General features: G+C 42.5%; 2 protein-coding genes and 2 long non-coding RNA genes across 5 annotated transcripts; all 4 read left to right on the top strand.

Annotated features, from left to right (window-relative positions):
• The first annotated feature begins 12,816 nt into the window (after positions 1-12,816).
• Positions 12,817-15,778, top strand: LOC116516028 (phospholipase A2 inhibitor and Ly6/PLAUR domain-containing protein-like). 2 transcript variants are annotated; one of them, XM_032228380.1, is made up of 3 exons: positions 12,817-12,911; positions 14,268-14,414; positions 15,574-15,778. In XM_032228380.1, exons 1-3 carry the CDS (start codon positions 12,830-12,832, stop codon positions 15,738-15,740), a joined length of 396 nt encoding a protein of 131 aa, XP_032084271.1. In that variant the 5' UTR covers positions 12,817-12,829; the 3' UTR covers positions 15,741-15,778. The 2 variants fall into 2 exon arrangements, 1 of the variants encoding a protein (XP_032084271.1); XR_004256299.1 differs by lacking the exon at positions 12,817-12,911 and adding an exon at positions 12,990-13,174.
• Positions 15,779-23,927: 8,149 nt separating this feature from the next.
• Positions 23,928-26,539, top strand: LOC116515217. Its single transcript, XR_004256220.1, has 3 exons — positions 23,928-24,082; positions 25,144-25,290; positions 26,460-26,539. It is a non-coding gene; the product is annotated as an uncharacterized LOC116515217 (long non-coding RNA).
• Positions 26,540-32,982: 6,443 nt separating this feature from the next.
• LOC116516184 lies at positions 32,983-43,320 on the top strand. The gene is made up of 3 exons (XR_004256316.1): positions 32,983-33,057; positions 33,470-33,616; positions 42,938-43,320. It is a non-coding gene; the product is annotated as an uncharacterized LOC116516184 (long non-coding RNA).
• A 20,215-nt stretch (positions 43,321-63,535) lies between these two features.
• LOC116515964 (phospholipase A2 inhibitor and Ly6/PLAUR domain-containing protein-like) lies at positions 63,536-67,358 on the top strand. The gene is made up of 5 exons (XM_032228294.1): positions 63,536-63,669; positions 65,021-65,152; positions 66,356-66,508; positions 66,721-66,873; positions 67,144-67,358. Exons 1-5 carry the CDS (start codon positions 63,615-63,617, stop codon positions 67,302-67,304), a joined length of 654 nt encoding a protein of 217 aa, XP_032084185.1. The 5' UTR covers positions 63,536-63,614; the 3' UTR covers positions 67,305-67,358.
• The last annotated feature ends 3,925 nt before the right edge of the window (positions 67,359-71,283 follow it).

Here is a 71,283-nt window from a genome sequence, read left to right as displayed (position 1 = left end):
GGCAGCTTTGCCAGATTTGGTGTGTTTCACCCTCATTGAATTTTATATCGTATAAAGAATGGAAGGAGGAAGGAAGAGAAAAAAGGAGGAAGGGAGTGAGTGAGGAAAGAAGAGGATGGAAGGAGGGAAGAAGGAAGGAAGAGAGGGAAAGAGCAGAAGACAGATAAGGTGAAGGTAGATAAGCAAGAGGAATGAAGGAAGAAGTGAGGAGTCTCGAGGAGGGGGAAAACATTTAGTGACCAAAGTTACAATGGCATTGAAAAAAGTGACTGATGACCATTTTTCACACTTAGCGACCATTTTCACACTTAGCGACCGTTGTGGCATCCTCATGGTTACGCGATCAAAATGTTGATGTTTGGCAACAGATTCGTATTTCTGATGATAGTTTGAAATGGTGACAGTATAAATTATTGCTGGTGTAATACTTAACAATGGTTTTTAAGGATTTCTTTTATTTATAGAATACCTTTTTTATTATTTTGGGGAGATTTTACTTTTAAATTGTTTATAAAATGTATTTACTACAAGAAATGTTCCTTTTTGCAAATGTGATCTTTGCAAATCTTTGTGATGCAATATGTTCAGACCAGGTTTATGTGTCTCAAAGTGGCTGCTATTCTATGGGCAGGCCAGGTTGGTGCAAGGCAGCTTTGCCAGATTTGGTGTGTTTCACCCTCATTGAATTTTATATCGTATAAAGAATGGAAGGAGGAAGGAAGAGAAAAAAGGAGGAAGGGAGTGAGTGAGGAAAGAAGAGGATGGAAGGAGGGAAGAAGGAAGGAAGAGAGGGAAAGAGCAGAAGACAGATAAGGTGAAGGTAGATAAGCAAGAGGAATGAAGGAAGAAGTGAGGAGTCTCGAGGAGGGGGAAAACATTTAGTGACCAAAGTTACAATGGCATTGAAAAAAGTGACTGATGACCATTTTTCACACTTAGCGACCATTTTCACACTTAGCGACCGTTGTGGCATCCTCATGGTTACGCGATCAAAATGTTGATGTTTGGCAACAGATTCGTATTTCTGATGATAGTTTGAAATGGTGACAGTATAAATTATTGCTGGTGTAATACTTAACAATGGTTTTTAAGGATTTCTTTTATTTATAGAATACCTTTTTTATTATTTTGGGGGGATTTTTACTTTTAAATTGTTTATAAAATGTATTTACTACAAGAAATGTTCCTTTTTGCAAATGTGATCTTTGCAAATCTTTGTGATGCAATATGTTCAGACCAGGTTTATGTGTCTCAAAGTGGCTGCTATTTTATGGGCAGGCCAGGTTGGTGCAAGGCAGCTTTGCCAGATTTGGTGTGTTTCACCCTCATTGAATTTTATATCGTATAAAGAATGGAAGGAGGAAGGAAGAGAAAAAAGGAGGAAGGGAGTGAGTGAGGAAAGAAGAGGATGGAAGGAGGGAAGAAGGAAGGAAGAGAGGGAAAGAGCAGAAGACAGATAAGGTGAAGGTAGATAAGCAAGAGGAATGAAGGAAGAAGTGAGGAGTCTCGAGGAGGGGGAAAACATTTAGTGACCAAAGTTACAATGGCATTGAAAAAAGTGACTGATGACCATTTTTCACACTTAGCGACCATTTTCACACTTAGCGACCGTTGTGGCATCCTCATGGTTACGCGATCAAAATGTTGATGTTTGGCAACAGATTCGTATTTCTGATGATAGTTTGAAATGGTGACAGTATAAATTATTGCTGGTGTAATACTTAACAATGGTTTTAAGGATTTCTTTTATTTATAGAATACCTTTTTTATTATTTTGGGGAGATTTTTACTTTTAAATTGTTTATAAAATGTATTTACTACAAGAAATGTTCCTTTTTGCAAATGTGATCTTTGCAAATCTTTGTGATGCAATATGTTCAGACCAGGTTTATGTGTCTCAAAGTGGCTGCTATTCTATGGGCAGGCCAGGTTGGTGCAAGGCAGCTTTGCCAGATTTGGTGTGTTTCACCCTCATTGAATTTTATATCGTATAAAGAATGGAAGGAGGAAGGAAGAGAAAAAAGGAGGAAGGGAGTGAGTGAGGAAAGAAGAGGATGGAAGGAGGGAATAAGGAAGGAAGAGAGGGAAAGAGCAGAAGACAGATAAGGTGAAGGTAGATAAGCAAGAGGAATGAAGGAAGAAGTGAGGAGTCTCGAGGAGGGGGAAAACATTTAGTGACCAAGTTACAATGGCATTGAAAAAAGTGACTGATGACCATTTTCACACTTAGCGACCATTTTCACACTTAGCGACCGTTGTGGCATCCTCATGGTTACGCGATCAAAATGTTGATGTTTGGCAACAGATTCGTATTTCTGATGATAGTTTGAAATGGTGACAGTATAAATTATTGCTGGTGTAATACTTAACAATGGTTTTTAAGGATTTCTTTTATTTATAGAATACCTTTTTTATTATTTTGGGGGGATTTTTACTTTTAAATTGTTTATAAAATGTATTTACTACAAGAAATGTTCCTTTTTGCAAATGTGATCTTTGCAAATCTTTGTGATGCAATATGTTCAGACCAGGTTTATGTGTCTCAAAGTGGCTGCTATTCTATGGGCAGGCCAGGTTGGTGCAAGGCAGCTTTGCCAGATTTGGTGTGTTTCACCCTCATTGAATTTTATATCGTATAAAGAATGGAAGGAGGAAGGAAGAGAAAAAAGGAGGAAGGGAGTGAGTGAGGAAAGAAGAGGATGGAAGGAGGGAAGAAGGAAGGAAGAGAGGGAAAGAGCAGAAGACAGATAAGGTGAAGGTAGATAAGCAAGAGGAATGAAGGAAGAAGTGAGGAGTCTCGAGGAGGGGGAAAACATTTAGTGACCAAAGTTACAATGGCATTGAAAAAAGTGACTGATGACCATTTTTCACACTTAGCGACCATTTTCACACTTAGCGACCGTTGTGGCATCCTCATGGTTACGCGATCAAAATGTTGATGTTTGGCAACAGATTCGTATTTCTGATGATAGTTTGAAATGGTGACAGTATAAATTATTGCTGGTGTAATACTTAACAATGGTTTTTAAGGATTTCTTTTATTTATAGAATACCTTTTTTATTATTTTGGGGAGATTTTTACTTTTAAATTGTTTATAAAATGTATTTACTACAAGAAATGTTCCTTTTTGCAAATGTGATCTTTGCAAATCTTTGTGATGCAATATGTTCAGACCAGGTTTATGTGTCTCAAAGTGGCTGCTATTCTATGGGCAGGCCAGGTTGGTGCAAGGCAGCTTTGCCAGATTTGGTGTGTTTCACCCTCATTGAATTTTATATCGTATAAAGAATGGAAGGAGGAAGGAAGAGAAAAAAGGAGGAAGGGAGTGAGTGAGGAAAGAAGAGGATGGAAGGAGGGAAGAAGGAAGGAAGAGAGGGAAAGAGCAGAAGACAGATAAGGTGAAGGTAGATAAGCAAGAGGAATGAAGGAAGAAGTGAGGAGTCTCGAGGAGGGGGAAAACATTTAGTGACCAAAGTTACAATGGCATTGAAAAAAGTGACTGATGACCATTTTTCACACTTAGCGACCGTTGCGACCATTTTTCACACTTAGCGACCGTTGCAACCATTTTTCACACTTAGCGACCGTTGCAGCATCCTCATGATCACGTGATCAAAATTTTGTTTGGCAACAGATTCGTATTTATGCTGGTTTCAGTGTCCTGGGGTGACCTTTTGACAAAAAAAATTTTTTTAATCAAGCCCCCCCCCCCCCCCCCCCCCCCGGTCAAGGGTGTCCCTCTTTTCCAATCTGAAAATCTGGTCACCTTACTCTAAACAGAAGAGGGAAATAATCACCTGACGAATTCTGAGAATATTTGCGTAGAACCTGGCAATGTTGAATGTTGTAACAGGGCTGGTACATAAAATCAACAGGGAGATGTAAAACTGTGAATCCTGGACAGTTATGTAATACAGGGAGTCTCAGCTTATGACCACAATTTAGGCCCAACATTTCTGTGGCTAAATGAAACCTTTGTTAGGCGAGTAACAAGTAATTTACTTGAAATTTGGCAGTCATTTAGAACATGGAAGGGGGAGACCTGAGAGGTTTGAAATGCAGTGTTTGGGGCAATTCTCTGAGGGGAACGTGGTTTTTCTCTAAACCAGGGCTAGTCTACCTTTTTATACCTACCGCCCACTTTTGTATCTCTGTTAATAGTAAAATTTTCTAACCGCCCACCGGTTCCACAGGAATGGTGATTTATAAAGTAGGGAAGTCAATTAAATTTAAAAAAAGGAAAGTGCTTCAATATCGGACAAAACCCCTACCGCCAGGGCCGGATTTAGATGAAAAGAGGCCCTAGGCTATTCCACTTATGAGGCCCTTTCACCTCCCATTTTTAAGTTTGTAAATTACATGAGAGGCAATAAAATACATCATTACTGTGATATATATCAATATATATCAATATATATAGCTGGCCTCCCGACGGAGGGCGGCTCTGCTCTGCGGCAAAGGCAGCGAGGCCAGCCGCCTCCCCTGCTGCGCTCAGCTGCCCGGCTCGGCCCCCTCGCCCTCACCTGCCTGGCCGCTGGTGGGCTCCGCGTCGACGGGGCGGCTACAGGGAGCGGCCGCGCCTCTTGCCTGACCGCCGGTGCCGGGAACGTGGGCGGGCTCTCCAACTGCCACGGCGCTGGAACGATCTTAACCAATACATTTTTATGTTTGTTTATTAGTCATATGCGTAGAATTTCTCCTTATTTTCGGTTCAGTGTTTTAGTGTTCACTGTTTTTAGAATAGTGTAATTTTAATTTTGCTAACAATTTGAATGTAGGCCCCTCTTGATCTTGAGGCCCTAGGCTGAAGCCTAGTTAGCCTATAGGAAAATCCGGCCCTGCCTACCGCCCACCATGAAAGTTGGAACGCCCACAAGTGGGCGGTAGGGACCAGGTTGACTACCATTGCTCTAAACAATCCATTTTCACTCAATCGTAATGAAAGTAAGTTGTGGCAACTAAAGTATTTGTCCCTGGATATTTTTCTAAGGAGTGGTTTGAACAAACACGAGACGATAGCATTGATACCCAGGTGATTCCCTCCTCTGGTTCCTCCATTTGTTTACTCAATTCAGCTATACTCTTAGTCACTTTTCTTTTGGAATACATTCCTACCATTCTATCTGGCCATATTACCAGAGAGTTGTAATGTAGTAACTATGAGAGGGATAGAATAGAATAACAGAGTTGGAAGGGACCTTGGAGGTCTTCTACTCCAACCCCCTGCTTAGGCAGGAAACTCTACACCACTTCAGACAAATGGTTATGCAAAATCTTCTTAATAACTTCCAGTGTTGTGGCATTTAGATCCCCAAAAGTTAGTTTGTATGTATCCGAATTTACAATCTAAATGCTGGAGATGTGATTGTGTTGACGCTACGTATTATCATATATGGTGGACTTGTAAAAAAGTTAAAGCATTTTGGATAAAAATATGGTGGATTATTCAAAATATTCTTTAAAAGAGGATAAAGTTCACTCCCCAGCTCTTCTTGCTAGGTATAATTACAGACTGTACAGTTATAGAGACTAATTTGATTCTGAACTTAACAACGGCAGCAAGATTGTTGGTGGCGCAGTACTGGAAGAAGGAAGAATTGCCTACTATTCAAGAATGGGCGTTAAAAGTAGTAAACTTAGCAGAGATGGCCAAAATTTCAGCATATTTGAAGGACTATTCAGACGAGAAATACAAGCTGGAATGGAGAAGATGGATTGACTACATTCAAAATAAATATCGGACTAAGAAATTTCAACTAGCTTATGAATGAATGAACAAGGAATGTTACAATTTATCTAAAGTTAGCTTAATAAAAGGGGAGTTAAAGTACAAGAGGGAGGTAGGATGCTATAGTTAGTTAGCTTATCTTAGTGTATGATTGTTAAATGTTTATACCCTGTATTTTGTTCTGGGAGGGTTGGAGGGGGAGGGTTGGGGCAGGGGGAGGGAAGGGGAAGGGGAAACATTTGTAAAATCTATTAAAACTCTTTAATAAAAGAAAAACCTTCCAGTGTTGGAGCATTCACAGCTTCTGGAGGCAAGCTGTTCCCCTGATTAATTGTTCTGTCAGGAAATTCCTCCTCAGAAGTTGCTTCTCTCCTTGATAGTTTCCACCCATTGCTTCGTGTCCTACCCTCAGGTGCTTTGGAGAATAGTTTGACTCCCTCTTGGTGTCCTAGCCAAGCGGTGTGTTGCAGCTGCTCAAACCTTTTCTTTTGGAATACCTCCTAACATTCTCTTTTGTCACATACTTCTCCCCAAAGGTAATGGGTCCAAGAAGATATCTAGGAGTATTTCATATATGTTGGGAAGAGCTTCTGTGTCTAATGCCATAGGAGTTGGGTATGCCGGATGCCAAGGCTAATCTATGGCTAGTATGACTTGGGTATGGGTAACCTAGAGAAAAGAAGGACTAGGTGTGACATGGCATGGTTGAACAGGGGCAGCTTGTTGGTCTGCTGCTGGGAGTGGTAAGCCCCTTGAGTGGTGAGCCCCTCTGCTGATCCACACCCATCGGTTGGGCAAAAGCCTGTGGAGGCATTGCTGAGGAGGCTGGACCTGGCGGCAGTCCCATTCTCTGATGTAACTTCCAAAATTGGGATAATGTCAGTGTTCCAAATATCATGCAGAATTAAATCAGAGTCAAAGGCAAAACGATGCTTAAAGTTCCAATTTAATAAGGCAGGCATGTTGGCATCGTGCTATGGAATCCCAATTCTGGAAGTTACATCAGAATCCCACCCAGTTAAAAGTTCATGATCCTGTCCCCACACCAACAGTCTATCACATGGTCCAATCTTCTTCTTCCACGCTAGCACCTATGCCCAACTGCTTCTGATCAGCTGCAAAGGTTTGGGAGACAAAAGATGACCTTGAACTTCTAGAAAGGAATTTTTTTATTTTGAAAACAACACATTCTACCCCTTGCTAATTCTCCCACTTAATGAGAGTGTGGCAGGCCAAAGATTCTTAAAGGAACCGCTGCAGGCCTGACAATCGCATTATTCCAGTATTTGAGGGGCTGCCACAAAGAACAAGGGATCAACTTATTTTCCAAAGCACCTGAAAACAGGACCAGAAACAATGGATGGAATTTAATCAAGGAGAGAAGCAACCTGGAATTAAGGAGAAACTCCGTGACATTGAGGACAATTAACCAGTGGAACAACTTGCCTTCAGAAGTTGTGGGTGCTTCAACACTGGAGATTTTTAAGAAGGACAGCTACTGAAATGGAATAGGGTCACCTGTTTGAGCAGGGGGTTGGATTTGAAGACTTGAAGACCTCCAAGGTCCCTCCCAGGTGTGGTGGTATTTACATGGGCCATTCTTGGGCTACCAAGAACTGGCCACACCAATGCACTCTGCATCATCTGTGTGCGAATGCTAATATTGGGCTTTTTCAGCCCTAGGGTTTCATTACACAATAAAATGGGGGGTGGGGAGGATGTGACAAAAGAGAATGGTAGGACTTATTTCAAAAGAAAAGGTTTGGTTAGCTGCAACACACTGGTGGCTCATATTTAAGTGATTGTCCACCAAGAGGGAGTCAAACTATTCTCCAAAGCATCTGAGGATAGGACAAGAAGCAATAGATGGAAACTAATCAAGGAGAGAAGGAACGTCTGAGGAGGACTGAGGAGAAATTACCTGATAGAACAATGAATAAGTGGAACAACTTGCCTCCAGAAGTTGTGAATGCTCCCACTATTATGACCAAATAAGAAGAATGACCAAAATAAGAAGAGTTCTTTGTATATTACTAGGCATGAGAAGACATGTTGAGCCTGTCAAGCCCAAGGCAGGGACAAGATCCAGTCACACCTAATTGACAGAATCTTGCCAAAATAAAGTTGTAAATTTCTTACCTGCTAGATGCATCGTGAGAGATTCTAGGATGTGGCTACCATGGACCTCCTCCCTCCTCCCCATCCAGCTTGGGACTGCACAGTCTCTTAAGCTGCGCCTCTTTGTGGGAAAGCTTTGTGTTGCCAGAAATCTTCCCCCACTGCTCCCACAAGTACACATTCCGTCACCTGTTTGTGCAGTATTTGTTAAGATGTCTTCTTGTGATTTATATGGGAAAGCAAGACTGGGTGAAGAGATTCTACCAAGCGATTGGTCAGATAAGACACAGTAGAAAAGATGGACTTACTTGGACTTAATCTTCGTAAACGTCAACGTCCACAAGGCAGTGATCGTTGCATTGTGAAGGCCAAAGGCAGAAAGTCACAGATTACAGAGTTGTTTATCCGTGTGTTGTCCTGCCATTGGATTCTCAGCTTGTTTCACGGTTCCGTCGCCACGGGAACCAACACTCCCCATTTATCCGGGCTTGTGACCGGCTATGGTTTCCCATAGGCTGGGTTAGTAGAAAAGATGACTTCAACAACAGAGTGGTCAATGCCTGGAATGCACTACCTGACTCTGTTGTGACATCCTCAAATCACCATAACTTTAACCTTAAACTGTCTACTTTTGACCTCACCTCATTCCTAAGAGGTCTGTAAGGGGAGTGCATAAGCGCACCAGCATGCCTACCGTCCCGTGACCCGACACATGCACATACGACAAAAGCACACCGACAAAACTGTGGCGAGAAAATCATGACATCATACACACGCCCACAAGAATGTGTTGACAAAACCGCGCCCACAAAAGCGTGATTTCAGTTAAGATAAGGGTTAGGTTCAGGGTTAGGTTCAGGGTTAGGTTCAGGGTTAGGTTCAGGGTTAGGGTTAGGGTTAGGGTTAGGGTTAGGGTTAGGGTTAGGGTTAGGGTTAGGGTTAGGTTTCCATTTAGAACTCGCGGTTACTACTTGTTTGTTGAAGGTGCGCTTTTGTCAGCGCGCTGTTGTCGGTGAACCCTACCGTACCTGTCCTACTGTCCCTATTGATTTCTACCTATTTCCTGTGTTCTTAGTCATGTTTATTCTTATTCCTGTTATTTTGTACATGTGACAAACTAAATAATAAATAGTCTGCAAATAGACAGTGGGCGAGACAAGAGAGTTAGAAGGGAAACTCTCTAGTCTCTTGGGCTATAAAAAGGATGGGGGAATTGTACTTTCAGACCTGCAAAATTCAGGTTATGTAGCTTTACAATAAAGTAGAATTAGTTCCTCTAATTGGGTTCCTATCTGATCTACCTAGTAAGCCTGACACAATGGTCATCAAATCATTCAAAATTCATAAGTCTTGTTTTCTCCCATATCTGCTAATTTGCCAGACGAGTGCAGACCTTGGCACATTCAGCATTCTTCTACTGGTTGTTACTGTTGTTGTTGTTCAGTCACTAACTCGTGGCCCCACGTGGCCTGTTTTTGGCCAGTAGAGTTTTGCAGGAGGCCAGGGAGACTGAAAAAAGGCCATGGGGCTACTGCACATGTTCCCCCAGCCCGTTTTGGCGAGCAGAGCAGTGGTGGGATTCAAATAATTTAAAAACCAGTTCTCTGCCCTAATGACCAACTGGGTAGGCATGGCTCGGTGGTCATGTGACTGAATGGGCTTGGCCAACTCAAGGTCACTCATGTCTATGGGCACTTGGCCTTAGCTTGTAATAAGGGTTAACCGGAGAGGCAGTTTCTATAAGCAGGGCAATCAAAATTAGGCTAGAAACAACACCAGAATGTTTCCTTCCTGCCTTCCTTACAGGATTAGCCCTGTAAAGTGGAAAAAAACAAAAGGAGATTTCTTCCAACAACCGGTTCTCCAACCTGCTTAGAAAGTTACCAAGCGGTTCTCCCGAATAGGTGTAACTGAATCCCACCACTGCAGCAGAGGCACATTACTAATGTGTCCTCTCTTCTCATTTGGTGGCCGGAAAATTTGAGCTTCAGCTTCAGGATCTGTCCTTCCAAGGACGGGGTTGATGTCTCTTAGGAATTCATCTATTACTGACCAACAGAAATCCCCATTAAACCATTGCAAAAACACCATACAAGTTTAATCTCCATCCCTGATAAAGTTGAACATCCCACAGCAACCTCCTCCTTTCTCTTCCAATAAAAGAAGCTGGGTTGGCCAAGACCTCCAGTGAATAGTTGAGTAGTGGTTATGGTCCTATGCTGTTTATCAATGAATCAAACAAAATAACATCCTTCATCGTCATCACTGACCTGCCTTGGACATGTTGGCACATAGCAAGCATCCTCTAATTCTCCTTTCTGAAATAAAATAAAATAAAAGAGGAGGGAGATATTTCTTCTTCAACCCCCTACTTATGATTGCAACCGATTCTTGCTTAACCTAAAGAACCCACTGAGTTACTGGATGATCCCAACAAGCCTCAACCAACTTGTTGGTTCTCCATTGATGTTGCCCCGTTGGCCATTTCACGGTGCAAGTTGTTATTACTCTACCCTGTGTGGGATTTGGCGATCACTCATGTCTTCCATTCCACCCACTGGAGGGAATCAATCCAAAACATCCTACAGGGGAGCCATGCTCCCATAACTATAAAATTCAGTCCCTTCGCTTGTTGGTTTCAGGAGAGCACTGGAGTCACTCTGCAGATACAATGGCTGCTGGTCTTGTTCTCTTCTTCTGTCTCATCTCCTCAGTCTTACTGACAGGTGGTGAGTATTGCTATTCAACACTGAGATTCTAGAGCAGGGGTGTCAAACTCTATTTCATTGAGGGCCACATCAGGGTTATGTTTGACCTTGGGGTGGGGTTGGGGCGTTGGGTTGTTGTAGCCAGAATGATGTCACTTGCGTCGGAGGCCCGAGTGCTCTACCAGCAAAAACGGATCTCCTGATCTCTGTTTTTGCCTGCGATGGCCTCTTGCAATCCTCTTCCAGTGAAAATGGAGCTCAGGGTGGCCACATGCAGCCCTGCTGAGCTCCGTTTTCGGATGGGACAGCCTCCTGCAACCCTCTGCCAGTGGAGAGCCAGTCGGCTGTCAGACTTCTGGACACGAAGTGACATCATAACTAAGTTGTACGATGAAACTTGCAGGGCCGGCGCAATGTGTAACATGTTCACAGTAGTGTGATTGGACTGGGTGTTTGTTAATATGATTTATTGGGTTAGGGATTTTTTTTCCTTGGACTTCACTGTGAATTGTACTGTGCTGGGGGTGGGTTGCACTCCTCCAATCTCATTCTACATATGTTGTGCACGAAAATAAAGAATTATTATTATGAAATGGAGCTCGGGAGGGCTGTGCGCGGTCCTCGTGAGCTCCCTTTTCGCTGGCGGGTCCTTTGCTATTTCCAGGGTGGTCCCATGGGCTAGATCTAAGCACCCCATGGGCTGGATCCAACCCCTGGGCCTTGAGTTTGACACCCCTGTTCCAGAGAGTAAGTAGAAGGAGGTTTCTTAAATGGATAAAGAGACATGGATGGAGAAGCATCTTCAGCTCTCTGCTTGTTTTAGCTTTTTAAATAAATGAACGAGGAGGTGAATCAGCAACCAGATAGTTGCAGGATGGGAAGGAGGCTAAGAGTTGGTCTTTTGAGTCAGCCTTCACCCCTGCTGCCAGCAGTAAGAGTATAAGCTATTTTCCTGGCCATATCTTGGAGATGCTGTACCTTCTTCTTGTGCTAAGGAGTGACTGGTCCAAAGTCCCCAAGCTGACATTTGTGCCTAAAGCAAAACTAGAACGCAGAGTTTCCCAGCTCCTAATTCAATGTGTTCAACCAAAACACTAAAATGAAAGTCATAGATTATAAACTGTGAATTCCTCATAGTCTCAGGATAATCTGCATTGGTTCTTAATCTGCCGGCACTCAATCAGCTTGTTTAGAAGGCTGATCTCAATCAATAATAAAAAGAAGTCTTTCGGAGAACATCTCATCTAAAGAAGAGAATGAAAGATCATGTTTCCTAATTAAAAGCTGAACTAATTTCTGATATCCATGTTTTTCAATCTCTAACCTTCGAAGTTTCAAATGTGTGCTAGAAATGGATACACACGTAGAAAAAAATGTTATTATTTTTGAAGTCTACACAGGGCTTTTAAATAACTATTGCATCACCTGGTTGGCTCACTGCATGTATAATCATTTTGCTTCTCTCCTCTGCAGTCAGATCTCTAAAATGCCAGACATGTTTTGCCACTAGAGGAGAATGCAAAAACGAAGACATGAAATTGATGGAGTGTAAACAAGACCAAACACATTGCCTTTCCTTGTCTTACCTTGCTACGTTCAGTGAGTGAAATACCTTTTCAGTTTAGCGGAAAGTCCTTATTACCATCACTTAGTATCTCAAGCATCAAGGAATAATTCAGTTTTCTTGAAGGTGGATTTCATCATTGACTTCAACTAATGGCAACATATTCTGCCAATTTCAGTGGGTTATGCTTACTAGAAATGTCTTCGGACAGCGCTGGCTCTTCGGCTTTGAAATGGAAATGAGCACTGCCCCCTAGATTTGGGAATAGCTAGCACATATGTGTGAGGGGAACCTTTACCGTACATGAAACACACTGGGGGGAAAGTGGTAAGAGAAAGAAAGGGATCCAATATCCATTTCCAGAAGTTCACCAGTCAAAATTAACTCTTCCTCCCTACCTGAAATAAATGGAGGAAATCATCTCCAATTAATGCGCGGGGTAATTTTGTGCCTTGAAATAACTATTTTTGTGAGTATTCTCTTTCTCCTATTAAGGAAAACCATATAATCTTCTTGTCTAGCCAACATCCATTAATATAAGGGATCTCAAACAAAATATTGAATTGAGCTCAGTGCTTTTTAAACACTGCCTTTATTTTCTTTTTTTCTAAATCCCAGCATTTCATTTCTGTTTCATAGCTAGTCCATCACTCAGTTACACAGCTAAGACTTGTGCAAAAGCTGAGGAATGCAATGACGGCTTTTACAGCATGACCACTGCACAGGGACATTATACTCAAGTGAACCTTTTCTGTTGCCAGTCAGACGGTTGCAATGTCCTGCCTCTTTGGTGTAAGTAATTCAACTCAATGCTTATTTGCGTAAGGTAGAGAAGGTTAAAGGTTGGCAGTACTGTGGGCAGGGAGTGAGAAAGCCAGGGGAGCAAATTTGACCCAGCTTAAGGAGAAAGCAACATCTAAATCATACCTGTCTCCAAAGAGATGCAAAGTTTCAATGGAGCAGCAACCTTCAGGGGGTGAGAGGGTGAGGAATAACAGCATAACTGAGTTGGAAGGGACCTTGGAGATCTTCTAGTCCAACCCCTGCTCAAGCAGGTAACCCTACACCATTTCAGACAAATGGTTATCCAATCTCTTCTTTAAAACCAATGTATTAATGAAACTTAATTTGTTGAGCGAGCCATTGTTGAGTCAACCATGGGTAGTCCTCAAATTACAGCTATGATTGAGCCCCAAATTTATGTTGCTAAGTAAGAAGTTGGCTATCTGAACTTTGCCCCATTTTACGACTTCTCTTGCCACATTTGCTAAGTGAATCACTGCAGTTGTTACATTGGTAATACGGCTGTTAAGTGAATTGATTTTGACATAGACTTTGCTTGTCAGAAGGTCCCAGGAGTGTCAAAATGGGAGTCAGTTGTTAATCATGAAAATCCCGTGACCTTGGGGATGCTGCAGTAGTCATAAGAGGTGAAAAATGGTCATAAGTCACTTTTTTCAGGGCCATTGTAACTTCAAACGGCCACTAAATGAATGGTGGTAAGTTGAGGACTCCCTGCATAGGAGAAAAATAGCATCCATGTGTCAGTGGAGAAATGGCTGCCCTGGGTTGCAATCAGACATTGGAGGAGAAGGGCTTCCCATCACTGAAGTTGCCAATCAGAGCCGGGATTGTCATAAGGGGAGGTGAGCCCTGCAGGATGTCCCCTCAAAAGGGCTTATTAAGGGGTAAGGAGAAAAAAATGCCTATTTTGAAGGGGGGCCTCAGGACAGGCGTCAGGGTAGATTTGGGATGGAATGGTGGAGCAGATGGAATATGGTGCCATTTTCATTGCTGGTCCAACTCTACCTTCAGACCAGGGTTGAAATCAACTTACCTTCACTTTCGGTTCAGAAAGGTGAGCGTGTACCACATACACATATGTGCAGGAGCTCCCGAGCATGTGCAGGAACTTCTGAGCATGGCAAGGAACTTCTGAGCATGCACAGAGCATCAAAAATGGGATGTGATGATTTCTGGGTGGATGTCCAGGGCCTCCCGCCATCACCACAACCCGTTCTCCTGAACCAGATAGAATTGGCTGAATAGCACCACAAATCCAAGAGTCCTCGCTGGGAATTCTGGAAGCCAGAATGTGAAAGACACCGTGAAAAGGTTTGCTAAACTTGTGTTGATTGATTCCTACAGCGCCACTCCGTGATGAACTCAGGCCCAATGGATTGGTATGTTCTGGATCATACACAAGACACGGAGATTCTATCCAGACGGCTCAGCAAATTCTCTGTCTCGGCCAAGAGACCCATTGTGTCAACCTTAATTTTACCATGAATACATGTGAGTACAATCTTTTATTTTTTAAATCAGGGAAACCATAGAAAGAGAAAAAGTCCAGGTAATTAAAAATAAATAATTTAAATCTTATTAATTGTGGTGAGGGGATTAAAAATTGTGGGAATCTACGTTATTCATATGGTTTTGAACAGGTAATTGCAATATAGAGTGGGGGTTGGGGGAAGGAACCTGCAGAAATATTATTACTGTTTTCCATATATTTCTCTCCTTAATACAGATATCCTTAGCAGTGGTGGGATTCAAAAATTTTTGCTATCCGTTCTGTGCGCGTGGCTTGGTGGGCATGGCAGGGGAAGGTTACTATCAGCTGGGACACAGGAGGCAGAGAAGAGATGGGGGCAGGGCCAGTCAGAGGTGGCATTTGCTGGTTCTCCAAACCACTCAAAATCTCCAGTATTGGGTCTCCAGAATTGGTCAGAACTTGCTGAATACCACCTCTGATCCATAGACATTTTCCCTGCCTTTTGGGTGCAATTTCGTCTGATGTAACTATCCTTACTCTGCTAGAATATACACATTGCAGTAAAAAAATATTTCCCAAGAAACTGCATTTTTGCACAATATTCATTCTGAGAAAAGCATTTTGGTGTAGCTGATAAATATTTCATTGGAACTGTATCTGTCAGATATGTAAACATTCAGAGAAATACGAAAATGCACTCTCGATCACAAACCTTCCAGTGGAAAATTAAGTGTGCAAAAGTTCAGCAACATCCTGTGATATATACTATGCCTAGAGTTGAGACAACTAATGGTCAGATAAAAGAAATTTGACTCTGGGCTAGAACTGTAACCTGAGTGCCCTAAGGGGGGAGGGCAGGGGGATCGTGCGCAGGTGTGCCACAACCTTAATGCAACACACAACACCCCCCCAGTGCACATGCGCGAATGAGAGGCGCGACCCTCCCCATTTTTTCCATGCTTTTTTTGCCCTCCACAGACTCCAAAGGTGTCTGTGGAGGGCAAATAGGAGCCTGGGGAAGGCGAAAACAGACTCACCCGTCGTAGTCCCCGGAGGCCCTCCGGAGGCTTCAGGGACCTTCAGGAGGCTTCCATGAAGCCTCCGGAGGGCAAAAAATGACCCTGTAAGCAAATCGCAATAAAGTCTCAGAGATTCTTATTCTTCCTTTTTCCTCCACAGTTGGAGCTATTGAAGAAACGGGTATGCTCCGAGGATGTGCAACCCCAAACGTATGTTCCTATCCTGTTGGAGAGACAAGCATGGCCAATGGCCTTGTAACGTTCAACATCATGAAGGAGTGTAACACTATTCCATTATCACTTGATCGTGCTTTTCTCCTCAAGTAGTCAGAACATAGCCTTCTCCCTTTGTCTTTCAGGGTTTATAAAAGTGAGAAGGTGATTGGAGCTTCAGAAGTAAGATGTAACAGTGGTTTGGGGTTAAGTATTCTTGACAGCTTGTTAGTAATTTAAAATATGGAGGTGGAGCAGACCTGAGAGGGTTGAAATGCTGTGTTTGGGCCTACTAGCTGAGATGAATGTGATTTTTCTCTCAACGTTCTGTTTTCACTAAATCATAATGAAAATAAATTGCGGTGTTGAAAGCATCTGTCTCTGTGTATTTTTTTTTTAAGGAGTGCTTGAACACACAGGAGAAGATAGATTTGATGAACTGGCCATTCTCTCCACTATGTCACCCATAGCTGTCACCCATAGACTCAATTCAGCTATATCCTTAGCAGTGGTGGGATTCAAATAATTTAACAACCGGTTCTCTGCCCTAATGACCATCTGGGTAGGTGGGGCTCGGTGGTCATGTGACTGGGTGGGCGTGGCTAACTCAAGGTCACTCACGTTGATGGGCGCTTAGCTGTTGCAATATAATAAGGGTTAACCGGAGAGGTTGTTTCTGTAAGCAGGGCAATAAAGATGAGGCTAGAAACAACACCAGAATGTTTCCTTCCTGCCTTCCTTACAGGATTAGCCCTGTAAAGTGTGGAAAAACAAAAGTCGATTTCTTCCAACAATCGGTTCTCTGAGCTACTTAGAAAGTTACCAAGCGGTTCTCCCGAATAGAAGCGAACCGGCTGAATCCCACCACTGCAGCAGAGGCAGATTTCTAATGTGTCCTTTCTTCTCATTTGGTGGCCAGAGAATTTGAGCTTCAGCTTCAGGATCTGTCCTTCCAAGGACAGGGTTGATGTCCTTTTGGAATTCATCTATTACTGACCCACAGAAATCCCCATTAAACCATTGCAAAAACACCATACAAGTTTAATCTCCATCCCTGATAAAGTTGAACATCCCACAGCAACCTCCGCCTTTCTCTTCCAATAAAAGAAGCTGGGTTGGCCAAGACCTCCAGTGAATAGTTGAGTAGTGGTTATGGTTCTATGCTGTTTCTCAATGAATCAAAACAAAGTAATGTCCTTCATCGTCACCACTGACCCACCTTGGACATGTTGGCACATAGCAAGCATCCTCTTACTCTCCTTTCTGAAATGAAATAAAGTAAAATAAAAGAGGAGGGAGATATTTCCTCTTCAACTCCCTACTTATGATTGGAATCGATTCTTTTTTTATTTTTTTAAATAATTTTTTATTTTAAACACATAAACACATCAACAAAAACAAACACATGACTTAAGGCAACATAGGAGCAAGAAGTTCCATCGTATATCATACAGCAGTTCCGTATCGGTTTCTTTGCAGTTAGTGTTTTCCCTTCTATACATTTCTATCTTTCATTCATTGTCTCCTTATTCGTTATCCATTTTTATGCACAATTCTATATTTATTTGTACTTAGCTATTTATAACCAAATATTGTTTACCTATATTGTGCTATATATTCTTACTATCACTTATTCTCTTACATACAATTCTAGGTATACATTCACATGGTTATTCTTTTTCTTTGCCATTCTTATACTATTGTTATTCCATTTAAAAGATTATCAGGTACAGTTTGGATTGTTTTGTTTATCATCCCTGGCGCCTGTTTTGACACCACCTTATTTTCTCTTTTTTTTGTTTTCTCTCTCCCTTCTCTACTTCCTTGTTTACTCCTCCCCTTCCCCTTCTTTCTTACCTTACGTCTCCCCTACTCTTACCTTCTCTCTTCCCCTTCCTACCTTCTCTCCTTCTCTTTCTCTCCCATCCTCCCTCCTCTCCTTCTCTTTCTTTCCCCTCCACGCACCTTTCCTTATCTCTTTCTTCTTCCCTTACCTCTCCTCCACTCTTCCTCTTCCTTTCCTACTATCTCTCCTTCTCTTTCTCTTTTTTCCACCCTCCCCTCCCTTCCCTTACTTCATCCCTCCCTTCTCTACTTCTTTCCTCCTCTCCTCTCCTTCCTTCTATTCTCCCTTTCTTTTTCTATTGTTATAGGTGTCTCTTTCAAATCACAATTTGTGTCTTCTTGGGGATGATATTTCCACAAACCCATATAGTTACATATCATTTCCTTTTTTTCTCTTTCGTTCTACAATCTACATGCCCGCTATCATCCTGAATTGATTTCACCATTCTTAACCTTATTTTATTAATCATCTGGGCTCTTTTTTTGGGGGTGCATTCAGTCCATTCAAATTTATTGAGGTAATTGTTGTTTCTGATCCATCTTTAACTGGGGTTGTTTTTTTAACTTCTAGTATGTATCTGACATTTCCCTCTCGCGCGTTCCTTCTCTGCTCTCTCTCTTTCTTGCCTCTGTTCTTCTCTCCTGTTTCTTTCGTTATGTTCTAATATTTCTTCCTCTTGACCTCTACTTTCTAATTCCTCTTTGCTTCCTTGTTCTATTTCCCTCTTGCCATATTCTTCATAGAATTTCTGTGCATCTTCTATATTCTCTATCTTATATCTTTTTCCTTGCCAAGATACTAGAACCCCTTCTGGTACCAACCATCTGTACATTATTATGTTTTTATTTAACTGGTTGGGTTAAAAATTGGTACTGCCTACGTTGTTCCTGAATTCTTCGTGGAATCTGTTTGAGCATGATCAACTCTTTTCCCTGTAGTGTGATTGTCTCTTCTCTGATTTTTTTGTATACTTCATCTCTCGTTGTTTTCTTAGCAAATCTTACATGCACTTCTCTCAGGAGTCTATGTCTTCTGGCATAATTAGTATGCACCCTATAAGCTTCATCAATGCCACCTCCAATGTTCCCTCTAATTTTTTTTCACTGTGTGCGGAAAAGTATAGTGTTTGAGCGGCACATTTTCATGTCTGAGCACCTGAATTTTTTTCACAGATGTTTCACAGAGCATTTGATTTATAGGATCTGAATTGGAATGGAGAAAAATGGTTTTGTGTGTGTGTGTGTGTGTGTGTTTGTTTGAGTGTAAGGGAACTGTGCCTATTTAGGAAAGAAGGTAAATTATTGCAAACATGATCAGTCGAAGATAAGTATGGGGACAGGTTGGGCAGTAGAGAGAAAGTGATAAAAGAGTAGGAGAAAGGAAGAGAGGAAGAAAAAAGAGGGAAGAGAGACAGAAAGAGACAGAGAAGGAGAGAGAAAGTGACAGAAGAATGGGAAAAAAGGAGAGAGAAAGAGAGACAAAGAGAAAGGATGAGACACAAAGAGACAGAGAGGAGAGAGAAGGGAGAAAGAGAAAGAAAGTGACAGAAGAATGGAAAAAAGAGAGAAAGAGAAGAGAGACAAAGAGAAAGATGATGAGATAGACAGAGAGAGAAGAGAGGAAGAGGAAAGAGGAAGAGAGAACATCTCATTTCAACCCTGAGGTGCAAATATTCTCTTTGATTGGTAATTTTATTTGTCCATTTACTATCCAATATCTCATTCCTCCTTAAGTTCATCAAGAATTTCCTTCTTTTTATTGAATTTATCACAATACCTTGAGAACAACTTTTTCAGCACAGCTTTACAGCTATTTAAAATAGATAGAAATTTAGGTCACGTTTTCAGAACATTAGTCTACTATTTATAAGTCACTAAGTCAAAGAAACAGAATTCAGAAAGTTGGCTTCCCTTTTTGTAATTGCCTATTGCCTGCTTAACTTTTTACCTACATTTTTGATAACTGATATTCACTGTTGACCCAAGAAGCCCATCGTAGAAAGAAACCCTCCATATGAACTTGGTTTGGTTTCCATGGAATGAAGTTTGGTCTTTTTCTCAACCATACAGTAGCATATTCTTTCTAAGGAGGATATAATCAAGATAGTCCATAATTGCGTACCAATCTAACAGTATGGCAATTGACAATCTCTTTATATTTCAACTCTAAGTCTTTCAGTCTTAAAGGTTTGGTGAGGAGAAATCCAAAAATTCTTTTAAAGAGGAAAAAAATGCTTGCAGAATTGCACCCATGGAGACATGTATATATGCACAACACACAGAGGAACAAACTTAACAGAGTGCTAAGTCTGCCCACCAACTAACACGAGAGAGAGAGAGAGAGAGAGAGAGAGAGAGAGAGAGAGAGAATCCCTCTTTCCTTCAGCCCAACACTCTCGCTGGCATCCAGGCCAGACGAGAGGGACTACAGAGGGTCTCCTAGAGTCTAGGGCAGCGAGTCATTCGATGGGAAAGTTGCCTCTTGGAAGGAATGACCCGGATGGCTTCCGCTTTTGATCTGCCGCCCAAAGACTGAATGGAGAAGAAAAGAGGCAGGTGAGATGAAGCAGGAGAGATGAAGCGGGAGCCAATCCGGGTCATTCTTTCCAAGAGACAACTTTCCCATCGAATGACTCACTGCCCTAGACTCAAGGAGACCCTCTGCAGTCCCTACCATTTGGCCAGAGAGAGTGTTGGGCTGAAGGAAGGAGGGATACTCTCTCTCCCCCCCCCCCTCTCTCTCTCTCCCTCCCTCCCTCCCTCCCTCTCTGGCAAATCTGAGCAGCCGATGCTGGGAGCCTGTCCCATGCCTTCTCCCAACCCCCACACCCCTTCTCTGAGCTATTTACTTTCTGCCTTGTGGACCTAGAACTGATTGCTGTCTCCAGGCTGGCTCTCCTCTCCTATTATGGTGGAAGTCATCTCACAAAAACCATTGCGCGGCAGTTGGAAACTGCTGCGCGGTGTTTTGTTGCCACGTGCGTGGCCGCACGGCCGTGCAGCTTAGAGGGAACATTGGCCACCTCTCAATTCTTGTTCTTTTTTTTGAAGAGATTCAGTGAGGATTTTAATTACTTTTCCTTTCAGGTCTTCCTCCTTCTCTTCCGGTATGTTTCGGAAACTTAGGTAGAATGCAGCTCTTTCATTTTCAAGTCGGATTATGGATAGTTCTAATTCTTTATTAAATTGTTTATATTCCATTTCCATTTTTCCCATCTTCTGGTCTGATTGTTCTATTTTTTCTTCCATACACTGGATTTTCTGTTCATTGATTGTTAAGGCATTCTGTATCTTTTCAATTTTATCATCTACATTCTTGATAGTTCCTTTCAACTCTCCCATTTCATTTTTCATTTCTTCATGAGCTTGGAATCAATTCTTGCTTAACCTAAAGAACCCACTGAGTTACGGGATGATCCCAACAAGCCTCAACCAACCTGTTGGTTCTCCGTTGATGTTGCCCCTTTGGCTATTTCATGGTGCAAGTTGTTATTACTCTACCCTGTGTGGGATTTGGTGATCATTCATGTCTTCCATTCCACCCACTGGAGGGAATCAATCCAAAACATCCTACAGGGGAGCCATGCTCCAATAACTATAAAATTCAGTGCCTTCACTGGTTGGTTTCAGGAGAGCACTCTGGAGCCACTCTGCAGATACAATGGCTGCTGGTCTTGTTCTCTTCTTCTGTCTCATCTCCTCAGTCTTACTGACAGGTGGTGAGTATTGCTATTCAACACTGAGATTCTAGAGCAGGGGTGTCAAACTCTATTTCATTGAGGGCCACATCAGGGTTGTGTTTGACCTCATGGGGGGAGGGGGGCTGGGGTGGTTGTGGCCAGCATGATGTCAATTGTGTCAGAGGCCCGAGTGCTCTACCAGCCAAAACGGATCTCCTGATCTCTGTTTTTCCCTGCGATGGGCTCCTGCAACCCTCTTCCAGTGAAAATGGAGCTCAGGGTGGCCACCTGCAGCCCTGCTGAGCTCCGTTTTCGGATGGGTCAGCCTCCTGCAACCCTCTGCCAGTCGAGTGCCAGTTGGCTGTCAGACTCCTGGACACAAAGTGACATCATAATTAAGTTGTACAATGGAACTTGCAGGGCCAGCGCAATGTGTAACATGTTCTCAGTAGTGTAATGGGACTGGGTGTTTGTTAATATGATTTATTGGGTTAGGGATTTTTATTTGTTTGACTTCACTGTGAGTTGTACTGTGCTGGGGGTGGGTTGCACTCCTCCAATCTCATTGTACATATGTTGTGCACATCAACAAAGAATTATTTTTATGAAATGGAGCTCAGGAGGGCCATGCGAGGTCCTCATGAGCTCCATTTTCGCTGGAGAGGCACCGCAGGCTGGTCCTTTGCTATTTCCAGGGTGGTCCCATGGGCGAGATCTAAGCACCCCGTGGGCTGGATTCAACCCCTGGGCTTTGAGTTTGACACCCCTGTTCCAGAGCGTTAGTAGAAGGAGGTTTCTTAAATGGATAAAGCATCTTCAGCTCTTTGCTTGTTTTAGCTTTTTAAAGACAGGCTCTCAATAAATGAATGAGGAGGTGAATCAGCAACCAGATAGTTGCAGGATGGGCAGGAGGCTAAGAGTTGGTCTTTTGAGTCAGCCTTCACCCCTGCAGTAAGAGGTCAGCTATTTTCCTGGCCATAGTTTAGAGATGCTGTACCTTCTTCTTGTGCTAAGGAGTGACTGGTCCGAAGTCCCCAAGCTGACATTTGTGCCTAAAGCAAAACTAGAACGCAGAGTTTCCCAGCTCCTAATTCAATGTGTTCAACCAAAACACTAAAATGAAAGTGATAGATTATAAACTGTGAATTCTTCATAGTCTCAGGATAATCTGTATTGGTTCTTAATCTGCCGGCACTCAATCAGCTTGTTTAGAAGGCTGATCTCAATCAATCATACATAGAAGTCTTTCGGAGAACATCTCATCTGAAGAAGAGAATGAAAGATCATGTTTCCTATTTAAAAGCTGAGCGAATTTCTGATATCCATGTTTTTCAATCTCTAGCCTTCGAAGTTTCAAATGCGTGCTAGAAATGGATACACACCGAGAAAAAAATGTCATTATTATTGAAGTCTACACACGGCTTTTAAATAACTATTGCATCACCTGGTTGGCTCACTGCATGTATAATCATTTTGCTTCTCTCCTCTGCAGTCAGATCTCTACAATGCCAGACATGTTTTGTCACTAGAGGAGAATGCAGAAACGAGGACATGAAATTGATGGAGTGTGAACAAGACCAAACACATTGCCTTTCCTTGTCTTTCCTTGTTACTTTCAGTGAGTGAAATACCTTTTCAGTTTAGCTAAAAGTCCATATTACCCTCACTTAGTATCTCAAGCATCAAGGAATAATTCAGTTTTCTTGAAGGTGGATTTCATCATTGACTTCAACTAATGGCAACATATTCTGCCAATTTCAGTGGGTTATGCTTACTAGAAATGTTGTGTTGGCGAAAATATTATTTTCTGTTACTCTACAGTACATGGAAGGGACACAGTGGCTCAGTGGCTAAGGTGCTGAGCTTGTCAATCAGAAAGGTCGGCAGTTCTGCGGTTCAAATCCTTAGCACCGCATAACAGAGTGAGCTCCTGTTACTTGTCCCAGATTCTGCCAACCTAGAACTTTGAAAGCATGTTAAATGCAAGTAGAAAAATAGGAACCACCTTTGGTGGGAAGGTAACAATGTTCCATGCGCCTTTGGCGTTTAATCAGAGGTGTCTTCGGACAGCTCTGGCTCTTCGGCTTTGAAATGGAAATGAGCACTGCCCCCTAGATTTGGGAATAGCTAGCACATATGTGTGAGGGGAACCTTTACTGTACATGAAGCACACTGGGGGGAAAGTGGTAAGAGAAAGAAAGGGATCCAATATTCATTTAAAGGTGCAGAATAGTTTCCAGAAGTTCACCAGTCAAAATTAACTCTTCCTCCTTACCTGAAATAAATGGAGGAAACCATCTCCAATTATGCATAGGGTAATTTTGTGCCTTGAAATAACTATTTTTGTGACTATTTTCTTTCTCCTATTAAGGAAAACCATATAATCTTCTTGTCCAGCCAACATCCATTAATATAAGGGATCTCAAATAAAATATTGAATTGAGCTCAGTGCTTTTTAAACACTGCCTTTATTTTCTTTTTTTCTAAATCCCAGCATTTCATCTCTGTTTCATAGCTAGTCCTTCACTCAGTTACACAGCTAAGACTTGTGCAAAGGCTGAGGAATGCAATGACGGCTTTTACAGCATGACCACTGCACAGGGACATTATGCTCAAGTGAACCTTTTCTGTTGCCAGTCAGACGGTTGCAATGTCCTGCCTCTTTGGTGTAAGTAATTCAACTCAATGCTTATTTCCGTAAGGTAGAGAAGGTTAAAGGTTGGCTGTACTGTGGGCAGGAAGTGAGAAAGCCAGGGGAGCAAATTTGACCCAGCTTAAGGAGAAAGCAACATCACCACCATACCTGTCTCCAAAGAGATGCAAAGTTTCAATGGAGCAGCAACCTTCAGGGGGTGAGAGGGTGAGGAATAACAGCATAACAGAGTTGGAAGGGACCTTGGAGATCTTGTAGTCCAACCCCTGCTCAAGCAGGTAACCCTACACCATTTCAGACAAATGGTTATCCAATCGCTTCTTTAAAACCGATGTATTAATGAAAGTTCATTTGTTGAGCGAGCCATTGTTGGGTCAACCATGGGTAGTCCTCAAATTACAGCTATGATTGAGCCCCAAATTTATGTTGCTAAGTAAGAAATTGGCTATCTGAACTTTGCCCCATTTTACGACTTCTCTTGCCACATTTCCTAAGTGAATCACTGCAGTTGTTACATTGGTAATATGGCTGTTAAGTGAATTGATTTTGACATAGACTTTGCTTGTCAGAAGGTCCCAGGAGTGTCAAAATGGGAGTCAGTTGTTAATCATGAAAATCACGTGACCTTAGGGATGCTGCAGTAGTCATAAGAGGTGAAAAATGGTCGTAAGTCACTTTTTTCAGAGCCATTGTAACTTCAAACGGCCACTAAATGAATGGTGGTAAGTTGAGGACTCCCTGCATAGGAGAAAAATAGCATCCATGTGTCGGTGGAGAAATGGCTGCCCTGGGTTGCAATCAGACACTGGAGGAGAAGGGCTTCCCATCACTGAAGTTGCCAATCAGAGCCAGGATTGTCATAAGGGGAGGTGAGTCCTCTCAAAAGGGCTTATTAAGGGGTAAGGAGAAAAAAATGCCTATTTTGAAGGGGGGCCTCAGAACAGGCATCAGGGTAGATTTCTGATGGAATGGTGGAGCAGATGGAATATGGTGCCATCCTCATTCCTGGTCCATCAATACCTTCAGACCAGGGTTGAAATCAACTTACCTTTACTACCGGTTCAGAAAGGTGAGCATGTACCACCTACACATATGCGCAGGAACTCCTGAGCATGCGCAGGAACTTCTGAGCATGCACAGAGCATCAAAAATGGGATGTGATGATTTCTGGGTGGATGTCCAGGGCCTCCCACCATCACCACAACCCGTTCTCCTGAAGCAGATAGAACTGGCTGAATAGCAACACAAATCCAAGAGTCCTGGCTGGGAATTCTGGAAGCCAGAATGTGAAAGAGACCATGAAAAGATTTTTTAAACTTGTGTTGATTGATTCCTACAGCGCCACTCCGTGATGAACTCAGGCCCAATGGATTGGTATGCTCTGGATCATACACAAGACACGGAGATTCTATCCAGCCGGCTCAGCAAATTCTCTGTCTCGGCCGAGAGACCCATTGTGTCAACCTTAATTTTACCATGAATACATGTGAGTGCAAACTTTTATTTTTTAAATCAGAGAAAGCACAGAAAGAGAAAAAGGAAGCCCAGGTAATTAAAAATAAATAATTAAAATCTGATAAATTGTGGTGAGAGGATTAAAAATTGTGGGAACCTACGTTATTCATATGGTTTTGAACAGATAATTGCAATATAGAGTGGGGTTTGGCGGAAGGAACCTGCAGGAATATTACTACTGTTTTCCATATATTTCTCTCCTTAATGCAGATATCCTTAGCAGTGGTGGGATTCAAAAATTTTTACTACCCGTTCTGTCCATGGCTTGGTGGGCATGGCAGGGGAAGGTTTCTGCAAAATCCCCATTTCCTCCCGATCAGCTGGGACTCAGGAGGCAGAGAAGAGATGGGGGCAGGGCCAGTCAGTGGTGGCATTTGCTGGTTCTCCAAACCACTCAAAATCTCCAGTATCGGGTCTCCAGAACTGATCAGAACTTGCTGAATACCACCTCTGATCCATAGACATTTTCCCTGCCTTTTGGGTGCAATTTCGCCTGATGTAACTATCATTCTGCTAGAATATACACATTGCAGTAAAAAAAAATTTCCCAAGCAACTGCATTTTTGCACAATATTCATTCCGAGAAAAGCATTTTGGTGTAGCTGATAAATTTTTCACTGGAACTGTATCTGTCAGATATATAAAGATTCAGAGAAATACGAAAATGCACTCTCGATCACAAACCTTCCAGTGGAAAATTAAGTGTGCAAAAGTTCAGCAACATCCTGTGATATAAACTATGCCTAGAGTTGAGACAACTAATGGTCAGATAAAAGAAATTTGACTCTGGGCCAGAACTGAAACCTAAGTGCCATAAGGGGGGAGCGCAAGGGGGTCATGTGCAGGTGTGCCACACTCTTAATGCAACACGCAACTCCCCTCCAGTGCACATGTGTGCATGAGAGGCGTGATCCTCCCCATTTTTTGCATGCTTTTTTTGCCCTCCCCAGACTCCAAAGCCTTTATAGGAGCCTGGGGAGGGCGAAAACAGACTCACCTGCCGTAGTCCCCGGATGCCCTCCAGAGGCTTTAGGGACCTTCAGGAGGCTCCCATGAAGCCTCCGGAGGGCAAAAAAACGACCCTATAAGCAAACCGCAATAAAGTCTCAGAGATTCTTATTCTTCCTTTTTCCTCCACAGTTGGAGCTATTGAAGAAAGGGCTATGCTCCGAGGATGCGCAACCCCAGACATATGTTCCTATCCTGTTGGAGAGTCAAGCATGGCCAATGGCCTTGTAACGTTCAACGTCATGAAGGAGTGTAACACTATTCCACTATCACTTGATCGTGCTTTTCCTCTCAAGTAGTCAGAACATGCCTTCTCCCTTTGTCTTTCAGGGTTTATAAATGTGAGAAAGAGATTGGAGCATCAATAGTAAGATGTAACAGTGGTTTGGTGTTAAGTATTCTTGAGAGCTTCATAGTAATTTAAAATATGGAGGAGGAGCAGACCTGAGAGGGTTGAATTGCTGTGTTTGGGCCTACTAGCTGATATGAATGTGGTTTCTCTCTAAATGTTCCCTTTTCACTAAATCATAACAAAAATAAATTGCGGTGTTGAAAGCATCTGTCTCTGTGTATTTTTTTCTAAGGACTACTTGAACACACAGGAGAAGATAGCTTTGATGAACTGGCCATTCTCTCCACTATGTCACCCATAGCTGTTACCCATAGACTCAATTCAGCTATATTCTTAGCTGTGGTGGGATTCAAATAATTTAACAACCGGTTCTCTGCCCTAATGACCAGCTGGGTAGGTTGTGGCTCGGTGGTCATGTGACTGGGTGGGTGGGCCAACTCAAGGTCACTCATGTCGATGGGCGCTTGGCCTTGGCTGCGACAATGTAGTAAGGATTAACCGGAGAGGCAGTTTCTGTAAACAGGGCAAGAAAGATCAGGCTAGAAACAACACCAGAATGTTTCCTTCCTGCCTTCCTTACAGGATTAGCCCTGTAATGTGGAAAAAACAAAAGGAGATTTCTTCCAACAATCGGTTCTCTGAACTACTTAGAAAGTTACCAACCGGTTCTCCCGAATAGAAGCGAACCGGCTGAATCCCACCATTGCAGCAGAGGCACATTTCTAATGTGTCCTCTCTTCTCATTTGATGGCCAGAGAATTTGAGCTTCAGCTTCAGGATCTGTCCTTCCAAGGACAGGGTTGATGTCCTTTTGTAATTCATCTATTACTGACCTACAGAAATCCCCATTAAACCATTGCAAAAACACCATACAAGTTTAATCTCCACTCCTGATAGAGTCGAACATGCCACAGCAACCTCCTCCTTTCTCTTCCAATAAAAGAAGCTGGGTTGGCCAAGACCTCCAGTGAATACTTGAGTAGTGGTTATGGTCCTATGCTGTTTATCAACGAATCAAAACAAAATAATATCCTTCATCATCACCACTGACCCACCTTGGACATGTTGGCACATAGCAAGCATCCTCTTACTCCCCTTTCTGAAATAAAATAAAATAAATGAGGAGGGAGATATTTCCTCTTCAACCCCTTATTTATGACTGGAATCAATTCTTTTTTTATTTTTTTTAATAAATTTTTATTTGAAACACATAAACACATCAACGAAAACAAACACATGACTTAAGACAACATAGGAGCAAGAGGTTCCATCGTATATCATACAGCAGTTCCGTATCGGTTTCTTTGCAGTTAGTGTTTTCCCTTCTATACATTTCTATCTTTCATTCATTGTCTCCTTATTCGTTATCCATTTTTATGTACAATTCTATATTTATTTATACTTAGCTATTTATAACCAAATATTGTTTACCTATATTGTGCTATATATTCTTACTATCGCTTATTCTCTTACATACAATTCTAGGTATACATTCACATGGTTATTCTTTTTCTTTTCCAGTCTTATACTATTGTTATTCCATTTAAAAGATTATCAGGTACAGTTTGGATTGTTTTGTTTACCAGCCCTGGCGCCTGTTTTGACACCACCTTATTTTCTCTTTCTTTTCTTTTCTCTCTCCCTTCCTTCTCTACTTTCTTGCTTACTCCTCCCCTTCCCCTACTTTCTTCCCTTACATCCCCCCTACTCTTACCCTCTCTCTTCCCCTTCCTACCTTCTCTCCTTCTCTTTCTTTCCCTTCCACCCACCTCTCCTTATCTCTTTCTTCTTCCCTTACCTCTCCTCCACTCTTCCTCTTCCTTTCCTACTATCTCTCCTTCTCTTTCTCTTTTTTCCACCCTCCTCTCCCTTCCCTTCCTTCATCCCTCCCTTCTCTACTTCCTTCCTTCTCTCCTCTCCTTCCTTCTATCCTCCCTTTCTTTTATATTGTTATAGGTGTCTCTTTCAAATCTCAATTTGTGTTTTCTTGGGGATGATATTTCCACAAACCCATATAGTTTCATAACATTTCCTTTTTTTCTCTTTCGTTCTACAATCTACATACCTGCTATCGTCCTGAATTGATTGCAGCATTCTTAACCTTCTTATTTTATTAATCATCTGGGCTCTTTTTTTTTTTTGGTGCATTCAGTCCATTCAAATTTATTGAGGTAATTGTTGTTTCTGATCCATCTTTAACTGGGGTTGGTTTTTTTACTTCTAGTTTGTATCTGACATTTCCCTCTCGCGCGTTCCTTCTCTGCTCTCTCTCTTTCTTGTCTCTGTTCTTCTCTCCCATTTCTTTTGTTATGTTCTAATATTTCTTCCTCTTGACCTCTACTTTCTAATTCCTCTTTGCTTCCTTGTTCTATTTCCCTCTTGCCATATTCTTCATAGAATTTCTGTGCATCTTCTATATTCTCTATCTTATATCTTATTCCTTGCCAAGATACTAGGACCCCTTCTGGTACCAACCATCTGTACATTATTCTGTTTTTATTTAACTGTTTTGTTAAAAATTGGTACTGCCTACGTTGTTCCTGAATTCTTCATGGAATCTGTTTGAGCATGATCAACTCTTTTCCCTGTAGTGTGATTGTCTCTTCTCTGATTTTTTTGTATACTTCATCTCTCGTTGTTTTCTTAGCAAATCTTACATGCGCTTCTCTCAGGAGTCTATGTCTTCTGGCATAATTAGTATGCACCCTATAAGCTTCATCAATGCCACCTCTCAATTCTTGTTCTTTTTTTTGAAGAGATTCACTGAGGATTTTAATTACTTTTCCTTTCAGTTCTTCCTCCTTCTCTTCCGGTATGTTTTGGAATCTTAGGTAGAATGCAGCTCTTTCATTTTCAAGTTGGATTATTGATAGTTCTAATTCTTTATTAAGTTGTTTATATTCCAATTCCATTTTTCCCATCTTCTGGTCTCATTGTTCTATTTTTTCTTCCATACACTGGATTTTCTGTTCATTGATTGTTAAGGCATTCTGTATCTTTTCAATTTTATCATCTACATTCTTGATAGTTCCTTTCAATTCTCCCATTTCATTTTTCCTTTCTTCATGAGATTGGAATCAATTCTTGCTTAACCTAAAGAATCCACTGAGTTACTGGATGATCCCAACAAGGCTCAACCAACCTGTTGGTTCTCCGTTGATGTTGCCCCTTTGGCTATTTCATGGTGCAAGTTGTTATTATTCTACCCTGTGTGGGATTTGGTGATCATTCATGTCTTCCATTCCACCCACTGGAGGGAATCAATCCAAAACATCCTACAGGGGAGCCATGCTCCCATAACTATAAAATTCAGTGCCTTCGCTTGTTGGTTTCAGGAGAGCACTGGAGTCACTCTGCAGATACAATGGCTGCTGGTCTTGTTCTCTTCTTCTGTCTTATATCCTCAGTCTTACTGACAGGTGGTGAGTATTGCTATTCAACACTGAGATTCTAGAGCAGGGGTGTCAAACTCTATTTCATTGAGGGCCACATCAGGGTTGTGTTTGACCTCGTGGGGGAGGAGGGAGGCTGGGGTGGTTGTGGCCAGCCTGATGTCACTTGTGTCGGAGGCCCGAGTGCTCTACCACCAAAAACAGATCTCCTGATCTCTGTTTTTGCCTGTGATGGCCTCCTGCAACCCTCTTCCAGTGAAAATGGAGGTCAGGGTGGCCACATGCAGCCCTGCTGGGCTCCGTTTTCGGATGGGTCAGCCTCCTGCAACCCTCTGCCAGTGGCGTGCCAGTCGGCTGTCAGACTCCTGGACACGAAGTGACATCATAACTAAGTTGTACGATGGAACTTGCAGGGCCAGCGCAATGTGTAACATGTTCTCAGTAGTGTAATGGGACTGGGTGTTTGTTAATATGATTTATTGGGTTAGGGATTTTTTTTTTTTGACTTCACTGTGAGTTATACTGTGCTGGGGGAGATGCACGCCTCCAGTCTCATTGTACATATATTGTGCACATCAACAAAGAATTATTTTTATGAAATGGAGCTCAGGAGGGCCATGCGAGGTCCTCGTGAGCTCCATTTTCGCTGGCAGAGGAACCGCAGGCCGGTCCTTTGCTATTTCCAGGGTGGTCCCATGGGCTAGATCTAAGCAGCCCGTAGGCTGGATTCAACCCCTGGGCTTTGAGTTTGACACCCCTGTTCCAGAGAGTTACTAGAAGGAGGTTTCTTAAATAGATAAAGAGACATTGATGGAGAAGCATCTTCAGCTCTCTGCTTGTTTTAGCTTTTTAAAGACAGGCCCTCAATAAATGAACAAGGAGGTGAATCAGCAACCAGATAGTTGCAGGATGGGCAGGAGGCTAAGAGTTGGTCTTTTGAGTCAGCCTTCACCCCTGCTGCCAGCAGTAAGAGGTCAGCTATTTTCCTGGCCATTCTTTAGAGATGCTGTACCTTCTTCTTGTGCTAAGGAGTGACTGGTCCGAAGTCTCCAAGCTGACATTTGTGCCTAAAGCAAAACTAGAACGCAGAGTTTCCCAGCTCCTAATTCAATGTGTTCAACCAAAACACTAAAACGAAAGTGATAGATTATAAACTGTGAATTCTTCATAGTCTCAGGATAATCTGTATTGGTTCTTAATCTGCTGGCACTCAATCAGCTTGTTTAGAAGCCTGATCTCAATCAATAATAAAAAGAATTGTTTAGGAGAACATCTCATCTAAAGAAGAGAATGAAAGATCACATTTCCTATTTAAAAGCTGAGCTAATTTCTGATATCCATGTTTCTCAATCTCTAACCTTCGAAGTTTCAAATGCGTACTAGAAATGAATACACACCGAGAAATAATTGTTATTATTTTTGAAGTCTACACAGGGCTTTTAAATAACTATTGCATCGCCTGGTTGGCTCACTGCATGTATAATCATTTTGCTTCTCTCCTCTGCAGTCAGATCTCTAAAATGCCAGACATGTTTTGCCACTAAAGGAGAATGCAGAAACGAGGACATGAAATTGATGGAGTGTGAACAAGACCAAACACATTGCTTTTCCTTGTCTTTCCTTGCTACTTTAAGTGAGTGAAATACCTTTTCAGTTTAGCTGAAAGTCCATATTACCATCACTTAGTATCTCAAGCATAAAGGAATAATTCAGTTTTCTTGAAGGTGGATTTCATCATTGACTTCAACTAATGGCAACATATTCTGCCAATTTCAGTGGGTTATGCTTACTAGAAACGTTCTGTTGGCAAAAATATTTTCTGTTACTCTACAGTACATGGAAGGGACATGGTGCCTCAGTGGCTAAGATGCTGAGCTTGTTGATCAGAAAGGTCGGCAGTTCAGCGGTTCGAATCCTTAGCACCGCATAACAGAGTGAGCTCCTGTTACTTGTCCCAGCTTCTGCCAACCTAACAGTTTGAAAGCATGTAAAGTGCAAGTAGAAAAATAGGAACCACCTTTGGTGGGAAGGTAACAGTGTTCCATGCGCCTTTGGCGTTTAATCATGCTGGCCACATGAACACAGAGGTGTCTTCGGACAGAGCTGGATCTTCAGCTTTGAAATGGAAATGAGCACTGCCCCCTAGATTTGGGAGTAGCTCACACATATGTGTGAGGGGAAACTTTACTGTACGTGAAAAAGACTGGGAGAAAAGTGGTAAGAGAAAGAAAGGGATCCAATATTCATTTAAAGGTGCAGAATAGTTTTCAGAAGTTCACCAGTCAAAATTAACTCTTCCTCCTTACCTGAAATAAATGGAGAAAACCATCTCCAATTATGCACGGGGTAATTTTGTGCCTTGAAATGACTATTTTTGTGAGTATTCTCTTTCTCCTATTAAGGAAAACCATATAATCTTCTTGTCCAGCCAACATCCATTAACACAAGGGATCTCAAATAAAAAATTGAGTTGAGCTCAGTGCTTTTTAAACACTGCCTTTATTTTCTTTTTAAACACTGCCTTTATTTTCTTTTTTTCTAAATCCCAGCATTTCATCTCTGTTTCATAGCTAGTCCTTCACTCAGTTACACAGCTAAGACTTGTGCAAAGGCTGAGGAATGCAATGACGGCTTTTACAGTATCACCACTGCACAGGGATATTATTATCAAGTGAACATTTTCTGTTGCCAGTCAGACGGTTGCAATGTCCTGCCTCTTTGGTGTAAGTAATTCAACTCAATGCTTATTTGCGTAAGGTAGAGAAGGTTAAAGGTTGGCAGTACTGTGGGCAGGGAGTGAGAAAGCCAGGGGAGCAAATTTGACCCAGCTTAAGGAGAAAGCAACATCACCACCATACCTGTCTCCAAAGAGATGCAAAGTTTCAATGGAGCAGCAACCTTCAGGGGGTGCGAGGGTGAGGAATAACAGCATAACTGAGTTGGAAGGGACCTTGGAGATCTTCTAGTCCAACCCCTGCTCAAGCAGGTAACCCTACACCATTTCAGACAAATGGTTATCCAATCTCTTCTTTAAAACCGATGTATTAATGAAAGTTCATTTGTTGAGCATGTCATGGTTGTGTCAACCACAGGTAGTCCTCAACTTACAGGTGAGCATGCACTACCTTCACACATGCGCAGGAACTCCTGAGCATGCACAGGAATGTTCGAGCATGCACAGTCCATCAAAAACAGAATGTGATGATATCTGGGTGGGTGTCCAGGGCCTCCCGCCATCAGCACAACCGGTTCTCCCGAACCAGATAGAATTGGCTGAACAGCACCACTGCTTCAGACTCTTGGATTACAAATCCTACCCCGGCTGGGAATTCTGGAAGCCAGAATGTGAAAGAGACCGTGAAAAGGTTTGCTAAACTTGTGTTGATTGATTCCTACAGCGCCACTCCGTGATGAACTCAGGCCCAATGGATTGGTATGTTCTGGATCATACACAAGACACGGAGATTCTATCCAGCCGGATCAGCAAATTCTCTGTCTCGGCCGAGAGACCCATTGTGTCAACCTTAATTTTACCATGAATACATGTGAGTGCAATCTTTTATTTTTTAAATCAGAGAAACCATAGAAAGAGAAAAAGGAAGTCCAGGTTATTAAAAATAAATAATTAAAATCTTATAAATTGTGGTGAGGGGAATTAAAAATTGTGGGAATCTACGTTATTCATAGGGTTTTGAACAGGTAATTGCAATATAGAGTGGGGGTTGGGGGAAGGAACTTGCAGGAATATTACTACTGTTTTCCATATATTTCTCTCCTTAATGCAGATATCCTTAGCAATGGTGAGATTCAACAAATTTTTACTATCCGTTCTTGGTGGGCATGGCAGGGGAAGGTTACTGCAAAATCCCCATTTCCTCCCGATCAGCTGGGACTCAGGAGGCAGAGAAGAGATGGGGGCAGGGCCAGTCAGAGGTGGCATTTGCTGGTTCTCCAAACCACTCAAAATCTCCAGTATCGGGTCTCCAGAACTGGTCAGAACTTGCTGAATACCACCTCTGATCCGTAGACATTTTCCCTGCCTTTTGGGTGCAATTTCACCTGATATAACTAACTGATATAACTATCCTTACTCTGAGAGGTGCGACCCCCCATTTTTTCCATGCTTTTTTGCCCTCCCCAGATGCCAAAGGCTTTATAGGATCCTGGGGAGGGCGAAAACAGCCTCCCCAGTCATCGTCCCCGGAGGCCCTCCAGAGGCTTCAGGGACCTTCAGGAGGCTTCCATGAAGCCTCCGGAGGGCAAAAAACGACCCTATAAGCAAACCGCAATAAAGTCTCAGAGATTCTTATTCTTCCTTTTTCCTCCACAGTTGGAGCTATTGAAGAAAGGGCTATGCTCCGAGGATGCGCAACCCCAGACATATGTTCCTATCCTATTGGAGAGACAAGCTTGGCCAATGGCCTTGTAACATACAACATGACGAAGGAGTGTAACACTATTCCATTATCACTTGATCGTGCTTTTCTTCTCAAGTAATCAGAACATAGGCTTCTGCCTTTGTCTTTCAGGGTTTATAAAAGTGAGAAGGAGATTGGAGCTTCAGAAGTAAGATGTAACAGGGGTTTGGGGTTAAGTATTCTTGAGAGCTTGATAGTAATTTAAAATATGGAGGTGGAGCAGACCTGAGAGGGTTGAAATGCTGCGTTTGGGCCTACTAGCTGAGATGAATGTGGTTTCTCTCTAAACGTTCCGTTTTCACTAAATCATAACTAAAATAAATTGCGGTGTTGAAAGCATCTGTCTCTGTGTAGTTTTTTTTAAGGAGTGCTTGAACACACAGGAGAAAATACCTTTGATGAACTGGCCATTCTCTCCACTATGTCACCCATAGCTGTCACCCATAGACTCAATTCAGCTATATCCTTAGCAGTGGTGGGATTCAAATAATTTAACAACCGGTTCTCTGCCCTAATGACCAGCTGGGTAAGTGGAGGTCCGTGGTCATGTGACTGGGTGGGCGTGGCCAACTCAAGGTCACTCATGTCGAGGGGCGCTTGGCCTTGGCTGTTGCAATGTAATGAGGGTTAACCGGAGAGGCAGTTTCTGTAAGCAGGGCAATAAAGATTAGGCTAGAAACAACACTAGAATGTTTCCTTCCTGCCTTCCTTACAGGATTAGCCCTGTAAAGTGGGGAAAAAACAAAAGGAGATTTCTTCCAACAATTGGTTCTCTGAGCTACTTAATATCCTTCATCGCCACCACTGACCCTACCTTGGACATGTTGACACATAGCAAGCATCCTCTTACTCTCCGTTCTTAAATAAAATAAAATAAAAGAGGAGGGAGATATTTCCTCTTCAACCCCTTATTTATGATTGGAATCAATTCTTTTTTTATTTTTTTAATAAATTTTTATTTTCAGCACATAAACACATCAACAAAAACAAACACATAACTTAAGACAACATAGGAACAAGATGTTCCATCGTATATCATACAGCAGTTCCGTATCGGTTCCTTTGCAGTTAGTGTTTTCCCTTCTATACATTTCTATCTTTCATTCATTGTCTCCTTATTCGTTATCCATTTTTATGCACAATTCTATATTTATTTGTACTTAGCTATTTATAACCAAATATTGTTTACCTATATTGTGCTATATAGTCTTACTATCACTTATTCTCTTACATACAATTCTAGGTATACATTCACATGGTTATTCTTTTTCTTTGCCATTCTTATACTACTGTTATTCCATTTAAAAGATTATAAGGTACAGTTTGGATTGTTTTGTTTACCAGCCCTGGCGCCTGTTTTGACACCACCTTATTTTCTCCTTCTTTTGTTTTCTCTCTCCCTTCCTTCTCTACTTCCTTGCTTACTCCTCCCCTTCCCCTTCTTTCTTACCTTACCTCTCCCCTACTCTTACCTTCTCTCTTCCCCTTCCTACCTTCTCTCCTTCTCTTTCTCTCCCATCTTCCCTCCTCTCCTTCTCTTTCTTTCCCCTCCACCCACCTCTCCTTATCTCTTTCTACTTCCCTTACCTCTCCTCCACTCTTCCTCTTCCTTTCCTACTATCTCTCCTTCTCTTTCTCTTCTTTCCACCCTCCTCTCCTTCCTTCTTCCCTCCCTTTCTTTTTCTATTGTTATATGTGTCTCTTTCAAATCTCAATTTGTATTTTCTTGGGGATGATATTTCCACAAACCCATATAGTTTCATAACATTTCCTTTTTTTTCTCTTTTGTTCTACAATCTACATACCCGCTATCATCCTGAATTGATTTCACCATTCTTAACCTTCTTATTTTATTAATCATCTGGGCTCTTTTTTTTTTTTTTTGTCCATTCAGTCCATTCAAATTTCTCGAGGTAATTGTTGTTTCTGATCCATCTTTAACTGGAGTTGTTTTTTTTACTTCTAGTTTGTATCTGACATTTCCCCCTCGCGCGTTCCCTCTCTGCTCTCTCTCTTTCTTGCCTCTGGTCTTCTCTCCTGTTTTTCTCGTTATGTTCTAATATTTCTTCCTCTTGACCTCTACTTTCTAATTCCTCTTTGCTTCCTTGTTCTATTTCCCTCTTGCCATATTCTTCATAGAATTTCTGTGCATCTTCTATATTCTCTATCTTATATCTTTTTCCTTGCCAAGATACTAAGACCCCTTCTGGTACCAACCATCTGTACATTATTCTGCTTTTATTTAACTGTTTTGTTAAAAATTGGTACTGCCTACGTTGTTCCTGAATTCTTCATGGAATCTGTTTGAGCGTGATCAACTCTTTTCCCTGTAGTGTGATTGTCTCTTCTCTGATTTTTTTGTATACTTCATCTCTCATTGTTTTCTTAGCAAATCTTACATGCGCTTCTCTCAGGAGTCTATGTCTTCTGGCATAATTAGTATGCACCCTATAAGCTTCATCAATGCCACCTCTCAATTCTTGTTCTTTTTTTTGAAGAGATTCACTGAGGATTTTAATTACTTTTCCTTTCAGTTCTTCCTCCTTCTCTTCCGGTATGTTTTGGAATCTTAGGTAGAATGCAGCTCTTTCATTTTCAAGTTGGATTATTGATAGTTCTAATTCTTTATTAAGTTTTTTATATTCCATTTCCATTTTTCCCATCTTCTGGTCTCATTGTTCTATTTTTTTCTTCCATACACTGGATTTTCTGTTCATTGATTGTTAAGGCATTCTGTATCTTTTTAATTTTATCATCTACATTCTTGATAGTTCCTTTCAATTCTCCCATTTCATTTTTTATTTCTTCATGAGATTGGAATCAATTCTTGCTTAACCTAAAGAACCCACTGAGTTACTGGATGATCCCAACAAGGCTCAACCAACCAGTTGGTTCTCCATTGATGTTGCCCCTTTGGCTATTTCATGGTGCAAGTTGTTATTATTCTACCCTGTGTGGGATTTGGTGATCACTCATGTCTTCCATTCCACCCACTGGAGGGAATCAATCCAAAACATCCTACAGGGGAGCCATGCTCCAATAACTATAAAATTCAGTGCCTTCACTGGTTGGTTTCAGCAGAGCACTCTGGAGCCACTCTGTAGATACAATGGCTGCTGGTCTTGTTCTCTTCTTCTGTCTCATCTCCTCAGTCTTACTGACAGGTGGTGAGTATTGCTATTCAACACTGAGATTCTAGAGCAGGGGTGTCAAACTCTATTTCATTGAGGGCCACATCAGGGTTGTGTTTGACCTCACAGGGGGAGGGGGGCTGGGGAGGTTGTGGCCAGCATGATGTCAATTGTGTCAGAGTCTCGAGTGCTCTACCAGCCAAAACAGATCTCCTGATCTCTGTTTTTGCCTGCAATGGGCTCCTGCAACCCTCTTCCAGTGAAAATGGAGCTCAGCGTGGCCAAGTGCAGCCCTGCTGAGCTCCGTTTTCGGACGGGACAGCCTCCTGCAACCCTCTGCCAGTGGAGTGCCAATTGGCTGTCAGACTCCTGGACACGAAGTGACATCATAACTAAGTTATACGATGGAACTTGCAGGGCCATCGCAATGTGTAACATGCTCTCAGTAGTGTAATGGGACTGGGTGTTTGTTAATATGATTTATTGGGTTAGGGATTTTTTTTGTTTGACTTCACTGTGAGTTGTACTGTGCTGGGTGTGGGTTGCACTCCTCCAATCTCATTGTACATATGTTGTGCATGTCAACAAAGAATTATTTTTATGAAATGGAGCTCAGGAGGGCCGTGTGAGGTCCTCATGAGCTCCATTTTTGCTGGCAGAGGCATCGCAGGCTGGTCCTTTGCTATTTCCAGGGTGGTCCCATGGGCTAGATCTAAGCACCTTGTGGGCTGGATCCAACCCCTGGGCTTTGAGTTTGACACCCCTGTTCCAGAGAGTTACTAGAAGGAGGTTTCTTAAATGGATAAAGACACATGGATGGAGAAGCATCTTCAGCTCTCTGCTTGTTTTAGCTTTTTAAAGACAGGCTCTCAATAAATGAACGAGGAGGTGAACCAGCAACCAGATAGTTGCAGGATGGGCAGGAGGCTAAGAGTTGGTCTTTTGAGTCAGCCTTCACCCCTGCTGCCAGCAGTAAGAGGTCAGCTATTTTCCTGGCCATGTTTTGGAGATGCTGTACCTTTCCCAGCTCCTAACTCAATGTCTTCAATCAAAACACTAAAATGAAAGTGATAGAGTATAAACTGTGAATTCTTCATAGTCTCAGGATACTCTGTATTGGTTCTTAATCTGCTGGCACTCAATCAGCTTGTTTAGAAGGATGATCTCAATCAACAATAAAAAGAAGTCCTTCGGGGAACATCTCATCTAAAGAAGAGAATGAAAAATCACGTTTCCTATTTAAAAGCTGAGCTAATTTTTGATATCCATGTTTTTCAATCTCTAGCCTTCGAAGTTTCAAATGCGTGTTAGAAATGGATACACACCGAGAAAAAAATGTCATTATTATTGAAGTCTACACAGGGCTTTTAAATAACTATTGCATCGCCTGATTGGCTCACTGCATGTATAATCATTTTGCTTCTCTCCTCTGCAGTCAGATCTCTAAAATGCCAGACATGTTTTGCCACTAGAGGAGAATGCAGAAACGAGGACATGAAATTGATGGAGTGTGAACAAGACCAAACACATTGCTTTTCCTTGTCTCTCCTTGTTACCCTCAGTGAGTGAAATACCTTTTCAGTTTCAAGTCCATATTACCATCACTTAGTATCTCAAGCATCAAGGAATAATTCAGTTTTCTTGAAGGTGGATTTCATCATTGACTTCAACTAATGGCAACATATTCTGCCAATTTCAGTGGGTTATGCTTACTAGAAATGTTGTGTTGGCGAAAATATTATTTTCTGTTACTCTACAGTACATGGAAGGGACACAGTGGTTCAGTGGCTAAGGTGCTGACCTTGTCAATCAGAAAGGATGGCAGTTCGGCGGTTCGAATCCTTAGCATCACATAACAGAGTGAGTTCCTGTTACTTGTCCCAGATTCTGCCAACCTAGAAGTTCGAAAGCATGTAAAATGCAAGTAGAAAAATAGAGACCATCTTTGGTGGGAAGGTAACAGTGTTCCATGCATCTTTGGCGTTTAATCATGCCGACCACATGGTTTTGAAACGGAGATGAGCACCGTCCCGTATATTTGGGAATAGCTAGTAGACATGTGTGAGGGGTATCTTTACCGTACATGAAAAAGACTGGGAGAAAAGTGGTAAGAGAAAGAAAGGGATCCAATATCTATTTAATGGTGCAGAATAGTTTCCAGAAGTTCACCAGACAAAACTAACTCTTCCTCCTTACCTGAAATAAATGGAGGAAGCCATCTCCAATTACGCATGGGGTAATTTTGTGCCTTGAAATGACTATTTTTGTGACTATATTCTTTCTCCTATTAAGGAAAACCATATAATCTTCTTGTCCAGCCAACATCCATTAACACAAGGGATCTCAAATAAAATATTGAATTGAGCTCAGTGCTTTTTAAACACTGCCTTTATTTTCTTTTTTTCTAAATCCCAGCATTTCATCTCTGTTTCATAGCTAGTCCTTCACTCAGTTTCACAGCTAAGACTTGTGCTAAGGCTGAGGAATGCAATGACGGCTTTTACAGTATCACCACTGCACAGGGATATTATCAAGCGAATCTTTTCTGTTGCCAGTCAGACGGTTGCAATGTTCTGCCTCTTTGGTGTAAGTAATTCAACTCAATGTTTATTTGCATAAGGTAGAGAAGGTTAAAGGTTGGCAGTACTGTGGGCAGGAAATGAGAAAGCCAGGGGAGCAAATTTGACCCAGCTTAAGGAGAAAGCAGCATCAGCATCATACCTGTCTCCAAAGAGATGCAAAGTTTCAATGGAGCAGCAACCTTCAGGAGGTGAGAGGGTGAGGAATAACAGCATAACAGAGTTGGAAGGGGCCTTAGAGATCTTCTAGTCCAACCCCTGCTCCAGCAGGTAACCCTACACCATTTCAGACAAATGGTTAACCAATCGCTTCTTTAAAACCGATGAGTTAATGAAAGTTCATTTGTTGAGCGAGCCATTGTTGGGTCAACCACAGGTAGTCCTCAACTTAGAGCTATGATTGAAACCCAAATTTATGTTGCTAAGTAAGAAATTGGCTTTCTGAACTTTGCCCCATTTTACGACTTCTCTTGCCACATTTGCTAAGTGAATCAGTGCGGTTTTTACATTAGTAATATGGCGGTTAAGTGAATTGATTTTGACATAGACTTTGCTTGTCAGAAGGTCCCAGGAGTGTCAAAATGGGAGTCAGTTGTCAATCATGAAAATCACATGATCTTGGGGATGCTGCAGTAGTCATAAGAGGTGAAAAATGGTCATAAGTCACTTTTTTCAGGGCCATTGTAACTTCAAACAGCCACTAAATGAATGGTGGTAAGTTGAGGACTACCTGCATAGGAGAAAAATAGCATCCATGTGTAAGTGGAGAAATGGCTGCCCTGGGTTGCAATCAGACATTGGAGGAGAAGGGCTTCCCATCACTGAAGTTGCCAATCAGAGCCGGGATTGTCATAAGGGGAGATGAGCCCTGCAGGCTGTCCTCTCACAAGGGCTTATTAAGGGGTAAGGAGAAAATAATGCCTATTTTGAAGGGGGGACTCAGAACAGACGTCAGGGTAGATTTGTGATGGAATGATGGAGCAGATGGAATATGGTGCCATCCTCATTCCTGGTCCACCAATACCTTCAGACCAGGGATGAAATCAACTTACCTTCACTACCGGTTCAGAAAGGTGAGCATGTACCACCTACATACATGCGCAGGAACTTCCGAGCATGCTCAGGAACTCCCGAGCATGCACATGAACTTCTGAGCATGTGCAGGAACTTCTGAACATGTGCAGGAACTTCCGAGCATGCACAGAGCATCAAAAATGGGATGTGATGATTTCTGGGTGGGTGTCCAGGGCCTCCCACCATCACCACAACCCGTTCTCCCAAACCAGATAGAACTGGCTGAATAGCACTACTGCTTCAGGCTCTTGGATTACAAATCCTACCCCGGCTGGGAATTCTAGAAGCCAGAATGTGAAAGAGACCATGAAAAGGTTTGCTAAACTTGTGTTGATTGATTCCTACAGCGCCACTCCGTGATGAACTCAGGCCCAATGGATTGGTATGCTCTGGATCATACACAAGACACGGAGATTCTATCCAGCCGGCTCAGCAAATTCTGTGTCTCGGCCAAGAGACCCATTGTGTCAACGGTAATTTTAACATGAATACATGTGAGTGCAATCTTTTATTTTTTAAATCAGAGAAACCATAGAAAGAGAAAAAGAAAGCCCAGGTAATTAAAAATAAATAATTTAAATCTGATAAATTGTGGTGAGGGAATTAAAAATTGTGGGAATCTACGTTATTCATATGGTTTTGAACAGGTAATTGCAATATAGAGTGGGGGTTGGGGGAAGGAACCTGCAGGAATATTACTACTGTTTTCCATATATTTCTCTCTTTAATGCAGATATCCTTAGCAGTGGTGGGATTCAAAATTTTTTACTACCCATTCTGTCCATGGCTTGGTGGGCATGGCAGGGGAAGGTTACTGCAAAATCCCCATTTCCTCCAGATCAGATGGGACTCAGGAGGCAGAGAACAGATGGGGGCAGGGCCAGTCAGAGGTGGCATTTGCTGGTTCTCCAAACCACTCAAAATCTCTAGTATCGGATCTCCAGAACTGGTCAGAACTTGCTGAATACCACCTCTGATCCATAGACATTTTCCCTGCCTTTTGGGTGCAATTTCGCCTGATATAACTATCCTTACTCTGCTAGAATATACACATTGCAGTAAACAAATTTCGCAAGGAACTGCATTTTTGCACAATAGTCATTCTGAGAAAAGCATTTTGGTGTAGCCGATAAATATTTCACTAGAACTGTATTTGTCAGATATATAAACATTCAGAGAAATATGAAAATGCACTCTCGATCATAAATCTTCCAGTGGAAAATTAAGTGTGCAAGAGTTCAGCAACATCCTGTGATATATACTATGCCTAGAGTTGACACAACTAATGGTCTGATAAAAGAAATTTGACTCTGGGACAGAACTGTAACCTGAGTGCCATAAGTGGGGAGCACATAGGGGGTCGTGCACAGGTGTGCTACACTCATAATGCAACATGCGACACCCCCCAGTGCACATGTATGTATGAGAGGTGTGACCCCCCCCCCATTTTTTGAATGCTTTTTTGCTCTCCCCAGTCGCCAAAGGCTTTGTAGGAGCCTGGGGAAGGCGAAAAAAGCCTCCCCAGTCGTCGTCCCCGGAGGCCCTCCGGAGGCTTCAGGGACCTTCAGGAGGCTTCCATGAAGCCTCCGAAGTGCAAAAAATGACCCTATAAGCAAATCGCAATAAAGTCTCAGAGATTCTTATTCTTCCTTTTTCCTCCACAGTTGGAGCTATTGAAGAAAGGGGTATGCTCCGAGGATGCGCAACCCCAAACGTATGTTCCTATCCTGTTGGAGAGACAAGATTGGCGAATGGCCTTGTAACGTTCAACATCACAAAGGAGTGTAACACTATTCCACTATCACTTGATCGTGCTTTTCTTCTCAAGTAGTCAGAACATAGCCTTCTCCCTTTGTCTTTCAGGGTATATAAAAGTGAGAAGGAGATTGGAGCTTCAGAAGTAAGATGTAACAGGGGTTTGGGGTTAAGTATTCTTGAGAGCTTGATAGTAATTTAAAATATGGAGGAGGAGCAGACCTGAGAGGGTTGAAATGCTGTGTTTGGGCCTACTAGCTGACATGAATGTGGTTTTTCTCTAAACATTCCGTTTTCACTAAATCATAGCAAAAATAAATTGTGGTGTTGAAAGCATTTGCCTCTGTGTATTTTTTTTTTTAAGGAGTGCTTGAACACACAGGAGAAGATAGCTTTGATGAACTGGCCATTCTCTCCACTATGTCACCCATAGCTGTCACCCATAGACTCAATTCAGCTATATCCTTAGCGGTGGTGGGATTCAAATAATTTAATACCCCTAATGACCATCTGGGTAGGTGTGGTGGTCATGTGACTGGGTGGGCGTGGCCAACTCAAGGTCACTCAGGTCGATGGGCGCTTGGCCTTAGCTGTTACAATGGAATAAGGGTTAACCGGAGAGGGCGTTTCTGTAAGCATGTCAATAAAGATTAGGCTAGAAATAACACCAGAATGTTTCCTTCCTGCCTTCCTTACACAATTAGCCCTGTAAAGTGGAAAAAAAACAAAAGGAGATTTCTTCTAACAATCGGTTCTCTGAACTACTTAGAAAGTTACCAACTGGTTCCCCCGAATAGGTGCGAACCAGCTGAATCCCACCACTGCAGCAGAGGCACATTTCCTTTGGTGGCCAGAGAATTTGAGCTTCAGCTTCAGGATCCGTCCTTCCAAGTATAAGGGTTGATGTCCTTTAGGAATTCATCTATTACTGATCCACAGAAATCCCCATTAAACCATTGCAAAAACACCACACAAGTTTAATCTCCATCCCTGATAAAGTCCAACATCCTACAGCAACCTCCTCCTTTCTCTTCCAATAAAAGAAGCTGGGTTGGCCAAGACCTCCAGTGAATAGTTGAGTAGTGGTTATGGTCCTATGCTGTTTATCAACGAATCAAAACAAAATAATATCCTTCATCGTCACCACTGACCCACCTTGGACATGTTGGCACATAGCAAGCATCCTCTTACTCCCCTTTCTGAAATAAAATAAAATAAAAGAGGAGGGAGATATTTCCTCTTCAACCCCCGACTTATGATTGCAACCGATTCTTGCTTAACCTAAAGAACCCACTAAGTTACTGGATGGATCCCAACAAGCCTCAACCAACTTGTTGGTTCTCCGTTGATGTTGCCCCTTTGGCTATTTCACATTGCAAGTTGTTATTACTCTATGTGGGATTTGGTGATAACTCATGTCTTCCATTCCACCCACTGGAGGGAATCAATCCAAAACATCCTACAGGGGAGCCATGCTCCAATAACTATAAAATTCAGTCCGTTCGCTTGTTGGTTTCAGGAGAGCACTGGAGTCACTCTGCAGATACAATGGCTGCTGGTCTTGTTCTCTTCTTCTGTCTCATCTCCTCAGTCTTACTGACAGGTGGTGAGTATTGCTATTCAACACTGAGATTCTAGAGCAGGGGTGTCAAACTCTATTTCATTGACGGCCACATCAGGGTTGTGTTTGACCTCGTGGGGGAGGAGGGAGGCTGGGTGGTTGTGGCCAGCCTGATGTCACTTGTGTCGGAGGCCCGAGTGCTCTACCAGCAAAAACGGATCTCCTGATCTCTGTTTTTGCCTGCGATGGCCTCCTGCAATCCTCTTCCAGTGAAACTAGAGCTCAGGGTGGCCACATGCAGCCCTGCTGAGCTCCGTTTTCGGACGGGACAGCCTCCTGCAACCCTCTGCCAGTGGAGAGCCAGTCGGCTGTCAGACTCCTGGACACGAAGTGACATCATAACTAAGTTGTACAATGGAACTTGTAGGGCCGGCTCAATGTGTAACATGTACACAGTAGTGTGATGGGACTGGGTGTTTGTTAATATGATTTATTGGGTTAGGGATTTTTTTTCCTTGACTTCACTGTGAGTTGTACTGTGCTGGGGGTGGGTTGCACTCCTCCAATCTCATTGTACATATGTTGTGCACGACAATAAAAAATTATTATTATGAAATGGAGCTCGGGAGGGCCATGCGCGGTCCTCGTGAGCTCGCTTTTCGCTGGCGGGTCCTTTGCTATTTCCAGGGTGGTCCCATGGTCTATATCTAAGCCCACTTGGGCTGGATCCAACCCCTGGGCCTTGAGTTTGACACCCCTGTTCCAGAGAGTTAGTAGAAGGAGGTTTCTTAAATGGATAAAGACACGTGGATGGAGAAGCATCTTCAGCTCTCTGCTTGTTTTAGCTTTTTAAAGACAGGCTCTCAATAAATGAACGAGGAGGTGAATCAGCAGCCAGTTAGTTGTGGGATGGGAAGGAGGCTAAGAGTTGGTCTTTTGAGTCAGCCTTCATCCCTGCTGCCAGCAGTAAGAGGTCAGCTATTTTCCTGGCCATGTTTTGGAGATGCTGTACCTTCTTGTTGTGCTAAGGAGTGATGGTCCAAAGTCCCCAAGCTGACATTTGTGCCTAAAGCAAAACTAGAACGCAGAGTTTCCCAGCTCCTAATTCAATGTGTTCAACCAAAACACTAAAACGAAAGTCATAGATTATAAACTGTGAATTCCTCATCGTCTCAGGATACTCTGTATTGGTTCTTAATCTGCCGGCACTCAATCAGCTTGTTTAGAAGGCTGATCTCAATCAATCATACAAAGAAGTCTTTCGGAGAACATCTCATGTGAAGAAGAGAATGAAAGATCATGTTTTCCTATTTAAAAGCTGAGCTAATTTCTTTTTGTTTTAACTGAAAATTTTAAAAGAAAAAAGTTTTACAAATATATGCCTCCCCTCCCTCTCAAACCCAACTCTCCTCCCAAACCACACACCCCCCCCAACCTCCCAGAGCAAATACAGGGTATAAACATTAACATCCATATTTTAAAATAAGCTGATAGATTTCATCATCATCATCATCCCTCACTTGTACTTTAACTCTCCTTTTGTACAGCTTTCTTTAAGCAAATTGTATCCTTCCTTGCTCATTCACTCATAAGCTATCTGGAATTTCTTAGTCCCATATTTATTCTGAATATAGTCAATCCATCTTCTCCATTCCAGCTTGTATTTCTCATTTGAATGGTCCTTAAGATATGCTATTTTAGCCATCTCTGCTAAGTTTGTTACTTTTAGTGTCCATTCTTGAATAGTAGGTAATTCTTCCTTCTTCCAGTACTGCACCACCAATTGTCTTAAAGCTGAGCTAATTTCTGATATCCATGTTTTTCAATCTCTAGCCTTCGAAGTTTCAAATGCGTGCTAGAAATGGATACACACCGAGAAAAAAATGTCGTTATTATTGAAGTCTACACAGGGCTTTTAAATAACTATTGCATCACCCGGTTGGCTCACTGCATGTATAATCATTTTGCTTCTTTCCTCTGCAGTCAGATCTCTAAAATGCCAGACATGTTTTGTCACTAGAGGAGAATGCAGAAACGAGGACATGAAATTGATGGAGTGTGAACAAGACCAAACACATTGCCTTTCCTTGTCTCTCCTTGTTACTTTAAGTGAGTGAAATACCTTTTCAGTTTAGCTAAAAGTCCATATTACCATCACTTAGTATCTCAAGCATCAAGGAATAATTCAGTTTTCTTGAAGGTGGATTTCATCATTGACTTCAACTAATGGCAACATATTCTGCCAATTTCAGTGGGTTATGCTTACTAGAAATGTTGTGTTGGTGAAAATATTATTTTCTGTTACCCTACAGTATATGGAAGGGACACGGTGGCTCAGTGGCTAAGGTGCTGAGCTTGTCGATCAGTAAGGTCGGCAGTTCGGCGGTTCAAATCCTTAGCACCGCATAACAGAGTGAGCTCCTGTTACTTGTTCCAGCTTCTGCCAACCTAGCAGTTCGAAAGCATGTAAAATGCAAGTAGAAAAATAGGAACCACCTTTGGTGGGAAGGTAACAGTGTTCCATGTGCCTTTGGCGTTTAATCATGCCAGCCACATGAACACGGAGGTGTCTTCGGACAGCGCTGGCTCTTCGGCTTTGAAATGGAGATGAGCACTGCCCCCTAGATTTGGGAATAGCTCACACATATGTGTGAGGGGAACCTTTACCGTATGTGAAAAAGACTGGGGGAAAAGTGGCAAGAGAAAGAAAGAGATCCAATATCCATTTAACGGTGCAGAATAGTTTCCAGAAGTTCACCAGTCAAAATTAACTCTTCCTCCTTACCTGAAATAAATGGAGGAAACCATCTCCAATTATGCACGGGGTCATTTTGTGCCTTGAAATAACTATTTTTGTGACTATTTTCTTTCTCCTATTAAGGAAAACCATATAATCTTCTTGTCCAGGCAACATCCATTAACACAAGGGATCTCAAATAAAATATTGAATTGAGCTCAGTGCTTTTTAAACACTGCCTTTATTTTCTTTTTTTCTAAATCCCAGCATTTTATCTCTGTTTCATAGCTAGTCCTCCACTCAGTTTCACAGCTAAGACTTGTGCAAAGGCTAAGGAATGCATTGACGGCTTTTACAGTATCACCTCTGCACAGGGATATTATTCTCTATCGAAGCATTTCTGTTGCCAGTCAGACGGTTGCAATGCCCTGCCTCTTCAATGTAAGTAATTCAACTCTATATTTATTTGCGTAAGGTAGAGAAGGTTAAAGGTTGGCAGTACTGTGGGCAGGAAATGAGAAAGCCAGGGGAGCAAATTTGAGCCAGCTGAAGGACGTCTCTTGCCACATTTGCTAAGCGAATCACTGCAGTTGTTATGTTGGTAATACGGCTGTTAAGTGAATTGATTTTGATGTTGACTTTGCTTGTCGCAAAAGGATCCCAGGAGTGTCATAAATGGGAGTCAATCATGAAACTCACGTGACCCTGGGGATGCTGCAGTAGTCATAAGAGGTGAAAAATGGTCGTAAGTCACATTTTTCAGGGCCATTGTAACTTCAAACGGCCACTAAATGAATGGTCGTAAGTTGAGGACTACCTGCATAGGAGAAAAATAGCATCCATGTGTCAGTGGAGAAATGGCTGCCCTGGGTTGCAATCAGACATTGGAGGAGAAGGGCTTCCCATCACTGAAGTTGCCAATCAGGGCCGGGATTGTCATAAGGGGAGGTGAGCCCTGCAGGCTGTCCTCTCAAAAGGGCTTATTAAGATGTAAGGAGAAAAAAAATGCCTATTTTGAAGGGGGGACTCAGAACAGGCGTCAGGGTGGATTTGTGATGGAATGATGGAGCAGATGGAATATGGTGCCATCCTCCTTCCTGGTCCATCAATACCTTCAGACCAGGGATGAAATCAACTTACCTTCACTACCGGTTCAGAGAGGTGAGCGTGCACCACCTACATACATGTCCAGGGACATCCGAGCATGCACAGAGCATCAAAAACGGGATGTGATGATGTCTGGGTGGGTGTCCAGGGCCTCCCGCCATCACCACAACCGGTTCTCCCGAACCAGATAGAACTGGCTGTATAGCACCACTGTTTCAGACTCTTGGATTACAAATCCTACCCCGGCTGGGAATTCTGGAAGCCAGAATGTGAAAGAGACCGCGAAAAGGTTTTCTAAATTTGGGTTGATTGATTCCTACAGTGCCACTCCGTGATGAACTCAGGCCCAATGGATTGGTATGCTCTGGATCATACACAAGAAACGGGGATTCTATCCAGCCGGCTCAGCAAATTCTCTGTCTCGGCCAAGAGACCCATTGTGTCAACGCTAATTTTACCATGAATACATGTGAGTGCAAACTTTTATTTTTTAAATCAGAGAAACCATAGAAAGAGGAAAAGAAAGCCGAGGTGGTTAAAAAATAAATAATTAAAATCTGAGAAGTTGTGGTGAGGGGATTAAAAAATTCGGAGAAGGAGAGACAGACTGACTGACTGCAGGGTGAAAATGTCCTCAGGAAGTGATGGCGAACCTTTTTTGGCTCACATGCGATAAGGGGGGAGTGCAGGGGGGTCATACGTAAGGGTGTCATGCCCATAATGAAATGTGTTTCACCCCCCAGTGCACATGCGCGCATGAGAGGCGCGACTCCCCCCCATTCTTTGCATGCTTGTTTTGCCCTCCCCAGACTCCAGAGGCTTTATAGGAGCCTGGGGAGGGCGAAAACAGCCTCCCCCGTCCCCCCCGGAGGCCCTCCAGAGGCTTCAGGAACCTTCAGGAGGCTTCCATGAAACCTCCGGAGGGCAAAAAACGACCCTATAAGCAAACCGCAATAAAGTCTCAGAGATTCTTATTCTTCCTTTTTCCTCCACAGTTGGAGCTATTGAAGAAAGGGCTATGCTCCGAGGATGCGCAACCCCAAACGTATGTTCTTTTCCTGTTGGAGAAACAAGAATGGCCAATGGCCTTGTAACGTTCAACGTCACGAAGGAGTGTAACACTACTCCACTATCACTTGATCGTGCTTTTCTTCTCAAGTAGTCAGAACATAGCCTTCTGCCTTTGTCTTTCAGGGTTTATAAAAGTGAGAAGGATATTGGAGCTTCAGAAGTAAGATGTAACAGGGGTTTGGGGTTAAGTATTCTTGACAGCTTGTTAGTAATTTAAAATATGGAGGTGGAGCAGACCTGAGAGGGTTGAAATGCTGTGTTTGGGCCTACTAGCTGAGATGAATGTGGTTTTTCTCTCAACGTTCTGTTTTCACTAAATCATAATGAAAATAAATTGCGGTGTTGAAAGCATCTGTCTCTGTTTATTTTTTTTTAAGGAGTGCTTGAACACACAGGAGAAGATAGATTTGATGAACTGGCCATTCTCTCCACTATGTCACCCATAGCTGTCACCCATAGACTCAATTCAGCTATATCCTTAGCAGTGGTGGGATTCAAATAATTTAACACCCGGTTCTCTGCCCTAATGACCATCTGGGTAGGTGTGGCTCGGTGGTCATGTGACTGGGTGGGTGTGGCCAACTCAAGGTCACTCAGGTTGTAGGTGCTTCGCTTTAGCTGTTGCAATGTAATAAGGGTTAACCGGAGAGGCAGTTTCTGTAAGCAGGACAATAAAGATTAGGCTAGAAACAACACCAGAATGTTTCCTTCCTGCCTTCCTTACAGGATTAGCCCTGTAAAGTGGAAAAAAACAAAAGGAGATTTCTTCCAACAATCGGTTCTCTGAACTACTTAGAAAGTTACTAACCGGTTCTCCCGAATAGGTGCGAACTGGCTAAATCCCACCACTGATCCTTAGCCACTTTTCTTTTGGAATACTTTCTATTGTTCTCTCTTGTCACATTATAAGGGAGCTGTAACTGGGAGAGTCCTTGTGGGACAACCACTTAAATGTGAGCCAGCAGTGTGCTGCAGCTGCCAAAAAATCCAATGCAATCCAAGGCTGCAATAACAGAGGGATAGAATCAAGATCACGTGAAGTGTTAATCCTTGAGTTAATCTATAGCCTGGTCCCTACCGCCCACTTGTGGGCGTTCCAGCTTTCATGGTGGGCAGTAGGGGTTTTGTCCGATACTGAAGCCTTCTCAGTAGCAGCTCCGACCCTTTGGAACGATCTCCCCGTGGAGATTCGTACCCTCACCACCGTCCAGACCTTCCGCACAGCCCTTAAGACCTGGCTAGCCCGTCAGGCCTGGGGATAAGATTTTAATCTGCCCCGCCCGAATGTTGAATGAATGTTGTGTTTTACTGTTTTGTTTTATTTTATTCACATTTATGTTTTCTCTTGCACTCCCTCCTACGAGTTGTAAGCCGCCCTGAGTCCCCTCAGGGAAAAGGGCGGCCTATAAATGCCAAATAAAACTCTTAAAAAACTCTGAAGCACTTCCCTTTTTTAAATTTAATTGACTTCCCTACTTTATAAATCACCATTACTGTGGAACCGGTGGGTGGTTAGAAAATTTTACTACTAACAGAGATACAAAAGAGGGTGGTAGGTATAAAAAGGTTGACTACCCCTGATCTATAGTGATCTGAGCCATGAGCTACAGTGACACAGTGGTTAGAGTGCAGTACTGCAGGCTACTTCTGCCGACTGCTGCTTACCTGCAATTTGACTGTTCGAATCTCACCAGGCTCAAGGTTGAGTCAGCCTTCCCTCCTTCCAAGGTGGGTAAAATGAGGACCCAGATAGTTGGGGGCAATGTGCTGACTCTGTAAACCGCTTAAAGATGGCTGTAAAAGCCCTGTGAAGTGATATATAAGTCTAAGTGTTATTGCTATTGCTTTATAATGCCTTGTTAAGACCCCACATAGAATACTCCATCCAGTTTCGGTCGCCACGATATAAAAAAGATACTGAGACTCTAGAAAGAATTCAGAGAAGAGCACCAAAGATATTTAGGGCTAAAGGTAAAGGTTCCATGAGGAACTAAATAAGTTGTCTCTCCACAGCAGGGACAGAATCAAACAGGGTGCGTGGGAATCGGCAAGATAGCTAAATGACCTGATCTCCCCAAAACAAAGAATAGCTTTCTTCAGAGCCAGATTTAACATTCTTCCTTCAGCATTCCTCCAGGGCAGGTATCAGAGAACACCTATTGCAGAACAGGTTTGTATATGTGGTAAAGGAGAAGTGGAAGATAATTCACGTGTTCTATTACACTGCGAGCTATACAGAGTTTGTAGGTCTGCACATTTTCTCCCCTTATTAGAGAGATTGCCAGGGAGGGCAGACCATTTTTATCTAGGCTTTCTCCTCCAGGACACTAACCCGGTTACCACGTATGCAGGGGCAAAGTTCTGTGCTGCTGCAATGTCCATAAGAAAAAAATTGGCTACAGAAGTATAGTACCATCTTGTACCAATTATCTGGACATCCCTCTAACAATCTTTGGACCATTATGTTATTATCCACTTTTAACGTCAATACTTTTTCGTTATATTTTAATGTTAGTATTTTTTAATATAGTGTAAAAACTAATGTGTATTGCTGGTCTTTGACCGTAATAAAGATATTATTTACTTACTTACTCGCACATATGTGCTAGTTGTTCCTGACTCTAGGGGGAGGTGCTCATCTTCATTTCAAAGCCAAAGAGCCAGCGCAATAATCTCACTGCAGTTCAAACTACTCAAGCTATTCAAAAACAAAGCTCCATGACATTTTAATAACTGTTTGTCCATCAATCCCAAAAGAAAAACATCTGGTCTCCGTTGTGTATTAATCTTTAAAATCCTGTGAATTGACATTTGAATTCAATAGTTTCAAACTTTTTTACATGTCCAATAAACGTTAAATACTTTGTTTTCCATGTAAGGAATGGCAGTAAAAAAAAAAATTCTACTCATGACCAATGATGGGATTCAAATAATTTAAAAACTGGTTTTCTGCCCTAATGATTTCTTCCAACAACTAGTTCAACAAACTGCTCACAAAGTTAACAACATTGCTCATGACCCATAGTAGAAAGATTTGTTTGAACAACCAAGATGTGCGGCCTCTTTTCAGGGTTTCCTTCTCTACTTTGTTGGCCAAAGAGACACTGAGGAGGAGGCGTGTTTTGAGGATTGTAAGGAAAGGCCATTGCTAATGGGGAGGGTCTCACCAGAGACTATGGATCAAAGTACCTCTGGGATCAAAGAAGAATAAGTTTCTTCCATCAATCAAGAAACAGACAAAGGTAGAGAAGCTTGACAATGCCCCCTCCCCGGTTCGGGTTGTGAGCCGCCCTGAGTCCCCTTCGGGGGAAAAGGGCAGCATAGAAATTTAATAAACTGAACTGAACTGAACTGAACTTAGTGATGAGACTGGTAGTGATATGAACCAGAGGCAGGGATTTGGTGAGCTCCTTTCGGTTCCTTAAGAGTTTTTGGTGACATTTTCCCTCAACTGAACATTGCTCGCTATGTCCATTTTGATTTGGGTATAAGAGAGTCTAGATACTTGCGAGACAGTCCTTCCTTCTTCCCTTCCTCCCTTCCTTCCTTCCTTCCACCCTCCCTCCCTTGCTTCCTTCCATCCATGTATCTATCCCTCCCTCCATCCCTCCATTCATCCATCCCTCCATCTTCCAGATATCATAGTTCTATAGTAGTATTGCATATCTCCCTTCCTCTCTGTCTGTCTTTGTCTCTGTCTGTCTGTCTGTCTGTCTCTGTCTCTCTCTCTCTGTCTCTCTCTCTCTGTCTCTCTCTGTCTCTTTCTCTCTGTGTCTGTGTCTGTCTCTCTCTGTCTCTGTCTGTCTGTCTCTTTCTCTCTCTCTCTCTGTCTCTCTCTGTCTCTCTCTGTGTGTCTCTCTGTCTCTCTGTGTGTGTCTGTCTCTGTCTCTGTCTCTCTCTGTCTGTCTGTCTGTCTGTCTGTCTCTCTCTGTCTCTCTCTCTCTCGTCTGTAATCTTTAACTGGGTGAAGCGATACTTCGTAAGGCAAAATCTCTTCAACCAAGATACCTCAAATGGGCTAACGTACAGAGTGTCAGGGGCCATGACCCACCATGGGAATTAAATTTGGGGAAATTTGGACAGTTCTGGCTGCTTAAGTGCTGCCAGACTGCTTCTGCAACACTACTGCTGCTGAGTCAGTGTTACTGCCATGCTGCTGTGGTGACATGATCGCCATTTTCAACCTTCTTCAAACCTTCTGGCCACTTGCCCAATCTTTCCCTACCTCCCTCACCCAGCAGCACCCACTCATTTATCTGCCTGCTGGACAGGGCAGGGCAGGGCAAGAGAGGAGAGGAGAGGAAAGGAAAGGAAAGGAAAGAAGGAAAGGAAGGAAGGGAAAGGTAAAGAGACCGCCTTCTGCCGATTACCTCCCTTCGTCCCATCAGATCGCATACAGTAGGCGTCCTCCGAATTCCATCCGCCAGTCAGTGCCGACTGGCGACTACGCGGAGGAGAGCCTTCTCAGTAGCAGCTCCGATGCTTTGGAACGATCTCCCCGTGGAGATTCGTACCCTCACCACCGTCCAGACCTTCCGCACAGCCCTCAAGATCTGGCTATCCCGTCAGGCCTGGGGATAAGACCCTAATCTCGCCCCACCCGAATGCTGAATGAATGTTGTGTTTTATTGTTTTATTTTATTATACTCCACATTTTCTTTTTGTGTTTTGTCTTGCACTCCCTTCCTACAAATTGTAAGCCGCCCTGAGTCCCCTCAGGGAAAAGGGCGGCCTATAAATGTCAAATAAAATGAAAAAAAATGAAATGAAATGAAATGAAGAGGGGAGGAAAGGAAAGAAAGGAAAGGAAAGGAAGAAGAGGGAGGGGAAGGAAGAAGATGGAAGGAAGGGAAGGGAAGGAAAGGAAAGGAAAGGAAAGGTGGAAGGAAAGGGAAGGAAAGGAAGAAGGGAAGGGAAGGAGGAAGGGAAGGAAAAGAAAGGAAGAAGGGAAGGAAAGGAAAGGAGGAAAAACAGGGAGGAGAGGAAAAAAGGAAGGAAGATTTCCACTGCCCACTGTCACCTTCCCACAAGGAAATTCAGTGGGGAAATTGGAACTCACTTCTGCTCCCTGCCAATGCTTATTCTGCTTCTCTAGTTAGGCAAAGGGATATCTCTGACACCATGATTAAATGAGTGATATTTTATCTAGACTATTTCTATCTGGCTGAGATCACTGGGCATATGAAGGGAGCAGGAAGAATCAGACGGAATATTTATTCATTTCTGCACAGGGACAGTCATGGCAGGATGTCAGCCTCTGCTTCACTGCTGCTTCGGCTGCCATTGAAACGGGGAGGGGGGGGGCATGGTATTTGGGAGGGGAATTATTATGTGCTGGAGGAGTGTTATTAGAAGCTGTCCTAACCATCTCTCTGCGCATGGGGAGGAAGGGAGTTTCCCGCCAAGGCCAACTGTCCAGCATTCCAGCCTGATGATGCTTTTTGAAGATATCTCCCACCTGACAGTTGGGTGAATTATTATTGGACTATGGAATGGGGTGCCAAGGGGAGGGGATTGAATTATACATGATATCCATTGCTTTCGCGCGCCAATTTACCCAGACTCAGCTTTGCATTGCTACTATTCGTTTGTAATTAGTAAAAGTACACTTAATTCTAAGAATGGAGTTGAGTGGTTTCTTTCCTGATTATTAAATGAAGCAGCACCTGACACAGGTGCTGGTATCTTCTGCTAGGACTCCCAGGACTATCAAAGGTTCCCTCCCAAGCTTTTCTCAGCCACGTCTTGCCCAGTCCTCCTTCACCTACTAATTCTGAGAAGATTGGAGACCTTTCATCCCAATCCTTTTGCTTGCAATTAAAGTCAGAACAGCTGCTAGATGGGTGGCTTTATTTATAAATCAAATGAATAAACAACTGCAACCGGTTGCTGCTAGTTACTGAAATGGGTAAAGGTGGAGTGGGGAAAAAAGGAATCTGAAAGTGCCCTCATTCTAAGTGCACGTTTTAAACTGTGAAATATTGTGAACTTTGACATATTCTTGGATGACAATTTGTGGCGCTGCTTCCAAGGGGAAAATAATCTGGTTCACGAAGACAATTGTTAGAGAGATTTCCCAGAAATTCTCCAGAAAGTCTATGAGTTCTTTCTTAGTTAGTTAGTTAGTTAGTTAGTTAGTTAGTTAGTTAGTTAGTTCGTTCGTTCGTTCGTTCGTTCGTTCGTTTGTCAAACATGTACGAGTTAACAGGTATAAGGTTTAAGTTTATGAGATTTATGTGCCGCCCTTCTCCCAAGGACTCAGGGCAGCGTACAACATTAAAAGAAACACATAATACAAAAGTTTTTAAAAAATTAAATAGAATATCCCAAACAAACCCAATTAGAATTGACAATAACATTTTTTTAAAAAATTCAGATTAAAATTAACAATGATCAATAATTTGTTTTGTTTTGTTCAGGCCAGGCTGGCTTACTGGAAAAGCCAACTTTTTAGGGCGCGTCAGAAGGACCGGAGGTCGGGGATTATGCAAAGCTCCGGGGGCAGCTCATTCCAGAGAGAAGGCACTCCCACAAAGAAGGCTCTCCCCCTGGGAGTCGCTAGCCGACACTGTCTGGCTGACAGCACTCTGAGGAGGCCAACTCTGTGGGATCGCACTGGACGGTGGGAGGCTACTGGTGGCAGTAGGTGGTCTCGCAGGTACCCGGGGCCTAAGCCATGGAGTGCTTTAAAGGTCATAATTAGTACCTTGAATCGCACCCGGAAGACAACTGGCAACCAGTGCAGGCCGCCTAAAAGGGGTGTAACATGGGAGCACCTAGGTGCCCCATGATAACCTGCACAGCCGCATTCTGGACCAGTTGAAACCAGTATAAACATGGACATGAATGCAGGAAATGGGTATGAATAAATGGGGACAATAGGATAGTGATGATAGGCACGCTGGTGCGCTTATGCATGCCCCCTTTACGGACCTCTTAGGAAAGGGGTGAGGTCCACACTAGATAGTATAAGGTTAAAGTTATGGGGGTTTGAGGATGTAACAACAAAGTCGGGTAGTGCATTCTACGCAGACTCTTGCTGAAGTTGTATTTTCTGCCATCGAGTTTGGAGCAGTTTACCTTTAGTTTGCATTATGATTATGTTAAGATTATGTTAACTTTGGACTTTATTGAGGAACCTGGAGCTTTATTACATTGTGAAAGCATGCTTAACAATCAGAGGTGGGTTCCTACCGGTTCGCACCAGTTCGGTAGAACCGGTTTGCACCAGTTCGGTAGAACCGGTTTGTCAAATCTACCGAACCGGTTAGAAGAGGTTCCACCAGTGGGCCCGGAAAGCAGGCCACACCTACAGAAGAGGTTCCAAATTTTTTTTCAAACCCACCACTGTTAACAATGAACAAAATGAAGAACTCCATGTGTATTGCTAGGCGTGAGAAGAGATGTTCATACAGAAGCTTGATAAACCAGGATATTTAAGATGTCATCTTGTAAGGATACCTGGGAAAGAGGAGACTGTGCTAAGAGACACTGGCCTAAGGGATGGTCAGATACCAGACTGCATAGCCCACAGCTGGATAATGGACAGGGTGAGAATCTCAGAAGGGACCCTCCCTAGCTTCTCCGTCTGTAAAGGAGAATTGGGGGAGAGGATTATGCTTTCAAAGCTGCAAGATTCTGTCACTGTAGCTTTACAAGTAGAATTAGCTCATCTGATTGTGTTTTCCAGAAAATCAGCGTCATTGAATCCTGAGGATATGAAGTTGGAGAACTCCTCATATAAGCATGGACAAGTGCTTTGTTTTTTAATTGTTAGATGTTGCACTTTGCATCTGTCACATTCATTCTCTCACTGACTCCCAAACATCCCAACGAAGGCAATCCTTTGGATGCCTTAACGGTGAAAATCTTAAGGAACTTTAAAGATTATGACTAGCACTCTGAATTGTATTTGGAAACTTAGCATGGGTTATCCCTACTGGTTTGCAAATGTCCGTGCATGCGAATAAAGACATACCTTCCTGAACCACCACTATTGATCCCTATGGACATATTGCCGTATATGAAACATCCTGTTACAGCCATCTCCAAAATAAAAACTAAACAGACAAGTGAGAGATCTCCTCTGTAGCAGGGGTGTCAAACTCAAGGCCCACCGGCCAGATCCGGCCCACAGAGTGCTTAGATCTGGTCTGCAAGGCCGTCCTGGAAACAATGAATGACCACTCCATGGTGCCTTTGTCAGGGAGAGCTCCATTTTCACTGGCAGAGGGCTGCAGGAGGCCGTCATGGCCATAAACGGAGCCGAGGTAGGCTGCATGCAACCTCCTCGAGCTTCGTTTTCACTGGCAGAGGATTGCAGGAGGCTGTCATGGCCAAAAACGGAGTCTTGACAAGTGATGTTGAGCTAGTCCCGCCAGCGCCAATCACACATACCTGGCCCCTTGAAGTCAAACGCAACCCTGAATGCGGCCCTCAATGAAATCGAGTTTGACACCCATGCTATATAGTAGCCCAGTTACAACAGGAGTCAGTTCTTACTTAACTTAACACATTGAGTTATGGATAATCCCAACAAGATTTAACCACCTTGTTGCTTCACCATTACAGTTGTCCCTTTTCCCATTTTTATTGTGCAAATGGGTATTTCTCTGTGTGGGATTTGGTGATCACTCATGTCTTCCATGCCTCCCACTCAAAAAAATTGCTCCCAAACACCCCACAAGAGACCCACCCTAGTCACTATAAAGCTGAGTGCATTTGATAGTTGGGTGCAGGAAGGCAGTCGACTCGCTCTCCACACACAATGGCTCCTGGTCTTTTTGTCTACTTCTGTCTCATCTCTTCAGTCTTACTGACAGGTGGTGAGTACTGCTATTCAACACTGAGATGCTAGAGAGGTGGCGGAGGGAGGCTTCTTACATCTCTAGACAGGCAGATCACTGTTAAAATACCTCCAAAAATCTTTGGCTTTTTCTTTCTCTCTCTTTTGAAGATGGTAGTCCTGACAGGTTGGGTTTATGCTAACTGTCGTTGGTCCTGGGTTACAACATGAATAGAACATCACTAGAACGTTATACACATCTTTTGCTGCTTTTAATGTGCTTAAATATTTATGCCACTCAATCGGTGTGTATGATTAAACATAGTTTCATACGTGGCAGACATCCAATTATACCATCAATGATGGAGGGTTTGGGGTACAGAAATGTGGAGATGGTTGCTGTTTTGTGACCTGTGTCACAGAGGGTCTTCTCAGTAAATGAATGAGGAGGTGAATGAACAACCACGTATCTGAGGGATAGGCTAAGATTTGGTTTCTTTCTGATTCCAAATGACCAATTATGGTTGTTTTGGTCGACTCTATATTGGGAATTCAACAATATTAACAGGTATCCAGTCAGCTTGTTTTGAAGACTGATCTCAATCAATAATAAAAAGGGAATCTTATCTAAAGAGCTGAATATCTCCTTATGAAGGGTCACTTTTCCTATTCAAAAGATCCACTAATTTCTGATGTCCACAATTTTAGTCTCTTCCTGTCCCCTGCAACCTTCAAACTATTGGTAGACATGACTTAAGAGACACACATGGAAAAAAAATATACGATGCTAATCTTTAACATCTAAAAAGGGTTTTTTAATTAATTAGTGCGTAATTTGGTTGGCTCTCTGTTGAACTGTAATCATTTTGCTTCTATCCTCTACAGTAACATCTCTACAATGCTATACGTGTTTTACCACCAATGGACAATGTAGAAATGAGGACATGACATTGGTGGAGTGTGAACCTGATCAAACCCATTGCTCTTCCTTGACTCTCCGTACCACTTTCAGTGAGTGAAACATCTTTCAATTTAGCTGTCAGACAACATTATCATCTCAAGGGATAATTCAGTTTTCTTGAAGGTGGATGATGCCGTTCGCCTCAACTAATCTCCCATGTACTCTGCCATTTTCAGTGGAGTGTGTTTGTTAGGAATATTTTGTAGAGAAATGTTGTTTTCTCTTGTTCTATCATGTACATGGAAAATACGGGGGGGGGGCATGAGGGAGAAGAAAGGGACCAAAAGATCCTTCTAACTGTAGAGAAAAGTTTTCCAGAAGTTCACCAATCGAAGTAAATTGTTTCTTCATATCTGTGATAAATGGAGGCAATCAAGTTGAAGAACGTACAAGGTAATTCTGAGCATGAGCTGTGGTGGCGCAGTGGTTAGAGTGCAGTACTGCAGGCTACTTCTGCTGATTGCCGGCTGCCTACAATTTGGCTGTTCAAATCTCACCAGCCTTCCGAGGGGGCTAAAATGAGGACCCAAATTGTTGGAGGCAATATGCTGACTTTGTAAACCACTTAAAGAGAGCTGGGAAGCACTGTAAAGCGGAATGCAAGTCTAAGTGCTATTGCTATTAATCTGCTAATCCCTTTGCATATTAAGGAAAAAGCATATAATCTTCCCCCCAGATAACAACCATTTATTAATGGTTGGGATCTCAAATGAAATAGTTAAATAAACAAACTGCTTTGTTAAAAAAAATAATTCTTTTTTCTTACACTCCCAACATTTCATCTCTTCACAGGCACTCCTCCAGTCAGTTACACTTCTAAGACTTGTGTAAAGCCTGAGGAAGCTAATGATGGTTATTTCACTATAACTTCTGTAAAGGGAAAAACCATTGAAGTCATTCATCACAGTTGCCAGTCAGATGGTTGCAATATCTTTCCTTCTACTCGTAAGTAATTCAACTCAATGTCTCCCTGCAAAAGGGCAGAGAAAGTTAAACTTTACAGTATTGTCGACGGGGAATCAGAAAGTAAGGGGGAGCAGATTTCACCCTGCCTGAGTGGCATGCAAGAGGACCTCTGCACATACACACACTTGTCTCCAGAAGTTCTAAATACTCCAACACTGGAAGTTTTAAAGAAGAGGTCGGATAACCATTTGTCTGAAATGGAATAGGGTTTCCTGCCTACGCAGGGAGTTGAACTAGAAGACCTTTGAGGCCCCTTCCAACTCTGTTATTCTATTCTATTCTACACACACACACACACACACAGAAACACACACACACACACACCATGGGGAGATAAAATTTGAATGGTGCAACAAACCTCAGGGAGGGAAGGGGTGAGGAAAGTTCATTAGTTGAGCAAGCCATTGCTGAATCAAATATAAGTCATAAAAATAGGAGCTTTCTATAATTGGAGAACACGGCGGTCCAGCAACCCAGGGATCATTTTAAGGCTAGGGCTTAAAATCGGTCCAGATTTAAAACAGCACTTTTGAAGGGGAACTTCAGAGCATGCATCCACGTACATTTATAAGGGATAGGCAGATGGGATGAGGTGTCATCTCTTCCTTGACTGAAAAAGTAGGTGGGGTGACTTGCTTGGTTGCTGGGATAAGCAGAAAGTCCAGCTCTGCCTTTAGATGCTTGGAGTACAAATCCTCTCCTGACTGGGAATTCTGGAAGCCGGGATGCAAAAGATCTTGAGATTTAATATGGGATGGTCTCCGTGGAAACGTTTGACAATTTGGGGTTGGTTTCTGCAGTGCCGCGTCGTGAGGAACTTAAACCCAATGGATATACATGCACTGGATCGTACACAAAACGTGGTGATTCTACCCAACCAGACCAGCCAGTTCTCTGTCTTGGCAATGAGAATCAGTGTGTAGATGTGGATTTTGGTTTTTATACATGTGAGTAGAAGATCTTTCTTCCTTTACCTTCCTTTCTATTTCTTTTAATTAGAGACACCCGTGGGAAAGAGAAGAAGGCAATTGAAGTCCTGAGAACCATATTCTGGCCTCCATCTTGACTATTTTGGCCAACCCAACTGACACTCCTGAATGGATAGTGGGCCGTGGCCCACTACTGAGCCATGAGTCATTTAGAATCGGGCCACGGAAGCAGCAGTTAGGTCCACACACATCTCCATTTGCACAAGTACCTGGTGAATACACACATACTTCATTTATGCAAGCCCAAATGAAGTGGTAGGCACTCCCTTGTCAACCACGCACAGGGAACCATCCCCTTTCCTCCCCCACCGGTCCACGAAGGTTGGGGAACCTACATCATCCCAGACAAAACCCTCCCTTGTTCTCACTAACAAAAAGAGGTGAGGAGAAAGTGCATTCCCACTTGAGAGATTCTGTTACTATATCTTTTGAGTTTTGAGTTGATTTTAAGTTCTTCGTCTGGTCTCCTTGAAGGGCTGACAAGAGGACAGTGGCTATTTTGTGTAGCTACTTTGAGGGAGGTGGATAGCTCCCTTGTGGCTCCTTTGGGGGTTAAGAAGAAAAATATCATTGTTTTTGTTCTCATAATCCAACCTCATGTGTCCTTATTCTTTCTTTTTCCTCCACAGTGGGATATATTAAAGAGGACGCAGTGATCCAAGCATGTGCAACAAGCAGTGTATGTTCCTATCCGACAGGAAAGACACAAATGGGCAACGGCATTGTAGAGTTCACGCTCCCCAGGAAGACTTGTACCAGCGCTACACAAACATTTGATATGATGTTTTTTAATATGTAGACGAAAGCCTTACTTCCCTCAGCGTTTGAAATTTGTAAACGTGGGGAGGAGTTTGGAGCTTTAGTGCTAAGAATTACAATGCTTTGGGGCTAAACATTCTTGGGAAATTGGTAGTAATTTAGGATATGGAGGTGCAGGCTAGCTCAGGGGTATGTGGTCTTTCTTTAACAATCCATTTTCTCTAAAAATGGTCTTTCTTTAAATCGTAATGCAAATAAATTTTGGTGACAAATGTATTTGCGTCTGTGTATTCTCCTAAGGGAAGTTTGAACACACACGAGAAGACAGCTTCAATAAACTACGCATTTCCTCCTCTATTGTCATCTAGTCTGGAGTCAGTTTAACTTGAACTCTTAGACCCTTTTCCTCTGGCATACTTCCATTCCTTGTTGTTGTTGTTACATCCATTTTGTTACACTCCTTGCAAAGATCATGCCAGTGTGGCTTCGGCCCAGTCTACCCAATGCGAACAAGAAACTTTCCGGCAGTTTGGGGAGTGGTGTCAAGTTTGCCATGTGCACCCAGTTGCTACATCCACCCAGTCAGCCACGCCTCCTGGCCCCCCGAGATCAACCACCGTCCTGATGCGGCCCTCAATGAAATTGAGTTTCACACCCCTGTTACAGATAGACAGGGATATCAATAAATAAAGTCATAAGTGATAGAAACTAAGGGCCAGAAATTAAAATCTGTCTACAAAAATAAAAATATAATAATTTAAATGTTCAGAGACTTATCATTAATATAACAAAGTACTGACATATATATATATAGTATATAGTATTTGTGTTGATAAATAAATAAAGGGAGACCAGTATAGATCTATTTCAAGCTATTTAGCTCTCATCAGCTAGCCATACCCTTACTGGGATTCGAACCTGGGCTGTATTACATATTAGGCAGATGTATTAACCACTAAGCCACAGGCTCTGATCCGTTATCAGCTGAGCCAGGGAGAAAGGTATATATTTAAAGTCACAACCCCTGGTATGCCCCAATTATGGGAGGAAGCTAACTGCTTCCATTCTCTGTCCATCGGCTCGTCAGAAGAGACCATCCAGACAGAAAGCCCAATATTTTACTGTTGCCTTTGTTACATTTGTGTAGTATAAATACTAAACAAAGGGAACAGTAAAATATTGGGGCATACCAGGGGTTGTGACTATATATATATTATGCACAACTGTAGGATCAGAAAAACATCCTAAGCGATCCCAATGAATGAATGTAGGAATTAAGGTGAAACACAGTCTAGAGAGGAAAAGGTTCCAATTAGATATAAAGAATTACAGTAGTGTATAAAATCAACTTTAGAAGTTAGGCGAAGCCCAAGAAAAAGCAGAGGAAGATGTAGAGATGTAGCAAACAAGAAATCACATCCCCATTTGGCTGCCGAGCAAAGTTTATTTTGTGTATATTTTCTAAGAACACCACTATCTTTCCTAATGGAATTTGGCTTCTGCCCTGCCTGAGTTTGCTATCTCTGCTAGCCAATCATTTCTGACCCTACATTCCACCTCCAGCAGCTGATTCTTCACAAACATTTCCCCCGTTGCAAAGCTGAGCAGTAGGTGGCTTCAGGAAAGGTAGCGGAGTTGACTTCTACCAACATGAGGGCAGCTGGAATTCTTGTCTTCTGTCTCTTCTCCTCCATCCTGTCAACAGGTAAGGGATTTAATTTCCTTGAAACTGAAATATAGAAACTTCAGGAGACTCCAGGAAAGGTATGGAAGGCAGGCAGGTTGAGGAAGCCTCTGGTCAATTGTTTTACTACATGCCCATCTGTTCTGTGGCTATTTGAAGTTAGAACAGCACTGAAAAAAGTGACTTACAAGTGGTCCTAACACTTTCAACAATGGCAGTATTCCCACAGCCAGGTATCAAATTTTGGGCAGGAAGAAGCTGGCATGTGTTTATATCCGTTGCATGTCTTGGGACATATGATCTCCAGCTGCAACTTTCCTGACCAGCAGCGTCAATAGGGGAAGGCAGATTTGCTGAACAGCCATGTAATTCACTTAATGACTGCAGTTATTAACTACCAAGAAAAGGTTGTAAAACTGGGCACAACCCACTTAACAATCTTACTTAGTGGCACAAGCTCCAATCCCAATTCTGGTCTTATATCAAGGATTACCTGTAGTGTATGCGGGATCAATGACCATGTCTTCAGAATATCAAGAGAGCTAATTTGGTTTAATGGCTGAAGATTGTGGATAAGGAATAGGGCACTATGAGTCTATTCCAGAGGTGGTATTCAGCTGGTTTGGACCAGTTCACCTGAGCCAGTAATGGAAATTGTTGGTGGGCCTGCCCACCTGTCTCAGCTCTATGTCATCCTATTTAGGCATGTTTTTGAGGCCGGGCACATGGGCGGAAGGCACATGAGCGAGCAAAGCACATGCATGGAAGGCAGGGCACATACCACACGATGTATGTGGCACACATTCAGCAAACCAGCGGTAACAAAATGTGAAACCCACCGTTAGTCTAGTCATTCATGAGGAATAAAAACTAGGCAAATGACAGTCTACCATTGGGTCAAAAACTGGGGAGGTGATTCCCTCTCAGCCTTAAGAAGATGTTATTGGCACACCATATCTAAAATGTGCCCAAATCCTTCATCACCAAGAATCAACTGATATAAACAATTATTCAGAACTCGCAGACATTCAGAATTCAGGTTCTTACAGAAAAATGGCCTCAGACAGCATCCAAATGGCTTCTTCACAAAACTGGTCTACAGCATAAATACCAAACGATGGGATGATCCAGTGTCATATTAAAATGTTAGCAGTACAAGAAAGTGAATCTCTCTCTCAATCTCAACTTCCCTTCCATTTCCACAAGGTGATCTCCTCTCCCATCCCAAGATCCCTGGCAGAAAAACAACAAGAGAGGAGACATGCTTAGTAAACCAGATTGTAACAGGAGTCTTGAATATAAGTGCTAGGAGGAGAGAAAAACATAGAAGGGTGACACTGATCATTGGCATGACTATGTCTTTTATTTATAGTGATGTCTTTAAAATGTCAACAATGTGTTGCCCTTGGAACTGAATGTGAAGAAGAGAATGTGAAGGTGGTGGAGTGCAAAGAAGATGAAGAATTCTGTTCTACTGCAGTTGTTGATTCTACTATGAGTACCGGTAAGTGAAAGTTGAGTTTGTTCTCAGGCATGTCCATCACTTGGTTTCTGGACCATCAAGGAATAACCTGAACATGTTTCTCATCATTTATATAATATGTATATATTTATTAGAACATAGAAGATCAGAGTTAGAAGGGACCTTGGAGGTTTTCTAGTTGAACTCCCTGCTCAGGCAGGAGACACTGGATTAGACCATTTCAGACAAATGACTCTCCAGTCTCTTCTTACAACCTCCAGTATTGTCAGTAAATTTCTCCTTAGTTCTTGGTTGCTTATCTCATTGCTTCTTATCCTGCCTTCAGATGCTTTGGATGATAAGTTGACCCCCAATTCTTTAAGGAAGTCCCTCAAATATTGTGACACTGCTATCATGTCACTGCTAGTCCTTCTTTTTCCTGCAACCGTTCTTCAAAGGTTTTAGCCTTCAGTCTCCAATCTTTTTGTTGCTCTTCTCTGCACTCTTCCCGGAGTCTCAACATCTTTGCCGACATATGTCTCCCATTTCACTCTCAAACAACAGTAAAATGCTAAAATTTAGCATCTAGGTTGTACTAAGATGTGATTAGGTTTGGGACATTCCTTCAATGACTTCTCTTGAGGGTTCAGTGAGAGACAGTAGGAGAAGTCCAATGTTATTTACCAGATGCAATTTTTAAATGTTGGTGAATTGATATGTACAAGGGGACAAGAGAGGACAAGTCATGAAACACACATCCTGATGTAGCAATCTACACTTTGCCCCCTTGATGTGCATCACAAATTGCAAGCTGAACAGAAGGAGCTTATATTACTTTGTCACAATGGGACATTCATCATTTTGCAAAAAGCTCCAGATTCTGCAGTTGCCTGTGCTTATATGTTTCTTGGAAATAAATAAATCTTCAAAGGTGTCAACATTTACATGAAAGCCAGTGAGGTTCAGTAATTCAGGTTATGATTAGGAACCCCACTTGTAGAAGTTTAACTGGCCAATTATTTTCTGCAGGTCCAAGAACCGACATATTAGGATATGTGCTGGGTTGGAAGCAGGAAAACTCGGAAGTTTACTCAATGGTTTGAGTCAGTATACATTTCATAAATGGAATAAACACATGTATTTAGCTATTTCTTCCAAAATACAACAGTCAAATGAACGTGATTGATATGCATTTCTTCATTTTCTGCTGACTTCCATATTTCTTTTTCTAATTCCCTCCTGCAGCCAAAACGCTAGTGAGTCTTATCATCAAGGAATGTTCAAAACGTGAGCGCTGTTATGAGGACATCTTCAGCAGCACAACAGTGGATGATAGATTTGAAATTGCTAAAACTAAGTGTTGTCAGACTGATGTCTGTAATGCAGAACCGCTTCTGTGTAAGTATCTACACTTTCATACATCCTTTTCAAACTCTAGTGTTTTTTTAAAAAAAACTCTTGCTTGTTGCAAAGAATCTTGGGTTTCTTGATTCCATCCGAGCTGGAATTGAACTCAAGTATGTGAAAAGAATGTCAAGATATTGGATAGACATTAAAAGGGTTACTGGTGATCATGAAACTTTGCTAACTGGAAAATTTGCTTCCTCCAGTGGAAAAATATGAAGACTTTCAACCAAATGGGTTACAGTGCCCAGGCTGCTTTGCAGTAGATGAGGATTCTTGTGAAGCCAATCAACCTGTAGCCTGCGTTGGGAAAGAGGATCAGTGTCTTACCATAACCTGTACCACAGTAGCAGAGTTTTGTGAGTAGACATTTCCTTCCTTTCTTCCTTCTTTCCTTCCTTTTTTTTTTAAATAAAAGAACATGATCTATTTGGAGAAACTTTATCGAACAGTTAATATATGGCAACCAGATCTGTATCAGGTTTTTCAAAGATCTTTATGGTTCCATAAAGGCCATAAAAACATCAAGGCCAAACACTATAAATAGCAAAGAAACAATCTGCATTGCTTTATAATATCTATGCTATAGGATCTCAAATGTACCTTTTCTTCCTTTCTCTTATTCCCAGTTGGAAATTTCACTCAAAAGTCCACTTACCAAGGATGTGCAACACAGGCCACATGTTTCATCCCTTTAGGAGTGTCTGTGGCAGCCAGTGGGCTGATTCAGTTCAACATCACCACAGTGGAATGCAGAAATGCATCTTCTTCTGAACCTAATCATCAGTGAGCGTTGGGAAGAGCCAAACCTTCTTTGCAATAATGGGAAATTTGTTAAAAAAAATGAGAATGTTCTATACCATGTACGGGTTCTGGGAAGACGGGGAGGGGGAGGAGGAGGGGGGAGGGGAGGGGGGGAGGGAGGGATATACATTAGGCTAGACACGATGTGTTAGATCTCAATGCAATGCGACTTCACATGTATACTGTTTTTCTCTAATTTTTCTTTAAAAATAGGATAAGCCAAATACATTAACATTTCGTGGAAATACACCGAGGGGAGGAGGAGTAGGAAAGAAGAAAGATGGGTAGAGAGAGGTGGGAGAGAGGGTGGGGGGAGGCGAAAAGGAAGGGGGGAGCGGACCTGGAGAGAGGAGTGGTAGAGGGTGAGGGGAAGTAGGGTAGAGGGGGATGATGGAGGGAAGATAGAAAGTTGGAGGGTGGTGGAAGAAAGAGGTGTATGGAGAATGGAAGAGGTATATTGGGCTTTTATTTTCTGGGGCATTGTCGACAAGAGGAATTGATGCAATTACTGTTTAATACTGTATGGTGTATACATGTGAGTGTATGAAAATGAAAATAAAATATACTAAAGGAAAAAAAATGAGAATGTTGCTGAGTTAATAGTTCAATAAGTAGACATTGGAAAAACAGATGTTTTTGATTCTTACCTGAGTCAGTAGAAGGGAAACTGGAGATTTGGGGCAAAAATACTGAACTATCATGCTTTGAGACCACAGCTCAATAAAATATGTTTTTTTTCAACCTTCGAAGTCCACAGAATCATAAAATTGAATTACTATGACAAAAGAATCTGCATTCAGTATCTTTTAGCATTTATATAAACAAAGATGTTCTGAATACAAAAAAACTCTTTCTAGTCCCTCCTGTCTTCTATACCTAAGAAATTGTAATTATCGTTTTATGCATTTTCGCTTGGAATCTTTCTCACTGAGTTTTAAATGTCCTTCTGCCTGAAGTTTATAGATTACTAATTAATTTGTCTTATGACCTTTCATAGCATCCCCATAATCATGTGATCACAATTTAGAAGTTTGGCAACTGCTGTGTATTTACAATGGTTGCTGCATCCTGTCTCATGTCGACATAAACGGAGTCCTTCCTGGCCAGCCGCCACAGGCAATCGATAGTGCAAAGTGGATTCGCCGAGTGACCGTGTGATCACTTAAGAACCACAGTGGGTGGGGTAGATGGGATGGAATGTCATCTCTTCCTTGACTGAAGAAGTTGGTGGGGTGACCTGCTTGGTTGCTGGGATAAGCAGAAAGTCCAGCTCTGCCTTTAGATGCTTGGAGTACAAATCCTCTCCTGGCTGGGAATTCTGGAAGCCAGGATGCAAAAGATCTTGAGATTTAATATGGGATGGTCTCCTTGAAAATGTTTGATAATTTGGGGTTGGTTTCTGCAGTGGCTTATTGTGAGGAACTTGAACCCAATTGATTGATATTAGGCATAAAATCTTATTACCTTCGCTACTGGCTTGGGATTGGGAGTGTGCGCTCACATGCAGTGCTTATGCACATGCTCAGAGCATCCATGATGACGTCTGGGCAAGTGGGAGGAGCCTCTCACCACTGCCACTGGTTCAAGCCAGGGTGAACTGGCAGAATACTCTGAATACTCTGGTATGCTCTGGACCATACACAAGACATGGAGATTCTCCCCAACCACCTCAGCCAGTTCTCTGTCTTGGCAAAGGGAGTTGATGTGGAAATATGGATTTTGGCATGTATACATGTGATTAGATCTTTCTTCCTTTGTCTTTCTTGCTATTTTTTTAATTAGAGAAACACGTGGGAAAGAGAAAAATACAATTTACCTCCTGGGGTTAGAATCATGTTCTGGTCTCCATCCTGACTATTTTGGCCCACCCAGCTGACCAGTGGTGGGTTTCAAAAAAATTTCGAACCTACTCTGTGGGTGTGGCCTCCTTTGTGGGAATGGCTTGCCAGCCATGTGACCTGGTGGGAGTGGATTTCCGGCCATGTGTTTTCTTTCTCTCTCTCTCTCTCCTTCCTTTTGTCTCTCTGTCCCTTTTTCCTTTTTTTCTTTCATCTCTCTCTCACTTTTTCTTTTTTTCTTTTTTTCTTTATTTCTTCCTTTCTTTCTCTTTCTCTCTCTCTCTGAGTCTCTCTCTCTCTCTGTGAGTCTGTGTGTGTGTGTGTGTGTGTGTGTGTGTGTCAGTGGTGGGTTTCAAAAGTTTTTGGAACCTCTTCTGTAGGTGTGGCCTGCTTTCCGGGTCCACTGGTGGAACCTCTTCTAACCGGTTCGGTAGATTTGACGAACCAGTTCTACTGAACTGGTGCGAACTGGTAGGAACCCACCTCTGCAACTGACACTCGATTATAGGGAACATAGACAGTGTAGGAGCAGACATAGAAATATGACTCCCAAACAGACCATATGCATCTCCTAAAATAAATAGCTATTCTCAAATCTGCTGGGTTTTTTAAAAGAAAATTTACCAAGCCAGGTTGTTATTGCAAAATATCCATCCAGTGGAAAGCAATCCACTGTAACAGGTAAACAGGTCAAGGGAACAATGTCTGTCCACTATGTAAACATTCAGAGCAATATGAACATTCACTCTTATCCCAAATCTTCCATTGCAAAAACAAAACGAAACACCCAGTGGCTTCATGACTATTTTGTGCAGCTACTCAAGAGCCGAGGTGGCGCAGTGGTTAAATGCAGCACTGCAGGCTACTTCAGCTGACTGCAGTTCTGCAGTTCAGCTGTTCAAATCTCACCGGCTCAAGGTTGACTCAGCCTTCCATCCTTCCGAGGTGGTGGGTGAAATGAGGACCCGGATTGTTGGAGGCGATATGCTGACTCTGTAAACCGCTTAGAGAGGGCTGAAAGCCCTATGAAGCGGTAAATAAGTCTAACTGCTATTGCTATTGTTAAGTGGATTTCTCCCAAGGACGTGTGACAAACCATGCATGTTCCTACCACAAAGGAGAGGCACAAATTGGCAACGGCATTATAAAGTTCAATATCACCACACAGAAGTGTTGCGTTGCTTCGCAATTATTTGAGAGCATGTTTTTTTTTTAACATATAGACAGACAGCCTTATTTCCTTTAGTGTTTGAAAATTGAAAAAGTGGGAAGGAAACTGGAGCTTCATTGGTAAGATTTACAATGCTTTGGGGCTAAGCATTTTTGCGGATTTGGCACTAATTTAAAATATAGAGGTGCAGGCTAAATCAGGGGGTGTGTTGTTTTTCTCTCAACGATCCATTTTCTCTAAATCGTAATGCAAATAAATTTTGGTGACAAAATTTGTGTCTGTGTATTCTCCTATGTATTTTGCTATGGGAAGTTTGAACACACACAAGAAGACAGCTTCGATAACTAACATTATCTCTTCTATGGTCATCCATTCTGGAGTCAATTCAGCTATACCCTTAGTCTCTTTTCCTCTACCAAGTGGGTGCATGATGTGGTTTTAATCTATTCTCTGTTCTTTTTTAATTCCTTATATTTTCTTAAGATTTGTTTCTTTCTGTAAGCCGCCCGGAGTCCTTCGGGATGGGGTGGCCTATAAATCTATTAAATACAATACAATACAATACCACATTTTCATTATTTTTTGTCACATCCTCCTCCCCAAACGAAATGACTTTAAGGAGATATCTAGAGCTCTTCATAAATGCTGGAAAGGGGTTTTGTATCTCAGTTCTGGTTGTGTATCCCGGATTTCAAGGAAGTGTCCTCCATCCCTCATTGCATTTTTTTCTCTTCCTCTTTCAGCTCTTTTTTTTGGGGGGGGTGTCTTTTCACGGCTTCTTTCTCTACTTTTGATAGCCATATTTGTGGAGGAGGATATAGAGCAAGGAGTGTCAAACTCGGTCCCGCCCACAGGGCTGGATCTGGCCCATGGGCTTTTTAGATCTGGAAACAGAAAAGAACCCTGGAAACAGAAAAGAACCAGCCCGCGGTGCCTCTACCAACAAAAGTGAATCT

Source organism: Thamnophis elegans, chromosome 12 (assembly GCF_009769535.1).
Source record: "Thamnophis elegans isolate rThaEle1 chromosome 12, rThaEle1.pri, whole genome shotgun sequence".
NCBI classification, from domain to species: Eukaryota; Metazoa; Chordata; class Lepidosauria; order Squamata; family Colubridae; genus Thamnophis; species Thamnophis elegans.
This window is presented reverse-complemented; position numbering and strand designations above follow the sequence as displayed.

Bases quoted from the DNA above. Each gene is read 5' to 3' on its own strand.
- LOC116516028 (XM_032228380.1), top strand. From the start codon at position 12,830: ATGACCACTGCACAGGGACATTATACTCAAGTGAACCTTTTCTGTTGC. The intron at 12,912-14,267 runs GTAAGTAATTCA...TGATTCCTACAG, and splicing joins CAATGTCCTGCCTCTTTGGT to CGCCACTCCGTGATGAACTC. The intron at 14,415-15,573 runs GTGAGTACAATC...TTTCCTCCACAG, and splicing joins TAATTTTACCATGAATACAT to TTGGAGCTATTGAAGAAACG.
- LOC116515964 (XM_032228294.1), top strand. From the start codon at position 63,615: ATGAGGGCAGCTGGAATTCTTGTCTTCTGTCTCTTCTCCTCCATCCTG. The intron at 63,670-65,020 runs GTAAGGGATTTA...TTTTATTTATAG, and splicing joins CTCCTCCATCCTGTCAACAG to TGATGTCTTTAAAATGTCAA. The intron at 65,153-66,355 runs GTAAGTGAAAGT...TCCCTCCTGCAG, and splicing joins TGATTCTACTATGAGTACCG to CCAAAACGCTAGTGAGTCTT.